The following is a 61,633-nucleotide window of genomic DNA, read 5'->3' as shown; positions in this document are numbered from 1 at the left end:
GGCAGAGTCGGGGGAGGATTCATCTAGCGCAATGAAGGGGTGTCTGTCTGACACTGCTGACCCCCAGGCCCCACCTCTGCCTGAATTCAGGCTTACAGAGGCCTTCTGACGCTGCCCAGCTTGAACAAGGGTGGGATGGGCGGGGGGAAAATAGTGTCCCTACAACCTTTCCTTTCCCTTTGGAGCCAGGCAGCATTTGTAGCTGAACCTGGTTCTCCCCATGTTCTGTGCAGGAGCTTCCAGCTGAGAGTTCAGCTGATGGAACAAGATCATAGATGTTTGCTGGTGGGGGGGGGTTCCACTGCCCAGCTCCCAAGGGGCAGCACTACAGTCTGTCGCATTGTGCTGCTCTGACACCTTCTGCCTGGATCAGAAGCATCCAACTCGCCCACCAAGGGGCTGGCTGTCTCCCCAGAGCGCTCCCTCCTCCCTGCAAATCTGCTGGTGGGAAGGAGCAGACAACTGCTTTATTTTCACCATCCCTGCCAGTGTAAAAGGACCCTGGTGTCTGGTTTGTTCTCCAGCGGGGGGAAATATCACGCACCATTGCTTCCAATGACAACCCCCCGACCACCACCCCGTGGGAAGTTGGCTTATTAGCTGTCCCTTGTTATACAACTGGGGAAGCTGAGGCAGGGAGAGGAGAAGGGATGTGTCTGTCATCAGACAGGGACTAGACCCCAATAGTCCTGACTCACAGGCCTCCCCTTGCTCTAACCCTCTAGACCCTACTCCCCTGCCAGAGCCGGCAGAGAACCCAGGTGTCCTGGCTCCTAGCTCCCCCTCTTGCTCTAATCCACTAGACCCCATGCCCTGACCAGAGCTGGGGACAAATCTCAGGAGTCCTGACTCCTAGTACCCCCCACCCATTAGAGACCCCACTCTCCTCCGTGAGTCAGGGATAGAAGCCAGCTGTCCTGGCTCCCAGCGTGTCCCCCATCCACTAGCACCCCTGCCCTGTCCAGAGCAGGGAATAGAACCCAGGCGTCCTGCTGAGGAAAGAGAGGGGCAGGGAGGTGCCAGAGGCTGGGTGGCAGAGTCGGGCTGAGCAGCGGGCAGGGAAGGGGAGCTGGGGCAGGAGGGGGTCTCACCCCATCTCTGGCTCTCGCCCCCCCCCCCAGCCATGGCACCCACACGCCAGCAGGGGGCACGAGCGCTCGCTCTCCCTGGCTCAGTCTCTCCCGCACGGGCAGCAGCGCCGGGTGGCTCGTGTCCCCCCGCCGGGCGAGCCCAGCCTACGTCCCGTCCCCCCTCACCGCCCTGGTTTGGTCCGCGGGGGCGCTGCGCTGCTGAGCCGCAGGACAGGGCGCTGCTCGCCCGATCCCAGCGCTGCCGAGCCTGGGCGGCCGGTGCCCGGAGAGGAGCCAGGGCTGGGGGGGAAGAGGCGCCCCGGAGCCCGCGCCCGCCCCCCAAGATGCGATGGGGGGTCCTCCTGCTGCTCGCCCTGCTGCGCGAGGCCGCGGGGGAGGCTCGCGGTAGGCTGGAGGCAGGTACGGCGTGGAAGGGGCAGAGTGCACCGGCGTGCGTGGAAGTGGACGGGCGGGGGGCACGAGTGCTGGTGCAAATGCGCGTGAGCGGGCACACGAGGGGAGGTGTGTGTGGCTGAGCGCGAGCGACGAGGGGTGCAAGGAAGGGAGAGCGCTGCCACGGGTGCCCCTGAGCGTGGGTGGAGGCGAATGTTCCCGAGTGGGACTTGGCAGGTCGGGTGTGCACACAAGGGTCACTGTGCGCAAATGGGAGTGTGCACCAGCGTCCCGGCGCGCGTGGCGGGCCGGGGCGGGGGTACAGGTGCCCCGCGCGTGGCGGGCCGGGGGGGTACAGGTGCCCCGCGCGTGGCAGGAAGGGTGCATGGACAGTCGTGGGCACGTTTGTGCATCTTCCCATTTGGCATCTCCACGGCTCCCTTTGGACAAGCTTCCCAGCAGAAGCAGCGCTCCCCGGAGCCAGCCGGGGGTCTGCAGGGTGCATTGGCCGCTGTGGAGGTGGGCCAGTTGCAGCTCCGGGGGTTGGGTGTCCGCAGAGGCCCCCAGCTCAGGGCGGGAGAGGAGGCTGCTGGAAACTAGAGAGAAGCCAAAGCCACGTGGATCCGATGGCTGCAGCCAGTCCCCCCAACCTGGCTCAGCCTCTTTGGATGTGGTCAGGCCACCTGGTCACCCACTAGCTCTCCAGCCACCCCAGTGTGTGCTCTGGAGTGGATGGACCTTTCCCTGCTACCCTATAGCTCCTACTGCAGGGCTCCTGCCGGCTGTCTGATGTAGGGTGCATGGGAGGTTGGAGAGAGGGACCCAGGAGTGATTGCAGTTTGCCCAACCCCATGTGATGTGTAAGTCTAGGGGGCTGGAGTCTCCCCCTAAGTAGATCCCACTCCCACCTCTTGACCTGGAAAGCAGTTGCAGGACACACTCCCCCACACACCCCACTGAGCTGTACTAGGGCTGAAGGGGATGGCTGAGTGGGCATGGCCTCAGGTGTGAAACGACCAGGCTGCCTGCTACCACAAGCTTCGCTCAGCGCTTGCCTGCTGTTCTGCTGTGCACTGCTTGGATTCCACCCCAGAGGTGGCTGCATTTCCATGTTTCGAACACCAGACTCTTCCCCGTTCCTTTCATTCCTCCAGCTGTGGAGTGAGGAGGTCTCAGAAAGCCTGGTGGGAGGAAGGGGTACTCTGTTGGCTGGGCCTTGGATTGCCTTGGGCTGCCCCGAGGGACTGGGGGGATTTGGGGGGATGCTGGATGGACGGCTGGGGGGGCGGGAAGTTGTAAATGGAGAGGGAGAACATTTCCCCTCTAGACTGCAGGTTTGAAGCCAGCCCAACAAGCTAAAAGAATTGCACTTGCTGGCGGTGGCAGGAGATGAGTTTGGCAGGTCTCAGGCCAGTTCTTAGCAGGCAGGTCCCCATAGAACAGTTGGCTCCCTCACTGGAGGGATTGGGGAGGGATCAAGGCGGGAGTTCCCTCCAGGGCTGGGTTGATGGGGGAAACTTGCCCTGCTGTTACCTGGAATAGGATGTGTTTATTTAGTCTAGGAGAGAAGGCTGAGCGGTGACCTGATAAGCAGGGCTTTGGAACTGTGCTCCAGCTCCGCTCCAGCTCCAGGCAAAAACCTGCAGCTCCACTGCTCCAGAGCTGCTCCGTGCTCCAGCTCCGGGCTCCGCTCCAAAGCCCTGCTGATAAGTCTTCTAGTAAGTAAAATATTGTTACAAAGAATATGGTGATCATTTCTTCTCCATGGCCACGGAGGGCAGGACAGAAAGGAATCTGCTTCGTTTGCAACCAGGGAAATTCAGGTTAGATATCAGGACAACTTTCTAACTCGATAGTGAAGCACGGGAACGGGTGACCTAGGGAAGTTGGAGAATCTCCGTCATGGGAGGTTTTTAAGGACACGTTTGACAAACACATGTTGGGGTGGATACACTCAAGTAGGGGATGGACCAGGTGACTTCTTGAGGTCCCTTCCAGCCCTACATTGCTATGATCTATTCCCCTCTCTGCCTGGCACAAGGTTGTAGGTTCTCAGCCTGTCCCCTCTCATCTGTCTCCTCTCAAAGGGAGACAGCCCTGATCCTTGTCTGTCTGGCCCTTTAAGCGAGGTCTCAGAGTGCCGGGCAGCATGGAGGAATACACTGCATCAAGCCAGCCTTGGATGTTTGGCTCAGACAGCTCTGTGGCTTGGCCCAGCCTCCCACCACTTCCTGGCGTGAAGTTATTAGCAGAGGCTGGTTATGAAAGAGGCAGCACTGACAGAATCTGTGCTGTGGTCTCGAGTGCCGGCTTTTCCTGTTTATACAGAGGGCTCCATTCTCAGGCTGGGAGAGAACTGGAATTGGGGAGGGATGCAGGGGGGGATGGCGTGACCAGCAACTTGGACAGTAGAGCCCTGGTTTTGCATGGTGTTTCCACAGTGAGAGAGAGCCAAAGGGCTTGGCAGATGATCTGGGCTAGAGTCCAAGCATAGGAAACAGGTGGCAGTGGGTTCTAGCGCAGACTCTGTGATCTGTTGGGTTCTAGATCCTGCTCCATGTTGGAGAACGGCGCATAGGCTCCAAGGGCTGACAGGAATTGTGGGAATGGGAATGGGGTATCAGACGGTGTAGCGTGGATCCTGTGAAACATAGTGCAGGTTCTAGAGCACGGGTTCCAGAGCGCAAGGTAAGGAGTAACGTGCTGGAAGGAGGGCAGCAGGGAGATCATGGCTGATTGCAGCAGGAAGGGCCCTCTGCACTCAGAGAGGGCAAAATTGTGGGTCAAAGTGGGGGAACACGGAGAGGAGAAGCAGGGTGAATAGACAGGCAAGATCCCACCCATGACCAAAAAAGTGGCTGAATCCCACGGTGATGGACAGAGACACTGGATCTATTCAGTGTAACTCAGCTATGGGACTGAATCTAGGGGCCAGGTCCTCACTCATGTAAGTTGCCAGGGTTGTATCCGTTTACAGCAGCTCAGGGGCTGGCCTTATCTCCGTGGGGGTGGCCGGCCCAGTGAACGTGGGAGACGTGGGGTCGCTCACCGGCTCGTAGGGATGGGGGAGCCAGCAGTGTGTGAGTGAAGCTTGGGATCCAACCCGGAGCATCTCCTCCTCCCGCACTGGTAGCCGCTAAGACCCAGGGCCCTGCTGCATGGGGGACCTGGTGAACTGCCAGCATCTCTCATCAGCCAGGAAGCTGGGACTCTTAGACGCCTGCCCCAGCACTCAGGCAGCGTCGCGGTGGATAGACCTACCTCATCCCCACAGACCCTCAGGCCAGTTAGAGACTGTCAATAAGACGTGTCCTGACAGGCTGATAGTTAGGGACCCTCCATAAACAGTTCTGTGTTCCCAAGGGCTGTTGCGTGCCCACCACCTCCCTTGGGGCAGGGCACAGACAAAAAGCAGACGGAGCCCACTCCTCCCCCGGGGGGGATCTTGGCATGAAGGTCATGTAAGCCATGCTTAATTTGTAATGAAAGAGGTGCCCAGGGCTCAAGCCAGTGCAGGAAGCCCAGAAGTGGTGGGGCTATGATGTAAGTAGTAAATTTGGGGGGAATCCGGCCGTGGGTCGGCCCACTGGGGTGACGGCCTGGCAGGTGGCATGGCTCCAGACGGCAGGCTCAGAGGTGAATTGCACACGCACGGGGTGGGGGGCGGATCGGATCCCCACACTGCTGACTAACTGGAAGGGTCACAGGACACCACTGCCCCCTGCCCATCCCAGCAGGTCAGTGCTGAGGGGCAGCAGCAGGGCTGTGTCTAGACTGGAATAGCAGAGGGCGGGCTGCTCACACAGTTGTCAATCAAATATCCTGAGGCCCCCCTGCTTCCCCGTGCGTCGGGGGCATCGGTGAGGGGGGCGGATCTGGGCAAGCCCCTGCGGGTCTGTGGCGGAGGTGTCAGTTTGATGGATGGGGAAGCTGTTTGAAGGAATCCAGAGCTGGACGCTGAAAAGTAAGCACGGTGCAGCGTGGGGAGCATGATCCGGGGCGCGTGAAGGGGAGGAGGTTTGGTGCGGGAGTCGGGTATCTCCCTTCGCCACGCAGGTCAGACTGTGCATCGCAGCCAGGTCCCAGAGGGGCCCTGATGGAGGCAGGGGATGCCCGCTGCTACGTAGCATGGGATTGTGTGGAGCATCTGGGTTAAGGGATCAGGGGCCCAAGCTCAATGCCCAGAGGCATTTCCCGGGAGCAGTGAGAGCCTGGTATCCTGGCCAGATTCCCAATGTGTGAGCCTAGACATTCCCATCCCTCTATGGTGGGGTCCTTCCTTCGCTTCCCACCATGCCCTGTTTAGCAGCTAGCGCGTCCCACTCAAGAGCTGGCCGCATTTCAGCCACAAGTGAAGCGATCCCCTCCTGAGGCTTGGGATAAGAGGTGCCGCGTGGAGGCAAATTTCTTCCCAGCACGTAGCCTGTCTGCAAAAAGGGGCGTGGGATGAGAGATCCCTGGCTGAGCTGGGAGCAGTGGGTTCTGGTGGCTACCTGGGGCCTGTTGCTTAAGATGCTGGGGTATTTTCAGGCTACTCTTGGCTCCTGTCTCTAGGGCCCATCCTAGAGCTGGGAGGAGACTGAGTGTCTCTCTCAATATGGAGTCATGTTGTACTAGCTGCATCTCAGGCTGCTGCTGACATTTACAGATCTAGGCGCGGAAGGAGCAGAGTGTGCCGCAGCTGGAAGGGGTTTGTGGAGGAAATTGGAGCCTCCGTGGGCTGCTTGCTCATATGTGATGGTTAATCAAGGCTTGTTAGAGCTGGTCCTAATTGAAACCAAAGCACGGGGAAGGCTCTGCTTTATGCAAACATGTCGGGCCTCCGTCTGTGGGAAGGGAGTTGGGGATTTGAACCTTGGGCCCGGGTGGGCAGCCCAAAGAGGGGAAGCAGGATTCAAAGCCGGGTCTCCATAGAGGCCACCTCGACTTCATGGGTGGGATTCGAGCCCTGCCCTCCACATGCCATTTGAGAGCACAGCTGCTTCTAGCATAACACCAGCAGTGTGGCCTCAGGTCAGTCACGTCCCTGCTCTGTGCCTCAGTTTCCCCATCTGTAATATGTGCAGTGCGTTGAGCTCTGTGGTTGAAAAGCACTACACAAGAGCTACGTATTATTATATGTTTGGAGACAAGACAGGTCAGGGACAAGGGGGGCTTGAGGGGTTCTGCTAGTCAGCTGTCTCATAGGGGGCTTGGTGACAGAGTCAGAATCCGTGGCTGGAGCTGTTAGCAGAAGGATGAGCTTGTGGTTAAATCTCAGTGCAGGAGGGAGAGGCTGTCTGGCCTATGTCACGTCAGAGGTCAGACTAGCTGATCAGAAGCCTCTGGCCCGATCTCTTTGTGTGACCTCTGGGCAACACATCTGAGCTAAAACCCCTTGACCCAATCTCTGTCAGTATCTGGGTGAAGTTCGGATCTGGATCAGAACTTCAGCAACCGGATCTGAATTTCACTGCTCAGGCTCTGGGGCCACTGCTGAGGTCCCCTCCACACACACACAAGTCAGCTGGGTGGAGTTGCCCCCAGCTACCCAAGGAGCCAAGGCCCCCGTGCGAGGAGGTAGCTGCTTTTTGCGAGCAGCCCTGGGCAGGGGGAGTTGAGCAGCTGGGAGCTACAAAATGCCTGCAGCTGTTTGTGAATTGGAGCGACACCCTATCCAGAGCTCGAGTCTGGGCTCAAGGCTTCCAGGGTGCAAGAGCTGGGGCAGAAGCCCTTGTGCAAGACACTTCCACAGCCGGGCCCTAATCCCGCGGTGTCTGATCACAACCCTCAGCGCCTGCCGCTTTTCGGTACCACGCAGCAAATTACGCTGAGGGGCATCAGCAGAGCAGTGTGTGTGGGGAGAGTCCAGGCTGGGATAGTGAAGGAGGGGCTGCGGGTCAGGAGTGAGGGGCACTGACAGAGCTGGTTGCGTGGGGAGCCCATCTTGGGGCATGGGAAGAGGGACTTGGGGGTCCAGCAGTTGCTGCCGTCTGCGCTGAAGGAGCCTGCCTGAGTGAATCCTAAATCCAGCCAGTGCCATCAGGACAGGCCTGGAATTGGAGAAGCAGAGAGTGCGGGGACAGTAGCAGGAAGAGGAGAACTGGCAGCCCAGGCAGGTGGGGGGAGGCTCGTGTCGCTAGGGCTGTGGATGGAGCACCTCCTGGTGGCTGTAAGAACTCCCTGCATTGGAGAGGGACGGGAGGAGTTGGGATCACGCTGTGAGCCCTCCCAACCAGTTTGGGGGGAGGGGTCCCCTTTCAGCAGTGGGGCAGGGCAGATCCAGCCCACCATGGCTTAGACTGAATGGGGTGTTGTGCACCACTGGGACAGCCCCCCTTGAGGCCTTATTAACCTCTTGGGGCCCCTGGCACATGGGACCCAGCTCTGGGCTCCCAGGCCCTCAATCCGTCTCTCCCCAGAGCCTGCGTGGCCGGCTAAGTGCAGGCTTTGCGGTGAAGCCAAGCTGCGCCAGTCCCTGGGCGGGGCACGTCCCGGAATAACAGGCTGCGGCTTGGGCCATCGTCCAAGTGGCCAGGGCAGTGTCCCAGCCCGGCCACAGGGCCTGGAGTCAGGGTTAGCAAGTCCGTTAGCTGGCTGACCTCACTCTCTCACTGCCCTACAGCATCCCTGCCCCATGGAGGCAGGGGGACAGGAGCAGGGCAGCTAGGCCTGGAACGCCTTCCCAGGCCCGGAGGCTCCGAGAGAGGCCATGGCTGGTTGGCATGGACTGTCCAGAGGGGTGTCACTCGGGAAGGACCCTGCACCCAGTGAAACCAGAGGGAAACTGCCAACACACCCTGCTCGCGCAGCCTGCCCCAGGGTGCTTTTGTGCAAGACACGTCACACCAACATACACTGTGCTGTAAAGTCTGAGTGGGCAGGAGTAAGTGTGAATGTCTGTGGGTTTGTGTGGAATTCAGTGTTTTGAGGAGGTGGGTTTTGTGGGCTTTTGGTAGGGAGTGTGTGCGTGTGTATGTCTTGTCTTGCGTGTTGCTGTTGGGTGTATGTATTTTGCATGTCAGTTTTTTTTAAACAGAGTTCAAGATATACATGTGTCGGGTTGTTTTGCCTGCGTCAATGTTTGTGTGTGCTTTGTGTGCCTGTGCACCAGAGTCCCGTGTAGGTTTGCACGCGCGTCAGCTGTCTTTGCATTGTTTTTGGCAGTGGACTTGCCGAAGGGCTGGGTTGGCTGTATCATTAACGTGATTGTGAGTTTCTGCACTGGGTGTAGAAGTGCATGCGCGTGCAGGTGGCTGTTGTGGGTCTGGTTGTGGCAAACGGATGTGAGCATGCAGGGGGCTGTTGTGGGTCTGATTGTGGCACACGTCGGGTGTGAGCGTGCAGGGATTGGGGGTCTGGCTGCGGCATGCCCTGGCTCTGAGCGCTACCCCCTGGGGCCCTTTGCAGAGAATCAGTGTCCCAAAGCGCCTTTTGCACTCCTGCACCACCCCCAAGCCCAGCTGGCATGTGGTTCCAGGGCTCGGTACACGCTGTCCATACGCCCTGGCTGACAGGGGAAGGGCTTACTCAGCCAGCGGCCCGGGCAGCCTTTCCAGCATAAACAACTGCAGTGTGGGGAGGGGCAGTGCAGGGAGCCATGCACCGCCGGGGGGGCTCCCTCCTCACTGCACCTTTCCAGGGGACCCCCGGGCAGAATTTCCCCTGTGCCGTACATATGGCAACCTTGGGTACCTGTGCTCAGCAAGCCGACCTAGGGCGTGGCCCGTGGGCACATGAGCCTCCTGATCACCCGTGCAGAGGTGGCCAAGCTGGGATCTTTCCAGGCCCAGCCAGGGGCTCTGCTGCCACCCCCATCACATCCCCTGTGCAGCTAGGTTTCAGTTGCAGTTGGATCAGCAGCTACAGGTGGGAAGCCCCTCCCAGGGCAGAGCTGCCCCCCCCCAATGGAGCCACTTTTTGTTTCGCTCCACGTGGGACGTTTTATGCAAACAACACGGTTGACTCATTTGCATATTGGCAGCTCCCTGGAAAGGCCGCGTGGAGCTGGCACTGGTATTGGCACTGACCCCGGGTTTGCTTGCTCTGGGAGTGGGGCTGGACCGGCAGGTCTAGCCCCCTGACCTGCCTCCATAATGGCAGAGGAGGCTTGTGGGAGCCAGAGGTAACCAGAGGACTATGCCATTAAGACTGCTCCTCCATAACCCCTCTGACCGCAGCTGCCCCCAGGGCTCCCTGTCTGTGCTGACCCAGGGCTTGGCTTCTCGCTGCTCTCCGCCCGTCCATAAAGAGCCATTCCAAGGCTGGAAAGGAACATTTATAATCATCTCCTCTGACCTTCTGTATAGCACAGGCCCTAGAACGTCCCCCAATAATTCCCAGAGCAGACCGGTTAGAAAAACATCCTGCCTTGATTTAAAAATTCCCCATGATGGAGAAACCTTGGCAAGTTGTTCCAGTGGTTAATTACTCTCATGGTTAAAATGCTACCCCTTCTTTCCAGCTTCAACTGCCAGCCATCCTCTCGGGTTAGACCTTCCTCTGCTAGACTGAAGAGCCCCCTGTCAAATATTTGTGTCTCCCCCCATTGCACCCCTGAGGTACTTGTAGGCTGTGATCTCACCACGTAACCTCTTTGTTAAACTGAATAGATTGAGCTCCCGGAGTCTATCACTCTACGGCAGGTTTACTAATCCTTTAGGGGCCCCTTCCCCCCACTCACCTCCCCTGTTCCCTCTGTGATCTCACAGGCCTTGTCATGGTTTCAAAGGGGTGGGTGTTCCCCAGACGACCCCATTACATCTCCTTCTCCTTCACCACGTGACTGAATGCCAGCTGGCAGCGGAGCGCTGGCTTGCCAGGAGGTGCCCAGGCTGGGTGTCCAGGCTGCAGTGGGTAGCACAGAAACTTTTGAGGGCGGGGCCAGCTGAAGGGAGGTCCCTGGGGTGAGGTCAGGTACCTGGCAGTTTCAAGTGGCTCTTAGTCCATTGTGGGTTACATCACTGTAGCCCAGTGACTAGGGCATGGAAGTTGGAGTCAGGACTCCTGGGTTCTCCTCCCAGCTCTGTCGGTGACCTGGGCCATGTCCTTTCCCTGCTTTTTGCCTCAGTTTTCCTTCCCCACCCGTAGTCTGTTTAGACTGCGAGCTCTTTGGGGCAGGAACTGTCTCTCATTCTGTGTCTGGGCAGCGCCTGGCACAACGGGCTCCTGATCTCGGCTGTGGCTTGTAGGCTGTAGCGTAATGCTGCTGTGAATAGCCAATGCCTTCCCCTTAGGGGCTGGAGCATTCCCGGAGGTTCTCCTACACTCTGGGTCCTGGGGGGGTGAGGGGGAGGGTAGTCGGGGGAGCTGGTGAAAAGGGCTGGTGTGACAGCCTCGGAGGCTGAAACTGCTTTCTTCACAGGGCAGAGCAAGCCTCCCTGTTCGCCACCCCCTTTCCCCAAAGCCCTGCCAATGGGCCCCATCTCTACTGGTCTCATCACCGGCGTCCAAGCCCTTACATTTATCTCCCACAGTCCATTCAGTCCCTGGCCCCCATGCTGGGGGTTAGCTCAGGCCCAGGTGTTCTTTGGTGATGTCCCCTAAGATCTGGCCTGAGACACCAAACTCATCTCTCCTGGTCACACGACAGTCCCTTTGGGCCACCAGGGTGGATCCGAATCTACAGCCCTGGAGTAAAAGGTGGCATTTGATCCCGGACCTAGCCTCTCTACCTCGCTGGCTCCTTCCGCCTCCGACCTGCTGATTCCCCTTACCATGTGTGCTCCACAGGACGCCTCCACGGCCGCTTTTTGAAGCGGGGAGCGGGGACAAAGCTGCTGGGCTGGAGGCGGAAGACTCAGGAGAGTTTGCTGGAGACCGACGGGACCCGCATCAGCCAGGACTTGGTAGGAGGCAGCTTGGCCATTGACACCCTGCCGGACAACGAGACGCAGATTGTGGTGAGTCGGCGTGGGGTGTTGCTGCCCGGTGTCGTGGGGGCAAGGGGGTTGGTTGTGGGTTTGTGTGACCTTAGCACAGCTCATGTGTGTTCTGAAATGCCACGTAAGTGGCAGGTGAAGCAAAAGTGAGCCATCAGTTTGAAGAGGGCAGTGAGGACTGTGGGATCTCCGTGAGAGCTGCACGCGACTTGTGGTTTGCAGGTCATGCCGAGAGCCGCGTAAATGCTGCACGCAACATGTGTGGCTCCGTCCGAAGGTCACGCGTGTGATCCAGTCGCTCAAGGCTGCCGTGAGAGCCACGGGACTCTGCAAAGATTACCAGAGCCAGGCGACACCCACACGTGTGATCCAGCCCCGTGAAGATTGTAACAGGGCTGTTTGTCCCTTAAGGGCCAAGGCCGAGTGCAGAATGAGCCACGTGTGCGGGAGAGCAGGGAGATTGCCCTATAACAAGCAGCAGGAGCCTGCAATGTGGGGGAAGAGTGCATGCCGGAAAGTGAAGAGAGCCTGTGGGATGTACGAAGGGCTCCTGCAGGGAAGACCCTGAGCCCAAAGAACCTGGGGGCTCCTTTTTGGAAACCCAGATGGAGTTGGGACCTAGAAATTTGGGAGCCTAGAGGCCGGTGCCAGAGGGCTAAGCTCCAGGTGGGAAGAGCTGGGCTGTGGGGCTGTGAGAACAGACTGGCACAGAAGAGCTCTGGCTGTGAGAGGAGACCTCAGAGCTGAGTATGGACTGCTGTGTAGTGATGGACTTTATTTTGGGTCCCTGGGGCTTGTTCAAAACTGTTTTGGTGACTCAACCAGCCCAACCATGTGTGCAGTTCTTAACAGGCCTGCCGGGGGGGGGGGGTGTGGACAGGGCAGGGGGGGTGCTCAGAGAATGGCCGCCCTGCTACAAAGGTTTGGGTGAAAGAGGCGCAGCTGCCATGAGCCAGCCGTGTTCCTGCTGTGACGGGAACCATGTAAATATCACAGGGGACACCCAGACAGGCCTGTGCACTGAGCTGATGGGCACGTCCGTGGTACACACGTGTTCTGTGACCGTCCCGTTCTCTTTCCCGACAGGCTGCGTCAGCCTGGCCAAGGCTCCGTGGTTTCCCCTTGCGGTTTGGCCTCAGTGGGTTATTTCGGTCCTGGGAAGGAAGCTGGTAGGCGGGTGGGTAGCTACGCCCCGAGGTAAAGGTAGCAGGGGGGCAGCAGCTGTGCTTGCTGCAGGTTGGGCACTGGTTTAGTCTGAACAGTTCATTCCATTGAGCTTTAATGGGCATCATCGGAGAGGCTAGGCTCCCCAGAGGGGCCCCTCCGGATTTACCCAGGGCATCAGGGTCTCCTCCGCAGCGGCCCTCCTGGGGTTTGGCTGAAAGACGTGGGAGGCTTTCGCTAGCTCTGCCCCGGGCTCCCCGCACACGGCTCTGCCGAGGCCCTGCACCCCGAACTGCTGCAGCCCCCCTGCTTTCCAGTCCAGCCCTCACCCCCCAGCTCAGAGCAGCCCTGTCTAGAAAGGGTTAACTTTCTTTCCCCTGTGGGCACAGTGTGGGGAGTGGGTAGGGGGCATCTCATTGCTCTGACCGTTCCCCCCCTCCCTTTCCATGGAGGTTTCGGCTTTAATAGAAAGAAACGGATTAAGTTACAATGCAGCTCTGCAGTTGCTAGGAGTGGAGGGGAATTAGGGAGTCAGCATTTCATTCTCAATCTGCCCGGCCACTCGGAATGATCCACTCCTCTCCCTCCAGCCCGTTTTCGATCACAGCCGGAGGAGGGGTAGTGTGTGTGGGGGGGGGATCGGGGTCTCATTCTTCTCCCTCCCTCCCCCCACTGCAACCTCAGCACCTCTCACCCCTGCCCTGCCCCCCCAGATAGCATCAACCTCCCCTGCATGGCTTGGGGGTAGGAAGGATGCTGGAAGTGCTAATGGAATCTCCCTGCCAGCCACCATTGCCAGCAGGGGGCAGTGCTGAGCACACGGGCGCTTATGCCCTGTTTTTGTGAGTGCTGCAGATGGGCATGCACCAAGGGTTTTTCCAGGCCTGGCATTTGTGAGGAGGGCTCAGGGTAGCGGTACCCCTGGTTCCCCCTCTAAGCCTGCTCCCCCATGCAGGAACATTTTCATGGCTGGAGGGCCGGGGGCGGCAGGGCTCTGGTGGAGAACAGGTCCCCGCCCCAAAGAGCTTGCAATCTCATTAGAAAATGGACAAAAAAGTGGGGTGTTGGGAGAGGTGACTACACAAGGTCTCCCCATGCAGCTAGACCCAGCTGGGGTCTGAAGCACTTGCCCCATGTGTGGCTGGGGTGGGCAGTGACGGATGGTGCGGGGTGGGCTGGCTGGTGTGCTGCCCCTTAGGAGAGGCCCCGGGGGGAGATGGAGAAGGAATTGCTCCTGCGTCCGCATTTGTGGGAATGGTTCTGCCCCGATGCAGCCGCAGCCCCTTGATTGACAGTTTTATTTAACAAATTAACGGCTGGCTGGCAGCGTTTTCTTAATCTGGACAAGTGCTGCGGGCGGCAGCCAAATTGGAAAAGGCCCTGGCAGGAGGAGGGGGATGGATGGGGAGCTTGCAGGCAGGCTGGATCCGGGAGCGATGGTCTCGGAGCAAGCGGGGGAGAGAGGAAGGAGCACAGCTGGAGTAGAGAGAAGGGGAGAGTGGCACAGGCTGAGCGCACAGCTGGATACAGCATTCCCCCCTCCGCCCCCCAGTATTCTGGAGCAGGGAGCACTGTTGATAATGAAGGTTGTAGCTACAACAGGTTGCATCCTCAGGGATCCCTAATTTAATAAAAAAAATAATAAAAAATTAATGCAAGGTTCTCGCATCTAGGGTGAGCTTAATTATCTGACCTTCAATTATCCACAGCTCCCTGTTATCTGAGATGGGGTCACAGGTCCCTCAGCAATGAGGAAAATTCCCCCAGTTACCCAAGACCCCCGGGTCCAAATATTAAGTCAGGACGTTTGAATAATTGAGGTTAGATATGCTTGAGTCATTTCATCCGGCGCCAAGATGCAGCCGCCCGAGGGGTGAGACGAGGCAGCTGTTTAAAGAGGGATTGCTTATTCGTTTCAAGAGATGCAACCGTCTCTGGGGTGCGATGGGGCAGCTGTTCATGCAAGGATCGTTCACTCAGTGCTGAGGTGCAGCCACCTCTGGAGTGAGACGTGGCAGCTGGTTATACAGAGATCCCTGAGAAGCAACTGCCTCTGGGTGGAGGGGAGTGGCATGGCAGCTATTTTTATACAGGGATCACTCACCCAGCACTGAAATGCAGCCACCTCAGTGGTGGGACATGGCAGCTGCTTACCAGCCATGCAGCACCACTGCAGTACAATTTAGAGCAGGAGGCAAAGAAGCATCCCTTCAGGCTAATTTAGGCCAGCAGGATTCCTGGGATAATATCCCTGCCCTTGCAAAAAGAGTTGTGGGCTCGTTAATGACCACAGATGGTTGGGTTCTCTCTAGCCCAGGGGTCAGCAGCCTTTCAGAAGTGGTGTGCCGAGTCTTCGTTTATTCACTCTAATTTAAGGTTTCGCGTGCCAGGAATATGTTTTAACGTTTTTAGAAGGTCTCTTTCTATAAGTCTGTAATATATAACTAAACTATTGTTGTATGTAAAGTAAATACGGTTTTTAAAACGTTTAAGAAGCTTCATTTCAAATTAAATTAAAATGCAGAGCCCCCTGGACCGGTGGCCAGGACCCGGGCAGGGTGAGTGGCACTGAAAATCAGCTTGCGTGCCACCTTTGGACGCATGCCATATGTTGCCTACCCCTGCTCTAGTCACAGCACCTGTTAGCACCACTGTCTCCAAGGGAAGAGCGCCCCCTACTGAATCGCTAACTGCCCTGCAGGAAACAGTGATGGGCATCAGTTTGATATGGGCTCAGAGGGAGGAGCATTCACCCCTGAACCCCCAGTAGTTGCAGCACTGCTGCAAGACCCCCGAGGTCTCCCTGCCGATGGCTGACGCTGTTGGGCTGGGGAGAGAGGCCCTGATCAAAGCCTGGGGTGGCTCAGCTCCAGGCGGGGGTGGCATTAGGGAGATGGGGGGTATCGCTGAAGGGAGGGGCTCTGTGGCTTGATTGTGTGCGAGGTTTCTGAGCCCGGCACGGCACCCGGATCGATGGCACGGTGTTGGTGGAGCTGGAACTAGAGTGGACGCTGCATCCCAAGAAATGAGACAGAATTTAAATTCATTCAAATCAATAGGGAAAATGTGTTGCACATGTTAATGGCGTCATGATGTTTACACTTCAGCCGGGGCTCTGCTCTCGGGTCACTTCATTTTAAGGCTTTAACTGACATGCTGGAAGATTTCAGCTGCCACGGCATGTAATATGTAAAGCGGTGAAAAATAGATCTGCAGCTCCGGGCTCGGCTCCCTCCTGGTGCTGCACTAGCAGGGACTGCAGCAGCCTGAGCTGCCGCATGACAGTGCCTTGTCTTTTGTGGGTCCCATTCTGGGGGATCCCCAAAACCCGCTTCTAAAGAGGGGGGGAAACAACCTTATTTTAACAGCACCTATGTAATACCCGACCGTATTGCGTCTGAGGCCCTGACACAGATCAGAGCATCGTTGTGCTAGATGCTGCATATATATTGCTTCTGCCCCAGAGAGTGTACAGTGTAATGGACGAGAGGGGAAAGCGAGGTACAGAGATTTCCCCTAGATCAGTGGCACGGCTGGGATTAGCACAGAGGGCTCCTCACTCCTAGCCCAGCACCCTGTCCACACTGGACTATGTTGCCTCCATTGAGGTTGGACTCCAGTGTGGTGAACTTCCTTCCAGCAGTGCCCTCTCTGTGGCAGAGGATGGCTTGTTGCCTGATGCCGATGTGGGATGGACACATAGCCCTTCTACTTCCCGATGGGTTAAGGGATCTCTGGGAAGGGGATGGGGAGATGGAGCAGGAGCTGGGGAAATAAGGAGACCTGCATTTGACCGCTGAGCCCTCTCTCAGGTCCGACCCCAGTCATGGAGGGAGGAATGGCTGCTGTCAAACTTTCCAGACCGGGAGCAGCTGGGAGGTTGTGATCAGAATCTTCTCTGTGATCAGGGCCGGCTTTAGGAAGTGCGGGGCCCAATTCGAACAGTTTCGACGGGGCCCCGGTAGGGATGACTTAAAAAAAAACAAGTACAAAAAAAAACATGTGGGGCTTGTACTCACCGGGCCGCGCTCCTAGTCTTTGGCAGCACTGAAGGACCCGCCGCCAAAGTGCCGCCAAAGACACAGAGCAAGTGAAGGACCCGCCGCCAAAGACCCGGAGTGCCGCCGGGTGAGTAAAAATTAAAAAGGCGCCTCTAGCCAGGGAAGGGATTCTCTGCCACTTGCCCCCCACTCTGGGTGGCCCTGCCACTGGGTGCGGGGCCCTCTTAGGCGCGGGGCCCGATTCGGGGGAATTGGTGGAATTGGCCTAAAGCCGGCCCTGTCTGTGATGCATCCACATCCATCCTTGTCTCTCTCCCCCTTTTCCTCACATCCATCCCCTATTAGCCTCCATCTTGGCCCCCTCCCCCGTCGAGTAATCAGCATCTCTGAAGATGATTATCTCAGCAAATAGCCGTTGGTGGCTATTTTGTTTTGCCAGCCAACACCACGGCTAGCAGCAGCAGCCTCCTTCCCTGCTGGTGGAGTCCGCGCTGACGCAGCCTTTTCAGGCCAGGATAATGTGGGGGGTGTGGGGGTGTTTTGCTTTGTGTTTAAAGAGCAACAAAAATCCACAAGCTCCTGTGTGTTTCAAGGGCCTGATCCCTGTTGTGGAACGTCCCTCTCCCCAGCAGTACTGGGTCTGTGCATTAAAGGCCCCGATCCCCATCCTGGTGCGGAAAGGCTCTCTTCTGCCTTCTGTGCTCAGCCCCTGGGAGCTCTTATCTGTCCCTCTCTAGGGGCCTGATCCTGAGATGTAAAATCAGTGGGAGCGCTGGGTGCTCATAGGGGGTCAGGCTCAATGGGGCTGCCCTATAGAGGCCCTGTAGGACCTTGGCTCTTTGAGAGACCCATGCAGGTGCTGTGTACCATACTCCATGGAAGACACGTGCTTACACGTGTGATGCAGGTGACATGAGACACACATGCCATGGGTTTGCATTTGCACTAACATGCAAACACTGAACCTTGACTTTCCTCTCTCGCCCCATCAGAATGTGCTTCTCACCCCACATGCTCCACCCCTGCTCCCTGGCCTCCTGCAGCCTCCCCCATGGGGTGGGGGGTCTGCCAAGCATGCCCACGCATCACATCTGCCCTAAGGCAGATCTGGCACGTGCCAGGCGGAGGCCCATATATATGAGCTCTCACAAGCTTGGTTAATGGGGCGCAGGGAGTTTGCATTAGGCTTTTATTTGTCTTCACATTTTCCACTGGCTTGTTTGTTTGTTTTTTTCAGCAGCCCAGGGGGACTTTACAAGGCAAGTGCTGCCAGGGGGCTGGGTTCCTCGTGGCTGATGGGGCCAGCAAGGGGGGAGGGACACATGGGGTGCAGCTGTGCCCCATAACTGGCTTCTGAAGGCAAAAAACCCCAAAAGGTCAGAGGGGGACTATCCAAACAGCTGCACCCGCTGAGCCGAGAGGGGGCTGGATTGGAAAATCCGGGCTCAGGTTTTGACCCCCTTAAAGGCTGGGCAATCTGAATCTGGGGTTCAGGTGTGGGCTGTTCTCTAGCGCTGAGATAACCAGCTGGAGAGGAGGAGCCTGGCAGAGCAGTTCCAGAGGGGCCTTACCTACTTATCAGCCCCCCATCACTGTAGTGCCGAGCCTGCCGATCTCTAGTGCATTTGCCCTGTCCACCCCATTGGATAGATGGGGAGCTGAGGCATAGAGAGGCTAAGTGATCTGCCCAGGGTCATGCTGGGAGTCTGTGACAGAGCTGGGACTCAGACCAGCATTGGGCCCTGAATCTAAACCTGGGGGCTGAACAACCCCAGCCTTCAAAATCCAGATCCAGATTTTGCAAATCACCCCCTGGCTTTTGACCCCAGACTGAATATCCAGGTGGTTTGGAATCTGGATGCGCCTTCTGCCACTTGGGCTCATCCCTGGCTTTGGGATGCGTCCGTGGCAGGACTTTTCTCCATCCCCAGCCCCCAGTGCCTTGGTTGCTATGACTCTCCGTCTCCACTGGGAGGACCAGGGGCAGAATCTCAGGACTCGTTCGTCCATCTATAGCTGGCTCCTCGAGGTGGGAGCTGACAAGAGATCAGACATTTGGGCAGCAGAGATGGATATGAACCTTACATCATGGAGCCTCTGTTCCTGTTGGAGGTCATGTGGAGATGGGCTTCTCCCTGCAAGGGACAGAGGGAACACGGGGCAGGGAGTGGGTTGCAATCAGTGCAATAGGCTATGTCCGTAGTTGGAGGTGATGTTCCTTCGGGAGCTGATGGAAGTGTTGGAGGGTGGGGGCGAAGAGCAGCTTCAGAACTTTCTGCTCCTGACCTTAGTCTGCCAGGACCCTGCGACATTGCTCTTCAGGCCGGGTTGCATAGTTCCCCCAGGGGAGCTCCTAGGCAATCAGATGGACTCTCATTATTGCTGCTGTCATTATGGGTGCATGTTATTGTGACACTTTACAGGCAGCTGATTATGTATTTGTTGGAATTATTTTTTCCCCCCGGTTCTGCCTGTTAGGGTGATTGTCAAAGCGCCCGGAGCGAGGAGTAGGCACTCTGGAGGAACAGAAAGCAATAAAAGGAAATAAACTTACAAATGGGATTTGATTCTGTAATGCAATTACTGAATTAAATTCCAGCAGAGAGAGAGGGAGACAGCAACCGATAAAGAGGAAGGGGTAGCTGGAGGAGGAGCAATATTTGAGATAACATTTGAAATGACAGGGAGAATTGATAAGAGAGGGGGCAGAGGAGCTGTTCCAGTCAGTAGGGTCTTAATATATTGAATGACAAATATTCCCAAACAGGAGACAATTACTAAAGAAAGCAGTTACTAACTGAAACATACACAGCTTGAGTTCCAACCTTGTCTCTGGTTTACCAGGGACCACACACTGTTAAAATCTCTATACAACACACAGACACCTAGTGGCTGGATAAAGTACTGCAAGCAAACATATTGTGATAGGCAAGAGCTGAGGGGAGAAGGCTCTTGCATCGGAAGAGGGTGATGGACGGTGTGGAGGGGCAGGACTTGAGTAGGGAAGGAAGTAGAACGGTTTGTGGCATGATTGTTAGGGTCAGCATGGAAGGGTTTAAAAAGGAGAGGGTAACTTTTGAGCTGCATTTGAAAATGAACAGGGAACCATGGGGCGGGGGGGTGCCTGAATATGAAGGGAGATGTGATTGCAGTTGTTGGTACCTCCTGGGTAACATGGCAGCAGTTTCCTGGGAGGCTTTCAGAGCGTGGAGAGTCTTGTGGTTAAAGCACTGGCCTAGACATAGTAGATCTAGGTTCAGTTCCCAGTTCTAGACTGAGACCCAGGACTCCTGGGGTCTGTTCCCGTCTCTGCTGCAAGCTCCCACTGAGAGTCACTTAATTGCTCTGGGTCTCAGTTTCCCCACCTGTAGAATGAGGATAATCAGGCTTCCTTTGTTCCACCTTTTGTCTATTCAGGCCATAAGCTCTTTGAAGCCAGGACAGTCTCACTGTGTACGTTCAGTACATCAGGGACCCAATTGCAGCTGGGGCCCATAGGCACATCTGTAATGCCCATAATAACAGAGGAGATAAAGGCCCAGGTGAGAATTTCAGCGTGGGGGGGTTGGGGCTGCGGGGTGGTGTCTGTAGGCAATTGGGGCTGGGGAGTGCATAGACAAATTAGCAAGGGCTGGGGAGCTCATCAGCGTCTCTTTGTGGCATGCAGTCTTGCCCACGGCCCCTGGTCAGGAGCTGAGCAGAGTAGTGTGGGCTGGGCCTGGCAGCCTTTCAGCACCTCGCATGGACACTGCCAGCTGGAATACGCAGCCTTCCAAACTCGGTAGTGGCTGGGCTTGAAGGAGGGCTGGTGTTTGCCAGGGTGTGGGGGTGCATGCAGTGCCCAGCTGCAAGATGGGGTGCAGGCAGGCTGGTGGATGTCTCCTTGGCATGGCTCAGATCACTAATTACAGCTCCCTTCAGGGAAACTGAGGCCCCCTTTCCACCCTTATTCTGTGTCTCTTCCTAAGTATTTTTCTCCTCCTCCTCTGAACTCTCCCACCTTCTGGGTTTGTTTTTGGTTTTTTTCCTCTCTCCATCTCTCCTGCTGTATGTCTATTGCTTTGGTGTGTCTGTCTTCCCCCGTGCCCGTACTGTGTCTCTCCCACTCCCGTCCATCCTGTTTCTGTCTTTCTGGAAAGAACCCAAGGTTCCTGGTTGCAGCTGAACACTTCAGCAATGCTCAGAACTAAATGGCCAGGGGGGTGGCTTTCTACTTGCAGGAGAAAGAGGCGAGAGCGCGCGCACACACTCTCCCTGTCTACTCTCACACACCAGGGGTCTGCTCTTTCAAGGGCTAAGTGCAGAACTGCATATGCAAAATAATAATAATAATAATTAATACAAAAAGCATCTGCAATAATCTCAATTGCAATTATCACAATCAAGAATGCAAATTGATTATTTGAACATGCAGCTGCCTTAATGTGCTTTTTTTGCACACACAACTGCACTGAAAATCTCGTGTGTTTGTAATTTTCTGCCTCTGTGTGTGAATGATCTCTCTCGCTCTCTGTCAGGTCCCTCCCGCTTTCCCCACTCCATTCTAAAGCTCGTCCCAGCCCAGCATTCACTAAGCAGCTGATAAAATGCCAGCAGCCTAGGAGTTAAGAACTCCCATCTGCGGGGTTGTTTTTCACTTCAATCTTGGCCAACCAGCTGAAGTGACAAGGCCCTGAGTCCATGGGAGAGGGGTCTGCAAGCTGCCTTCTCACAGACAGAGCTGGCAGGAGGGACAAACATGCCAGGCTTGGCATTGTCCCCAGCAGAGAGGGCCTGGTTGGCCTGCAGAAAGCTGCCCCAGGGAGGGAGTTCGGGACAGGGGGCGCAGTCTCATGGTGTTTTGGCTCCAGCTGTGCCAAAGGTTCAAATTAGAAGTGAAAATGTAGAGGCACTCTTCCAAACTCCACCCGCAAAATGAAGTTCTGCCCACAGTACCAGCTCAGTGTGTGTCCCTACTTCCCTCTGTTGGACAGAGTAGAAACTGTCCAGCTGTGTGTCATATGCCCTGTACTGCTAGCAGAGATTCTCCTTTAGCTCAGGCTTGGGCTTTTGGAGCAGAAGGATCTGAGTTCTAGCTCTGCAAAGTTCCAGGTGGCTCTGGTCCATGTAGTGGCAACAAAAACTCCTGGGAAGCCATGGAAAAAATTTAGTTTTTCCCTTCTTTTCAAATTAGCATCTTCCATCCAAGCCCCTTAAATGACAAATGTTCATTAGCTTTGCAGCATAGTCTGGGGCTGAGTTATCTCCCATTGTAAACAAGGGAGAAACTGAGGCACAAAGGGGAAGTGACTTGCCCAAGGCCACATAGTGAGTTAGTGGCAGAGCTGAGAATAGAACCCACAAGTCCTGACCAAACCCTTCTTCTCCCATCCTGAGCTTTAAGCATAAGAACAATCCTTTCTTCTCTTTGATCAGACAGAGAGAAGCAACAGGGGGGAAAATGCCTCTGATCTTGATAATCCCCCTTCCAAAGCAGTGAGCCCAGTGCAAAATAAGGCAGAAATTTACTAGCTGCAGCTTGTCTCCTTAAAGGACCTCGCTTTATGATCTCGTTTAACATCCCTGCCCCCCGCATCCTTTTTTTCACCCCCTGCTTATTTGTGCATCCAAAAGTTCTCCTCTTTAATTCCTGCTGTAACCAAAGCAAGGTGACGGATTGGGACATAATAATGATTCAGAGATGAGGTCATGAGGATGGCTGAGAACTCAGCGTAGCCGCTGCCAGCTCCCATCCCCATGTTGGCTGTTTATATTTTTTCCCAGTTTTATTGGGAACACATTGGAAAGGATGAGGGCAGCAGAGCGGGGGCGATAAGGACTCATTTGGCCCCTTCTCCCTCCTCCTGCTTACGCAGTCGAACATCCCGGGGGGTAAAATGAGCTCTTTGGAGCAGGGTCACCTCTGGATTCTTCCGCCCGCCTCCACGGCCTTGCTCGGAACACAGTGTCCCCTGGGTGCTGTGGTGTGTGAAAGACCAAAGCCCAGCGATTTTGGCGATGGAGATGCATGAAGCTTGCCCCACCCCCACCCAAAGAGAGAGGGAAGCCATTTCTACCCCCTACCTTGTTGACAATGCTGCCTCTTAAAGGAATGGTCAGGCTGGCTGGGATCCCAGTTTACATTGGCATAAATCTGCATTTAAGGCTAGTGGGGGTTACTCTGGATTTATGCTGGTACAAGCAGATTAGCTCTTGGCCCACTGTCAAGATGAAAACCATCCACCAGATCATGGAGTCCTGGATCAATGGCTGAATCCAGCCTGGGGAATCCAGGGTGTCTCCCAACTGAGAAGTTGAGTGGGAGGAGGATTCTGCTTCCAGTTACTCTGGGTAAATCCACCCGGCAAGCTTCTTTGTGCAGTTACTGAGCAAATGTTGGCACCTTTGAGGCAGGGGCTTTCCCCGTCTCTCTGCTGCAGAATGCTGGGGTGATCTGCTGGTGCGTGTTGAGGGCCAGATACTGAGCTGACGTAAGTTGGTGATGAGTGCACTGGGGCTACCTTGATTCATGCCAGCTGGAGATCTGACTCTCAGAGCAAATGGGGTGGCCTACGCGGATAGACACTCACTGATGATCTAGCCGTGTGTGTGTGTGCGCATATGCAGTAGGGCCAGCCCTAGGCATTTTGCTTGCCAGGGTGGAAAATGTTTTTGGCGCACACCCCTACGCCTGGAGTGGCTGAGCCAAAAACAACCCCCCCACAATGGGCAACCAATCAGAAGAGCAAAAAAATGCCCCCCCTACAAAAGGCACAGCGGTGTGCCACCTCCCTGGAAGTTGGCACCCAAGCTAACCGTCCTGCTCGCTTGCCCCTAAAACAGGCTCCCTGTGTGGAGGTTATTATAAGGTTTAGGATCCCAAGCGTTACCTGGAGACTAATAGTCCATCTAGTCTGGTCTCTGACAAAGGCAACCAGATGCTCCAGAGGAAGCCATATTTTTCGTCCCACAATTGTACAGTGCTCCCCATTGTGCTAAGATTACTCCGGTGATGGTCATATTCAGAACTCCTCAGCATCTCCCACACTGGGAGAATTCTTCCCTCCCTGACCTGATAGCCATCTCATCCACCAAGAGCTTATATCCCTTGTTGCTATACTCCTTGCTAGTGTTGCTCCGATGTGATTCTCATTCACATTAACGTCCACTCCTCCTGCTCAACTGTTTACCTCACCAATATCCTGCAGCAGGGAGTTCCACAGGTTACCTGCATGTTGCATTAGGATATTTTAATTACGTTGCTTTTCATTTGCTATTGTGCGATGGTGCTGGGGTTAGATAGAAGCAGCTGTACATTTCTCTTGCTCTGTGCTAGGCTGTGAGACAACCTGGTTGCTAGCAAAAGCAGGGCAAGATCAGCAGTGTGCTCCAGTGGCTTAGAGGCAGGACACCTGGATTCTAGTCCCAATTCTGCCAATGCCTCTCCTGTGTGATCTTGGGCAGGTCATGCCACTGCTCCATGCCTCAGTTTCCCCTACCACCCTTTGTCTGTCTTGTCTATTTGTAAGCTCTTCAGGGCAGGGGCTGCCTTCCAGTATGGTGGAGCCCTGATCTTGGTAGAAGCCACTGGGGCTACTGTAATAAAACCAGTAAGATCACCATGTTTCCAACTACCCCGTGTCTTTCCATTAACTTCAACGGGATCAAGAGCAGAGGTGAGTGGGTTACCGGAACAGAGAGAGACTATGCTTTAGGATGGTTAGAACTCAAACCTGGGCTGTGTCACTGACCTACTGTGGGCAAGTCATTTACCTGCTCTGTTCCTCAGTTTCCGCACCTGTAAGATGAAGAGGAGGATGCTGCGAGCCTTTGATCACGCTCACAAATCACTTTGAGCTGCTGGGTGGCAGGCACTGGCAAGGAATGAAGGGCTAATCTCGTTCACAAGGAAAGGGCTGTGGGAGGGTGTCACATAATGATGAGGGTGGTTTTGTTCGGTTTTGGGGGAGTTTTTTTTTTATAGGAAGTGAGATCATTTCGCTGGAGTTTTGCTGAAGCACGAAAAACTGCATTAGCTGATTTTAATCGAGTTTCTGCCGTGTTCCTCTCCACGTCTTGCAGAGCTACAGACGGCTCTCTGGGAAATATAGCAGACCATTCAAGTCAGGAGTGGTTTTCTCCTGCCGTTTACAGGGACACTGGTAATTGTTTTGAGTTACAGATTTTATTTCCTTCGCTTTTCTGCTGCTTGCAAATTCTACAGCCCTCCGTTGTGCCCAGTTACAAGGTAAAGGGGATGGTGGTGAAGACAGCTGAAATAGCAGGATGACAGGCATATGGGGGGCCCAGGCCTGGATAGTTGGAGGTGCTGCAGGTCAGAGTTAGGGGACGTCAGCAGATCTATATGGGGAACAGACTAGAATAGCAGGGGCTGTCACAGTTTAGCGTTGGGCACGTAGAAATGCCTATGAGACAGGTGCTGGGGGAATCCCAGGGCAGGGAGAACAGGATGCCAGAACTAGAGTGCAGTGGCATAGCTGTGGCGGGGACAAGATTGGAGTAGCAGTGGGGTGCTGCACTGCAGGAGTGAGGTGTTCAGTACAGCGCCCCAGGCGTGAGTGTAGCATAGTGACTCAGTACACAGGGGCTGTAGAGAGCCCAGGACTGGGATAGCAGGAGTAATGTGGGATAGCAGAGCAGTGCGGGGGGAATAGCAAAGTGCTGCAGCCTTAAGCCAGTCTGCCTTGTCCTAAGCTTCAACCCAGACCAGATGAAGGGATCCAGGCTGCACCTGGCCCCGGCCAGAGGGGTCATGGGGGGAACTCAGATACCCAGGCCTTTGTGCATGTTCTTTCCTGTCCCAGTCGCTGCTAGGGGATGCTACGTTGCCCCCAGAGGAGACTGTCCTAATAGCCCGGCTATTCCCAGGCACAAAAGATGGCACAGTGGGGAGAAAAGCATGGGCCCCGGAATCAGCAGCTGCTAGGGCAAGACTGTAGTAGGGTCCCCAATGAGCAGCGCTGTCGGGGAATATCAGACCAGACTTGGTGGCAGAGACAGGGCTGCTGACATCTGAGCCGTTAGGGAAGGGAAGTAGCTGGGAGGAGTGACAGGGGAAAGAGAAATCTAGGAGGGGAGGAGGAGCGACTGCAAAGGGGAAATGTTAGTTCATTGCCAGCCATCATGCCCTGGTATCAGTGAGGCCCCTGGCATGGCCTCAGAGTGGGGGAGTGGCATCTTCCCAGTTGAAATTAAGACACCTCTGGTTTCACAGAGCGTGAAGCAGCCTCCCTGACAAGAGGCTTCTTCCAACTGGACCTTGGGTTAGCAAGGTTCATGTGCCGAGCAACTGATTAATTACACCACCTGTGGGGGAAGATTATTCCAGCTGTTCTGCAGCAAAGGCTCCCCTCAAGGGTTGCATAGCTTTACTATGGCCAAGCTGGTCACAGAAGCCAGGAGTCCGGACTCCCAGTACGTGCTGTGGGCTGCTAAATGACTGCAGCGTTCCACTCCAGAAAACGCTGCCTTTTGGTGCCATCATTTTTATGGGTGTCCTGCTGCAGCCAGGTTTCCGGGTAACTGATGTTGCTTCAGGAGCCACAAAACTACAAGCACTGAGCCCAGCAGGGGTGTGCTTCGTTTGATGTATTCATGATCAGCAGTTTTAGACGGGTCGGACTTGCACATCGGGTTTCTAGGCAGAGCTCCAGCATGCCCCAGGCCTCTCAGGTTTATCAGCTGTCTAGAGATGAAAGATTCCATTGAGGGACTAGTGATTAGAGCAGGGAGTTCTGTTCCCAGCTCTTGGATGGAGTGTGGAGCAGAAGGAATAGGTGCCAGCACTTCTGGGTTCTGCCACTGAGATGGTGTGTGACCGGAGCATGTCACTGAACCTGTTGGGACTCAGTTTCCCCATTTGTAAAATGGCTATATCAATATCTATTTCCCAACGGTGCTATGAAGTTTAGTTCATTATCTGAGAACCTTGGATAAAAGGCCCCTGTCTAATTACAGTCTGATGAATAACAACGCTTGGTTATCCTCTTCAGTGCTGCCTGCCTGATGCTATTATCAATAATAAGAGTGCACTGTGCAGGGAACTGGGAGCCAGAAACTCCCAAGGCCTAATACCACTTCCCACACCAATTCCCCCCTTGCAGCTTCTGTGTGCCTCAGTTTCCCTATCTTCACCAAGGGAATATTAATACCTACACCTCAGGACTGTGGTGAGGATAGATATGGGGAGCTGAGCTTTGGAGAGAGGGGAGTGAGGTTCATAGATTTTAAGGTCAGAAGGAACCATTAAATCATCTTGTCTGACCTCCTGCATAACACAGGTCAGACTTAGAAGAATTTCACCCAGTTCCCCCTGTATTGAGCCCGATAACTTGTGTTTGATTAAAGCATCTTCCAGAAAGGCATCTAGTGTTGATTTGAAGACACCAAGAGACGGAGAATCTACTGCTTCCCTTGGGAGTTTGTTCCGATGGTCAGTCACCCTCAGTGAAAAATTTGTGCCTTGTTTCTAATTTGAATTTGTCTGGCTTTAGCTTCCAGCCATCGGTTCTTGTTCAGCCTTGCTCCACTAGATCAAAGAGCCTTTTAATAGCCGGTAGTTTCTCCCCATGAAGGTACATATATGCCACAAGCAGGTCACCTCCCAATCTGCCTTCTGCTAAATTAAACCAATTCAACTTTTCACATCTCTCAGCGTGAGGCATCGCTGGTTCTCAACTCGTTTTCATGGCTCTTTTCCACACCCCTTCCAGTCTTGTAACATCCTTTTTAAAATGTGGACACCAAAACTGGATGCAGGTTTCCAGGGTCAGTCTCACCAGTGCTGTATTCAAAGGTAAAATCCCCTCCTTGATACTACTCACTACTCCCCTGTTTATACACCCAAACATCGCCTTAGCCTGGTTTGCCCCAGCATCCAACTGAGAGCTCCTGTTGGTTCAAGATCTGGGGGCAGATTTTGTTCCTTGGGGCCTGTCTACACAAACCTTGTCATCCTCACCCGCTAACCCCATCTCTCCGTGCTCTGTGGCTGCAGGAAGACAACCATAGCTACTATGTGTCGCGGTTCTATGGCCCAGGAGAGGCACGCACCAAAGAGCTCTGGATCGACGTGGCAGAAGCCAACAGGAGCCAAGTGAAAGTCCATGGGATCCTGTCCAACATGCACAGGCAGGCCTCGGTGAGCCCCCTCCCTCTGCTTAGCTGCTGCCATCCCTGCATCGGGCATCCGCCACAGTGCCATGCCAGTGACCCAAGAATGTTTCCCCAGCAGCTTCTCTCTTTTCAGGGATTTCCTGACCTGGGGCACTAGCACCTTGGCCGGAGCTGTGGTGATCTCCCCACAGCTCCCTGTGCCTGCATGGGAGAGACAGGCTAGAGACAAGCTTTGCCTGTCGGGGTATCAGGAGAGATGTGGGTGGGCGCAGCCTGTGCTCCAACTGGACTCCAGTTCAGGTGTTTCTCCACCTCCCAGGGGCCGCCCCTGGAGCCCATTCCGAATGGGCAGATGAATCCATTTCTGGCATTTCTCCTCCCAGCAAGGGCTGTGCCCAGAGTCTATGCCAGATGGGCATGGATACCCCGGGCAGGGTGCAGCGTGTCTTGGAAGGAAAGTACACTGCCCTCCAGTGCTGTCTGCCCCTGCACCCCCCTCTGCTTTAACCCATCTCCCTGGGAGCAGCACCACCTGCCCCTCCCAGACGCCCATGGTCAGATGTGGCACTTCCCAGTGTGGCTCCCACACTGATGCTGTCGTCCCTGTCTGTCTTCCACAGAGAGTCATCCTGTCCTTCGACTTCCCCTTCTATGGCCATCACCTGCGGCAGATCACCATAGCAACAGGAGGTGAGTGAGGCCACATTTACTTGGCTTGCCTGGGTGTGCTGACAGGCAGCATCAGCTGGAGAGGCAGTGTTGCCTAGTGGGGTGACATGGGTGTCTCTAACCAGCCTCCCCTCCCACATCCTAATCCCAGCTTTGCCACTGATACATGGGATGGCCTTGGGCAAGTCTCTTCTGCTCTCTGTGCCTCAATTTACCCCACTGTAGAATGGACTCACTCCCACATCACAGGGGCTTCTGAGGTCAAGTCCATCTTCTCTAATTAGTGCTGAATGGTATCATGAGCCAGAACCTGGGATCCAAACTGCCCAGGTCCAGGGTACTTCAGTTCACGCCCAGCTCTAGTCCAGGGCAGTGGTGGGGGGACATCGTGGTTAGGGGGTGGGGGAGAAGCTGGTAGCAGGTGTCCTGGGGCAGTAGAGTGGGGATGGGGGTAGAAGCTGGTAGCTGGTGTCCTAGGGCAGTGGGGTGGGGGTGAGGGGATGGGCACATAAATTGCCTTCCCTTGCTGTCGCTCCAGGTTTCATCTTCATGGGGGATGTCATTCACCGCATGCTTACGGCCACCCAATACATTGCACCCCTGATGGCCAACTTCAACCCCAGCTACTCCCGCAACTCCACCGTCAAGTACTTCGACAACGGTGAGCCACTTCCCCCGGCCTGCTAGGCCCTTTGCACAGCCCCGCTGCCACACACAATGCACAGAGCCCCCTGGGGACCTTGGCTGCTTCTCGGCACCTGCACCAGGAATTCCGAGATCATTGGGCAGCGCTCATCCTTGCAAGGCAGGGGAGAGGAACCAGCTGAATCAGCAGCCAGGAGTGTCCAGGGGGCAAGGTGCTGAGAACATACCGTTCAGGGCCTGGTACTGCTTTGACCTCTGGCATCTCAACTGGGTACACAAACAGTGCTGCATGGAGGACCTCAGAAACAGGCCTGACTTGGGAATTCACATAAGTGCTGAATTTATGTCTCTGTGTGTCGTGTGTGCCTCTGAGTGACATGTCTGTCCATGGGATGTATCTGTCTGTGTCCCTCTCTGTGCGATGTGTGTGACACGTATCCTTGTGTGTGTGATGTATCACATGTGGCCTGGGGGAATTGTGTCTCTGCTTGTGTGCGGGCTCAGAGGATTAGCAGCAGAGCTGGTATATCTGATAGCGCTGGGTGCAGCTTAGGATGTTTATTTGGAGCTCAGTCCTGCGTCTGCTGAAAAACATGTGCTCCAGACTTCAGGAGAGGAGGATTCATGTGGCAAAAGAAAGGGCCATCTCCTCCGTACCATTGAGATAAGGGAGTAAAAACTGGATTATCACATCCCAAATGACTCACATGAGTTCCAGGAACTTTTGGCTGTGGCCAAATCAGTTGTGCAACAGTGAGCTTGCATGTGTGTGGTGCACTGCCGGCCGGCAGCGGGGAGAGGTGAGGGTCTGTGGCTGGAGCTGGTGGGTGTGGTTGTGGGACAAGATAATATCTTTTATTGGACTAGCTTCTGTTAGTGAGAGAGCAGAGCTTCCGAGCCAAGCAGAGCTCTTCTTCCCTCTGGGAAATATACTCAGTCACTGCTAAATACAAAGTGTAACAGATTGTTTAGCATGAGTAGTTAACATGCATTTCAAGGGACCATTCAAGATGAAGTGGCCAGTTAACAGATTCAGGCTGTGTGAGCTTTGGTTGTGGCTGTGGGCTGGGTTTTTTTGTGTGCAAATGGGGAGTGTGTGTGACTGTTGCAGCTGCTGCGCTGTGTGGGGTGTAATGTATGTGACTGCAGCCAGGTTGTCACAGCGAGTACACCGGCTCTGCAAGTGCCTGTGGGATGGTCGTTGCAGATGTGCACAGGGAATTAAATTGACCCCTGCAATCTCCCCTGCTGCTCTCTGCTCCACTGTGTCGTCTCCTCCCTCCCCCAGGGACGGTGTTTGTGGTGCAGTGGGACAAGGTCTATCTTCATGGGAAGGAGGACATTGGCAGCTTCACGTTCCAGGCTGCTCTGCACAGCGAAGGGAGAATTGTCTTTGGGTACAAGGAGGTGAGTGGGACCAGCTGCTTGGGACATGGTGATTGCAGGTGCTGTAACACCGGTGGGCAGATGGGGCGGGGAGGGTGGGAGACAGAACCTAAACCCCACCAAGGAAAGACAAAGGAGGAGTCCCTGGCCCTCTCATTCCAATGGCTTAGCTGCCCCCATGCTGAGAACACTCACTGCATCCTCAGGTCAGGGCCGCCCAGAGGAGGGGACAAATGGGGCAATTTGCCCCAGGCCCTGCAGGGGCCCCACGAGAATGTCGGAGGCTCTCCCCCGCCTCCGCCTTCCCCCATCCCCTGGCGCCTCAGCACGCCACGTCCAGGAGCGGCCCTGGACAGCGCTGCAGCAGTGTGGCCTGGGCAGGGCCTGAGGTCCTCCCGCTCGGAGCTGCGTGGTAAGGGGGCAGGGTTGCGAGCTCTGGCGGGCCGAGCAGCAAGAGCTCCTGGACGCGACTCGCTGAGGCTCTGGGAGAGGGGGGAGGTGGGGGTAAGCAGCATGGTAAGCCCCTCTGAGACGGTCACCCCCTGACCCCATCCCCCCACAGCCCTGATCCCCAGCTCCAAGCCTAGCCCCTCTGAGCCGGGCACCCCCCGACCCAGAGCCCAGCTCCCCACCCAGCCCTGGGCAACAGTAGCACCACCCCCAGACAGCGACAGCCCATTGGCACCAACCATCACCCAGCGACAGCCCATTATGTAATTGCAAATGTATTCATACCATTAAAGCATTTAATGTTTTTAAGTAATGTATTTTGTGTATTTTCAAATTATTAAAAATTAATTTTTGAATGTATTTCACTGGTTATTTTTTACATTTCCAAATACATGTTACTATAGTATTGCAACTTTTTTTATGGAAGGGGCCCCCGAAATTGCTTTGCCTCTGGCCCCCCGAATCCTCTGGGCGGCGCTGCCTCAGGAGATGCTGGGCTCAGTGAGCACAGGGAAGGTCTCTCCAACCCAGGCGCATCTCCAAGCAGAGGCGAGATGGCGCACGTGGGATAGGATGAGGGGGTCTGCTGGGGAAGTGAATGGGGCAGGTTTAAGGGGGTGAGGGGTTGGGAATAGAGTGGGAAGTGGGAGGGCTGGAATTGGAGTGGGAGGCACGGGAGGGAGCAAAGGACATGCTGGGAGGGGGAAAGCATAGCAGGGAGAATGGCTGTCTTCCTTCTCCACAGCAGGGCCAGGTTAGGGCAAACCTCTGTGAGAAAGGGGGTCTGTTCGTATAACCCACTGGTCAGTGTGTGTTATGTGACTCCCCACCCCGGGCTTGACTATGAGTCTGGAACATCTCCACCCACAGAGCCTGTCTCTTTCACTGATGCTAGAGACTCATGCACCTAGCTCAGGAGTTTGCCAGTTCAGTCCCTGCTGTTGTTAACCCAGAGGACGGCCCGTCACATGCGCTCCTAATGTCCTGTATGCAGTGCCTGGGCCGACTATGCTTGTTATTCCCAAGGGGGTTGATTGACCCTTTGAAGGCCTGGCCGATGGGCCTAGGGCACCTCCAAACACACATGGCATGGCCCAGGCTGGTCTAAAACAGCAGCCGCAAAACTGCTTCTGGGATGTAAGGGAAATAGGAGGGGAGAAGACTCAATGGAGCATCAGGTAAGCCATTTCATTGCCCTTCACTCTGCTGCTTCCCCTTGAGAGACGCGTCCTGAGCCCACAGCCTGGGGGGAACCCCAAGTTTTCATGGCCCCTTCTCTCTCCCCGTTGCAGATCCCCATGTCAGTCCTGGAGATCAGTGACACGCAGCACCCCGTCAAAGCCGGCCTGTCTGATGCCTTCATGCTCCTCAACCCTTCCCCTGATGTTCCCGGTGAGTCTCTGCTGGTGGGGCTGCATTTGCTGACTCGATGGCAAGAAGTGGGGGAGGATGAAAGATGTGGAGTGGGGCTGATCACTCACCCATTGGAGTCCCATTGGCCCTGTGCCCAGAGCACATGACTCTCAGATGCTAGCACCCCAAGGGCCTCGCTGCTGCAAGAGGAGAACTTTCCTCCTTCATATGATCAAGAGAGAATCGACTGGCTTTGCACTGCTATATGTGCCATATTGCATGTGAGCTGACTGCACAGTCTGTGTTGCCTGCATGTTGTCACATGTGCTGTCTGTGTTGCATTCATGTTTTCACATGTGCTGTGTGTTGCCTGTACCTATTGTGCTAGCTGCATGTGGTTGCAGTATACATGTTGCATGCATGTTGTCATGTGTTGTGTGAACCTGTCAATGCTGTGTGTGTGTGTGTGTGTGTTTAAAAGGCTGTTTCAGCCTCTCTCTCATCTTTCTCTCTTGTAATGAGAAACTTGACCACACTCTCCCTGGGTCCCTGGGAAGGTTGTGCTGCACCCATCTGGCCTTCATTTATTACCCATTTAAAACATCAACATGGCTGCATCATGCCTCTCCTGCCTGTCCCCAGCTTGGTTCACACTGCACATTGGGATCATGCCCCTGCTTGCAAGGCCGCCAGACTGGTGTGGACCTAGCAGGGATGGGAGGGGCAGTGTGGAGCTGGAAGGAGGAGGTGGAACAGAAGCATTGTGCCCTGCTCATCCAAGAGTCTCCAAGCTCTGTACGTACAGTGAATCTGAGCCAGGCACACAGTTGAAGGGAGGGTCAGCCACAAGCCCAGAGAGGTAAAGTGACTTGGCCGAGGTCACACAGCCAGTCAGTGGCAGAGCCAGGAAGAGAACCCAAGAGTCCTGGGTTCTGGATCCCCCTGCTCTGGCTGCTAGACTGAGGCAAGGGGAGGCGAAAAGGCAGAGTGAGGGGAGCAGGGGACAAGCATCACTGGAAGTGTGTTGGGATAGGAAACAGGAAGCTGGGGAGCCCGGAGCAGGTGCCTCCTGCAAAGGGGAGATATGGGTGTGGGGGAGGCTTGGACTCATGAGTCGTTGTGCCCAGGTTTCGTGAGAACGATGCAGAACCAGATCATGTTGGTTTCAGGAGTTTGTAGGTGTCGGGGAGGATGGAGAGAGGACAGACAGCTCCAAACTCCTCCCACTGTGAAGCAGAGAGAACCTGGAGGAGGAGGACACCCCTTCTCCCTCCACCAGCACGCCTCCTCTGCCCTCTCTCTCAGCATCCCTCTCTTCCCCACTCCTCTCCCAGCATCTGCATACTGTTATCTCCTGCAGTGATGGCCCTGGGGCTCAGCTGCCAACCTTAGCATTTCAGCTAGGAATTTGCATACAAAGTCACTCCCCACACCAGGGGTTCGGGGACCCTTCCCCATCCCTGACTCGATTCCCAGGATGTGCCCAGGTTCTTTGAGTCCCTTCACCACCCCACAGGTCAGCACCCAAGCCCATGTGGGTTGGGGAACGGGGAGCAGGTGGGGGCTTGTGCCTCCGTCTGATGCGGCCCCTTGCTGTTGCAGAGTCTCGCCGCAGGACGATCTATGAGTACCACCGTGTGGAGCTGGACACCAGCAAGGTCACTAGCGTGTCGGCTGTGGAGTTCACCCCACTGCCCAGTGAGTCATACGCTGTCTACTGCATGTCTGCTAGCCAACTCTTTTGGTTACAGGCACAGGCCTATATTTTGGGGTTGAAGATCCCGGATTTGATGCCTGCTGACCTCTGTGTTTATGGAGCTGCAGTTGCTGCCTGGATTCAGTCCCACCCCATAGCAATTCCCAAATGCGTAGCACCATTGGGGCTGCTTTGTAGCAGAGATGGGGAGCGGATGGCAGCAAGGCTGCCGGGGTGTGGGAATGGGTGAAGGGGTAAATCTGGGGGCACCAATAACGCACCCTCTGACTAGTTTTGCAGTCCTGAAGTGAGAACAACAGACACAACACCCCCCTGCTACTCCAATCGCTGGGGACCCCAGCCCATCAGCACTGTTGATGCCTGTCCATCTCAGTTTGCAGCACCCCTGCTATTCTCATTCCAGCTGGGCCAGTCACACCAGTTTGTGTTGGCAGCATGACTGGGACAGACCTCCACAAGATCTGAGACCCAGCAGCTTAGGGCCATGTCTACAGTAGGAATGTTTTGCCGATACACCCTTATTGCTCTCCTGGTGTGGATGCAGCTTTTGCTGGTATAGCTTATTCCAGCTCCCTCCTTAGCAAGCTAAACTGGTACAAGCTCAGTTTTGCCAGTATAACTACATCTACATCAGGGGCCTTTGCAAGCAAGGCTGTGTTGGTCAGGGATCCCACCTCTTCACACCCCTGACCGACACAACTATGCTGTAGTGTAGACATGGATTCAGTGTGCCTGTGATGCAAATCTGTATTTGAACGCCAGCTCTGGAGAGAAGGGAAAGAAAGGCTAGTGTATGAAGCAACTCCTTTTCCATGCCATATGGTTTCCCCGCCCTTGCAGATAACGATTCTAAGCATTGCAGTCTAGTTCCCGAGATCCTTTCAAAACAAGGTGGAGAGCGCTCCTCAAACAAATAACCAGCCCTCCCCCTGTGATATTCACAAACGATCCTGTTAAATAGATTCATTTGGCAGGCAAGGACCAAGGACACTCACGCACAGGAAGAGTTGTCATGCAGTACATAAATACCAGGCAGAGAATAAACCTGTCCTGAGTATGCCAAGGTTATGCATTTAAACAGCATCCCTTGGGTATTTTATAACCATCTTAACAGCAGGCAGGGCTACTGCAAAGCAGATCATAAATAAGGATTCTGTTATTTAAAAAAAAAAAAATCCTAAGACTAGCTGCTTTGTTTTCCCCTGGCAGCTGGGGGAGTTGAGAGCTGATGGGAAAGTACTAGATTCCCTCCTGGAGATGTGAGTTTCAGTCCTATTTAGGCCACAAATGGAATGAGTGTGGCAGGGCTGTGACACTTGTCCCCACTGCAGTGTAAATTCATGTTCTCTGTTAAGAAGAAGACCAGGACTGGAATAGCTGAGTGTGGGGGTGGGGTTGGAGGCCAGAATTGTGAGGTGTCAGGGGAGTGTAGGGCAGGGAGCCTAGGGCTGGGATAGCAGGGGAGCTGTGGGTCAGAATTGAGGGGCTTTGGCAGAGCTGTGAGTGTGGGGAGCCCAGGGCTGGAGTAGCAGTGGGGCTGGTAGTTAGGACGGAGGTGCTCTGGGAGAGGTATGTGGGGCTCAGAAGAGGATGAATGCAGAGCCAAATGTGTGCTTGGTGCTGTAAAGTATTAAACCAAGGTTAAACTCTGGACTGTGCCATGATGCGCTGGATGGATGGGCCTCCCAGGGTCGGCCTTGTTAAAACTCTGCAGCCAAAGGGAAGGCTGGGATGCTTTGCCAGCTTCTGATAGAAGATGGATGCTGTTAAACCATCCTTCCCAGAGACGATGACAAGTGAATGACTCTCTCAACAACCAAAGTTTAATTGGTTTGTGTTCCCTCCCTCCTTGGCTCTGTGTCTAAATAGGAAACGGCATAGGCCTGGGATCGGTTTTATCTCAGGCTAAGTTGGGTGGGAGTCCCTTGCTGAAATATCATCCCATTCCTGCTAGGAAGATGCTGACTTGACTTCCAAGCTCATGGCAGCCTGAAGTCACCGCAAAGGCTCATCTGTCAACGGTCTCCTTTGGCCACGCCCCATCCCTTGTAACCGATCCGCCTGATGATAGTGTGTTGCTGGCGCATTTCTTCTTTTTCTTGCAGCCTGTCTCCAGCATCAGAGCTGTGACGCGTGCATGACCTCGGAGCTGACTTTCAACTGCAGCTGGTGCCATGTCCTGCAGAGGTAGCTCAGATGGGTTTCCTCTCTGGGTCCTAGTTGTGCTCGCGCTTCCACAGCTGGAAGAGAAAGTTGCAACCTTGGGCCTAATCTAAACTGAGACCTGTAACAGTGTCAGCATCTTTTTAGAGTTTGTACATGGCTCTTGTTAGGAAGGTCCAAATCTTAAGGGTAAGAGATGACTTGATCACAGTCTACAAGTACTTGACATTTCTGATAGCAGAGGCCTCTTTAATCTGGCAGACAAAGGCAGGAGATCCAATGGCCAGAAGCTGAAGTTAGACAAGTTCAGACTAGAAATGAGATGCATATTTTTGACAGTGACTGTAATTAACCATTGGGATGACTTACCTAGGACCCTGGTTGATTCCCCATCACTTGAAGTTTGTAAATCAAGACTGGATATCTTTCTGAAAGGTCTGCTCTTGCTCAACCAGAAGTTATGAGCTGAATACAGGATTCACTGGGTGAGGTTCTCTGGCCTGTTTTATACAGGAGGGCAGACTAGCGGATCAGAATATCTATTAATCTTGGGCTGTGTCTATGCTGGAGACACTACCCCATTTGATGTGAGATGTCCATTAGGGCAGTCCCCCTTCTTTCTCCCCCCCTTCCACGAGCTAGTATTGCAAACAATTGTCCTGCTAGTGTGGATAGGAGCAACTGAATCTAGCTCAAAGTACAGAGGTCCTGAGAGCCTGCAACTCTCATTGGTTTCAGTTGGACTTATGGGTGCTAGGTACTTCTGGAAATCTGGCCATAGTAGTGCTCAGTTGAGGAAAAATACATGCCATTTACGGACTGGGGAGGAGGTCAGTGGAGGAATCTGAGAGGGCTGACTGAAAGGCCAGCCCCTACTTTTTTCCTGTTTGCTCTTCATTAGCAGGATACCAGCCTGAAGTCAAATATTGTCTCTTTCTGCTGTCCGCCTTCTCCTTTCAGTGGTGTCCCAATCCAGAGTGGCTTCCACAGTGCTGGACTGTTGGCCTCTAACTCTGCCATGGGCCTAAGCAACCCCACGGATCTGACACCCCGAAGCAACTGGGATGGGCTTGGAATCCTAACCTGGATCCAGAGCCAAACTGGACCCCTGGATCCAACCCCACCCAGCTCTCCATCTGGACTTTGTGGCTCCAGCCCATCTCCAGTATAGATTAGCTGAGAGCAACGTGTGAGAAAGGAATTCAGCCTGGGGGAGGAAGGGGTGGGGGCTGTCCATCACAAAAAAACGCCCCACCGCTGTAACTGGCACCGACAGGGCCCCTCGCTGGCAGCTTCAGCAGGCATGACCAGGAGTGAATGCAGAGCTCCCAGCTCTACTGAATGAGGCAGTTCTGCCTGCCGGTCCTGCTGCTCTGCAACCCAGGCGGCCTTCTGCCGTCTTCCTGGCCCTTCCCTGTTTTTAAGAACAGGCTAGACAAACTCCTGCCAAGGATGGGCTATACTTGATCCTGCCTCAGCACAGGGAGTGGGCTGGATTAGATGACCTCTCAGATTTCCTTCCAGACCTACATTTCTTTGATTCCACGCAGCAGAGAGAGGCCAGTGAGGGAAGGAGGGGAGCTTCCCAGGGCTAACTTTAGGTTTCAGATGGAGGAACATGTGGAGGGTGAATGGGTCACAGAGGCTGAACTCCCCTCTGGTCCTTACAGTTGTGGGCCAAGGATCCCCTTGGGTCAGGAGTGAGGCATGTTGATGGGGGAACGTGCCTGTCACCGCTGTGCCCATTCTGAGGGTAAATAGCGGACTCCAGTTTCCAGAGTGGTCAACGTGGATCCTCCAGCATCTGGGGTGGGGGTGTGTGACTTTGGGCTCTGCCTGCCATCCCAGGATTTAAATAGGGCGTCTCCTTTCGTCAGCATGGTGATAAGGAGCATGCAGCAGTTTAATGAGGTTTCAGTGAAATAGGATGTATTTTGAGCTGCTGGCAGGGGAGGGGACCTAGTAACATAGATCCACTGCTTCCGTGTAGTGATGTTCAAGGAGATGCCCGGCTGCTCAGGGACAGCATTCCCTCTGGCACCCTCTTCTTCTCCACTCCCAATAGTGCCCTAGATAGGAGGTGGCTCTGTCCTGCCTCCCTGGCGGAGAGGGGCTGACTGGGATAGGACTCCCCAGGAAGCTGTGTTCCTCCTTTCTGCCTCTGCTTTATATCAAAGTCCTCCAGGGCTCATGCTCCTGTCTTTTCTCCTCTTTGTGCAACAGCTCCATCTCCAGGCACAAGCGAACCTGTGTGACACAGCTGGGGCAGCAAATGGCCCTGACCCCCTCCCTCAAGCTAGCATACTAGGCAGGCATCAATCCTAAATTCATGGCCTCCCGCTGGGCTCAGGCTGAAACATAACCCATGGCCATGGGGTTTTCTTCTGAAATGACCACCACCCAGTCAGTGGCTTCAGAGGAGAAAATCTTCTGTTATTACCAGCGAGCGAGATGGGTGAAGCTGGTTGTAAAAACAAAACCCAAACTAAGGCAGATCAGGTCGGGGTCCTGGCTGGTCTGAAACACTGGTGCTCATGGCAATCCTTTTGCAGCCCATCTCTAATTATTGTTGCAGGCAACTCTGGTCTTCCAACCCCCAGTTCACTGAAGCTCGGTTGTGCTATTATTATTTGTATTACAGTAACACCTAGAAGCCCTGGTTGAGACACATTTCTCCCCAGGACCATACATGCATATTGGCCCGCTAAGAGCTTACAATCTAAATAGACAAGACAGTCAAAGGCTGGGAGAAATGCGGGGAAGCTGAAGCATGGAAAGATTTAGGGGTGGGATCGTCGAGAGGACCTAAGCTAGTTGGCCACTATCTCACTGACTTCCAAAAGGGACTCATCCTCTTTGAAAGATCCCACCTGCTGTGACTTGCCCACCATCACACAGGAAGCTGGTAGCACATCCGGGAATTGAACTGTGTCACCTAAGTCCTAGTCTAGGTGCTTTAACCACAAGACCATGCTGCTTTTTCGTCTGTCCCTTGGCTAGGACAGATTGAATCTTTGCTCTTGCTGAGCTCCTAATTTCCACGGGAGCAACATTTCAGCACAGTGGATCTTAGGAACTCTGTGGGACCTGAATTCCCCAGAGGCCCCCTTCTGCTCAGCTTGCTTGTAGTTGGGTGGGTGCCTTGTATTGGCTGAGCCCTTGATTCACCCTTCGGTGATCCCCTGAAACCTTCCTAAGGTCAGAGTTCTGCTCAGTTCCCTCTGGTTTTGCAGAGATTTCTCAAACTGGTGTTTTCTTGGTGCTGTATAGTATTATTATTATATGTTGCTTTTCCTGTGCAGATGTTGCTGGAAAAAACACACTGTGGAGTTCATGGCCTTTCCCTGGCAGAGTCCAGAGGATGGAAATTCAAACTCACTATGTATATATCTATATCTATAGTCCTACTTCTCTGCCTCTCTTTGTCTTCCACAAAGAGGAAAGTTTGGGTCCTTCCAGCACAGCTGTGTTGGAATCCCAATGTCCATGGGGACCCCCTTCTATCTGATCTTTCCAGTCGTCTGCAGTTGGCTTATTTCAGATTGTATTTGTCCAATTATCTATACATGGTGCCCGTCGTGGTAGCATCTGGGATTCTCACACGGATTACCACCATACATGTGAGATAAGCAATGCCACCCACATAAGGTGGCCACATGACCATTACTGCTTGAACCCTGGCTGCCTTTGCTAGCTGTGTCTAGAAGAGAATGCATCCATCACTGAGTAACATCCCTTCTCTCCGTAGATGCTCCAGTGGGTTTGACCGATACCGTGAGGAGTGGCTTTCACATGGCTGTGGCCAAGAGGTAAGATCGAGGGGAGGGTTATTTCCCTTGGGCTGACAGTGGGATGATGTCAGTGGCCCCCAGCTTCCCAGAAAAGGTGGATTCGGTTCACAGGTTACTCTACCTCTCTCTCTTATGGTGAGAGATTTGGCTGCCTCTGGAATTCCCACTAGGACAATTGGTTCTCAGACCTGTTTGTAGCCATTTGGCTCCTGAGACAGAGAAAGGGTTGAGTTGCATGACACCCTGAAGCATGAAGATGTTTAGCCCTTGCAGTTTTAATCCTAGCTAGTATAATTATCTCTAAACTGCGTGAATGAATCTGTTTGCCTCAGAAAGATCAGCTCTGGTGATACTTCTTGTTGGTTTCCCCCCTCCTGACACCCCCAAAGTCACTGCTTTGTGCCGAGTTTACTGACTGGGTTGATTTAGGCACAAAGAGGTCCTCTTGCTGGAAGATTGCTGGGAATAGTAGCCTTTCTCCATTTGTCTTTTCAGTCAGACGAGAGGACCTGTGAGGATTGGGCAGAGAGCGACCATTACTCACTGTCCCCAAACAGCCCCTTCACGTCATTTGATGAAGATGTCACTACCTCCTCTCTTTTCATTGGCAGCCTCACCACAGAAGGTACCAGCAGCTGGGAATAGGGTGAACAACTGGGGTAGGAGAGGCTAGCCCAAGGCTAAAGGGAAAGCAGTAGCAGTGCTCTCCGGACACAATGCCCCAAATGTCTGCCCCGGAGAGATCTTTCTCTCCAAGGCCTAGTGAAATGAAGTCATATCCAAGAGAATGTAGTTAACATTCCTGGCTACCCAATCCTATGGCTCGAGGCACAAGGAGAGGAGGAGTGGGGCAGAGAAAAGGAAGATGAGACTAGAGAGGGGAGCAATTCAGCATGATCTAGAAGGTAGCGTAGGTGAGACCTCCTCGTGGAGGGGAATTCACAGCTGCATTGAGCCGCCTTGCACTGATGGCATAACGTGACTACAGAGCAGCCATAAGGCTCTCCTATCATGAATAACCCCTGTGTGAAGGGGCAGCCAGGCACAGAAAGCTGGTGTAACATGCAGCATTTGATAGGGCTGGAAAAAAAGTGCAAGTTATGCTAGACTCATCTCTGAACATGGCCCAGCTTCTCTAGACATGGAGCCACAGAGTTCCTCACCGTCTCAATCCAAGCGTTCTCCTAGTTTGGGGACTGTTTGGGTCTGGGGCTTTGTTTTAGACTCTTCTCCAAAACCTCCCCTTGGTGGAACCCACGAGACCACAGTGTGGGTCTTTGTCTCCTTCTAATGGCTGGTCCATAAAAAAGGTTAAGGACCCTGTTAGACTTTATCCTTTAGCTCAAGCAGTAGAGATCCCCTGTTCGATCCCCACTGATGACCCATGGCTGGCGGTGCCATCACATTATGGGTAATAAACCCATAGGCATGTGCATTACCTTCTGGTACAAGAATGGAATTCTCTCTGGTATAAGAAGCCCCAAGTAAAGACCCAGAGTCCTTTGGGATACCCCTGTTCTATTGTCTGCTAATCCTATTAACACATGGGCCGTGTCCTCCCGTCCTAGTGGCAGGTATCACTTCAATTTCACTGTTTAATAGTCCCTCATGCAAAACGCTAATTAGAATAAATAGAAAGGAGCATGAGTAATTGTCCTTGAGCAATGGAGAATGGGGGTGTTGAGAGTGCGTGGCTGACGGATCAACTTTGAAAAGAGCAATTAAGGAAAGGGGGAAAAAACAGCACCACTGAGATGATTTTCCAACTCACGGTTGAGTCTTGGAAGAAGAACAAGAGGCTTTTTGTGACACATTCAAGCATGAGATTAATTTGTAATCTTGGACGGAAACAAGCAGGCAGCTGTGTGAGGCAGCAAATTTTATCTGGAGAAGCAAAGCAAAACAAGATCCACCCCTTTGCATCTTCCCCACCCAGCCTGGCTTTGCTCAGTGGAGACGTATGTGAATGCAGCTAACTAGCTAGCCTCCTGTCATTTATTTCAGCGCCTGGGGTAGACAGAGTCCAAGCTAAGCAGCAAAGAAATCTGGGCCAGGATTTTTGGTGGACTGTCTCATAGACGCTCATGTCAGACAGGGAGGTCAATGGTAATTGGGACAAAATACAACATGGTTTTATAAAAGGTAGATCGTGCCAAACCAACCTGATCTCCTTCTTTGAGACGGTAACAGATTTTTTAGACAAAGGAAATGCAGTGGATCTAATTTACCTCGATTTCAGTAAGGCATTTGATACGGTTCCACATGGGGAATTATTAGCTAAATTGGAAAAGATGGGGATCAATATGAAAATTGAAAGGCGGATAAGGAACTGGTTAAAGGGGAGACTACCACGGATCATACTGAAAGGTAAACTGTCAGGCTAGAAGGAGGTTACTAGTGGAGTTCCTCAAGGATCAGTTTTGGGACCAATCTTATTTAATGTTTTTATTACTGATCTTGGCACAAAAAGTGGGACTGTGCTAATAAAGTTTGCAGATAACACAAAGCTGGGAGGTATTGCTAATACAGAGAAGGACCGGGATATCATACAGGAAGATCTGGATGACCTTGTGAACTGGAGTAATAGTAATAGGATGACATTTAATAGTGAGAAGTGCAAGGTCATGCATTTAGGGATTAATAACAAGAATTTTGGTTATAAATTGGGGACACATCAGTTGGAAGTAACAGAGGAGGAGAAGGATCTCGGAGTATTGGTTGATCACAGGATGACTATGAGCCACCAAAGTGATATGGCCATTAAAAAAGCTAATGCGGTCTTGGGATGCATCAGGCGAGGTATTTCCAGTAAAGATAAGGAGGTGTTAGTACCATTATACAAGGCACTGGTGAGACCTCATCTGGAATATTGTGTGCAGTTCTGGTCTCCCAGTTTAAGAAGGATGAATTCAAACTGGAACAGGTACAGAGAAGGGCCACTAGGATGATCCGAGGAATGGAAAACCTGTCTTATGAAAGGAGACTCAAAGAGCTTGGCTTGTTTAGCCTAATCAAAAGAAGGCTGAGGGGAGATATGATTGCTCTCTATAAATATATCAGAGGGATAAATATCAGGGAGGGAGAGGAATTATTTAAGCTTAGTACCAATGTGGACACAAGAACAAATGGATATAAACTGGACATTAGGAAGTTTAGACTTGAAATTAGATGAAGGTTTCTAACCATTAGAGGAGTGAAGTTCTGGAACAGCCTTCCAAGGGGAGTAGTGGGGGCAAAAGACATATCTGGCTTCAAGACTAAGCTTGATAAGTTTATGGAGGGGATGGTATGATGGGATAGCCTAATTTTGGCAATTAATTGATCTTTGATTATTAGCAGTAAATATGCCCAGTGGCCTGTGATGGGATGTTAGATGGGGTGGGATCTGAGTTACTACAGAGAATTCTTTCCTGGGTGCTGGCTGGTGAGCAGGGCCGGCTCTGGTTTTTTGGCCGCCCCAAGCAAAACGGGGTGGCCAGAACGGCAAAGCAAAAAAACCCCCAAAACCAGTGATTTGTGCACCGGAGCGCGGGTGCAGGGGGACCAGCTCGGGGGGAAGGGGAGGGAGCGGGCGGGAGAGAGAGAGAAGGGGGGCGGCCAGGGCTACAGTGGGGCGCTGCCACGCTGCCTGCCGGGAGGGCTCCGTTCCAGTCGGCGGGGAGGGAAGGATGAGGACTGCCTTGCCGGGCTTGCTGCAGGGCGCTCCCGTTCTCCACGCCGCCGCCCCCTACAGTGTGGCCAGAGCGGAACAACAGCAAAAAAAAAGCGACCGTGCCGCCCTAGGATTGGGCGGAATGCCGCCTCCTATAAGCTGCCGCCCCAAGCACCAGCTTGCTCAGCTGGTGCCTGGAGCCGGCCCTGCTGGTGAGTCTTGCCCACATGCTCAGGGTTTAACTGATCGCCATATTTGGGGTCGGGAAGGAATTTTCCTCCAGGGCAGATTGGCAGAGGCCCTGGGGGGTTTCGCCTTCCTCTGCAGCGTGGGGCACAGGTCACTTGCTGGAGGATTCTCTGCACCTTGAGGTCTTTAAACTACGATTTGAGGACTTCAATAGCTCAGGCATAGGTTAGGGGTTTGTTCCAGGAGTGGGTGGGTGAGATTCTGTGGCCTGTGTTGTGCAGGAGGTCAGACTAGATGATCATAATGGTCCCTTCTGACTTTAAAGTCTATGAGTCTATGTCAGACAGGGAGCCTCCTACAATCTGTATGGTGTTACCTTCCAGGCAGAGAACAGGTGGAATTGGATTTCTGGCCCCCCATGGAGTGGACTCTGGGTTAACATCCTTGCCTTACCTATACGAGTCAGCTGAGAGCTAGCAACGTCTACTGACATGTTGCAGTAAATGGCATAGATTGAATATAAAGAGAGTCTTAAAAGTGATTACCTCATTCGGGTCTGAATTTTCCAGATCTAAGCTTTTGGGGAATTATGTGTGTGCCCACACACTCTTGAATCAACTAACCTTTGCCATTCCTATCCACTCCTATCTGAAGCGTGTGATTGAACATCACACGCAAACATAGAGCCCAATCCTTTATATGTTCATTACCACGCACAGTGCTTCCATGCTGAAAGTGCTTATTTAAGGAGAGATTCATTAAGAACTTTGTGCTTCAATTGCCACATGCATTGAATGAGACTGTAAACAAAACCCCTGAAATTTCATTATTGTCTTGTCTTGTTTTCTGGGTGTTTTTTCCCCCACCAAAATGAACAAGGCAAAACTACTCTTAACTGTAACAGGGCAATACAAAGAGGCATGTTTTAGGGGTGGAACTCTATATGGGGTGCAGTGGTGTACAGAATGAAGAACCCCATAATGGTCTACTAACTTTCCTATCCTTTTCTTGCTTTTGTTTCCCTCTTACAGATGACACAAAGCTGAATCAGTATGCAGGAGGGGATGGTAAGTCCTTAACCTTCTCATCACCCAGTCAGATTCTTCCTAAGGGGAATGTGTTATGTGAAATCAAATGCACTGGTTAGTTATGTGAAGTGTTGTAGTCACGTCAGTCCCAGGATATTAGAGAGACAAAGATGGGTGAGGTAGTATCTTTTTTTGGACCAACTTCTGTTGGTCCAAGAAAAGATATTACCTCATCCACCTTGTTCTCTGGCTAGTTATAATAAATCAAAGGAGTGGGCAAGAAAACCCCAAATTTAAAGGGATGCAAGCAAGATCAGAATCCGGTTATCCTCACCTGGGTTACTAATACTATTTTGGGATGGTAAAAACTGAGAGAATTGGAACAATCTGATTATCCCGGAAGCTGTTTGTCTGTATTTGTCTATTTCTCAGCCCTAGCAAATAACTAGGCTGATCAGTTTTCACTTTCTATATAATCCATTTCACTCTCTGGTCCCCATGCATTCCCACAGGTGAGTTGCCTTTGGGTTTCCTCAACAGTTCAGGAGAATGTTTAAATCTTAATATTGTAAAGCATCTCTGCTATTAGTCCAGCTCTGATTCTCTCTCGGTTTCCTTTATGCCAGTGGTTCATCTCCCGATGTCTAGGTTATCATAGTGCTGTTATGACTGGGGTCTGAGGACTGTCACAATGCTTCTTGCTGTGATGTATAGTTCACAGCCAGTGCTGTGGCACCAGCATCCCTAGACATTTGTGGAAGGTGTATATGTAAACCACAAGTCCATCCCACTTATGCTAAAGTTGCTCATAGAGGTTAATGATAAAATCCCACTGACTAGCCTAGGTGCAGGATTGGGCCCTCTGTAAGCACAAAGCCTTTGAAATCTGAGACCTTCTCAATTTCAGCCAAATTGCTTCTTGAACGTCTGGTAATGTCAATACTAATCTGTGCTGGAATCTCCCTCCATGGCTCTGCTCCCTTCTCCCCTCTGTGCGATTGAATATTCATGGCTAAGAAATTAAAGGGACAGTGGGCAAGATATGCTAAGGACACCAGGCAGCATATGGCTAATGGGTTTCCATCAGAATGAGCATTTTGGTACATGAGGAATATAGATTGAGGGAGCTGTTGCTCATTCGTCTCTCCAGCCAAATACTGCCATCCTCTAAAAGGGAGCCACTGCCCCCACTCCACGGGGGGGACAGTTTGCTTCATCTGAATTATTTTAGTGTTAAAAAACACAAGAGCGGGATGTGGAGAATGTATTGCAAGCATCACTGTAATAAGTGAATTGGCTGCAGGTGAGTCACACACACAGCACAGCTGGAGTCGTGGGCCTCTACCAGTTGAACTAGTAGAGATCTCCTTGATAGTCACAGTAGCTCACTTCTGCTCTCCTTGAGCCAGCCACATGCTTGGCTTTGCAAAGACAGCAGCACTTGGGGAACTGTGTCTGGGTTTCCTTTCCACCGAGCTGCCCAACTCTCTGCCACCACTATGCACAGGACAGTCAAGAGGTGTATCCCATGTAACTGAGTAGGCCTGACAAATGTAATCACCAATGGGCACTGGTATGCACATCACTGTATCATTGTTGAGGATGAATACTAGTGTGGTCGACGTCTTCTCTCCTCACTGCCGCGCCGCTGTAAGCTCTCTAGTGTAGCCACTCTAAGCCGACAGGAGAGAGCTCTCCCATTGATTTAATTAATCCACCCCCAATGAGCAGCGGTAGCTATGTCAGCAGGAGAAGCTCTCCTGCCAACACAGCACTGTCCACACGGGCGCTTAGGTCAGTGTAATTTATGTCACTCAGCGGGGTGGCTTATTCACACCCCTGAGCGACATAAGTTATCCAACAGTAGTGTGGACAAAGCCTAAGTCTCTCCCCTTGTTCCCAGTTCTGTGTACTTTCTCTGCCTCTCAGTGATCCCAGCCATTCTCCCTGCATTCCCACCCTCAATCACGATCTCCTTTTCAGGAGTGAAAAATGACCTTCCCACGAAGACAGGCGGAACCCCGATTCACACCGGGACCATCGTGGGGATAGTCCTGGCTGTCCTGCTCATTGCAGCCATTATTCTTCCTGTAATTTACATCAGCAGCCACCCCACCTCCAACGCTGCCTTGTTCTTCATTGAGGTGAGTGGACAGATCTCATCCCAGACCGGCTCTCTCTTCCTTTGCTATCCTCAACAGAGGTACAGCCACCTGAAATGAGGGAGACATGTCCCAGTCCCCCAGCTTTTTGCTGGCCTGTTGTATGAAGTCCTCTGCAGGACCCAGCAGGCTTGAGTACTGACTCAATGGACTCTGAGGGCCAGATCTTCAGCTGGAGTAAATCAGCATGGCTCCATTGACTTCAGTGGTGTTACACAGCTGAGGATCTGGCCTCTAAATCTATTTCCTTCTCTTTTGGAGGTGCCTAACCTCAGCATTCACATTGATTTGTGCAGCTGCCGCATGCTGAGCCATGCAGTTGGCTGTACTGAGCCATGAATAAGAAAGAGCCAGTTTACCTCTAGGTACAGCTGCCCTCAGGGAATCCTAAACTTCTGGAGCAGGGGAGGGAGTGTCTCTCTCTCTCACCTAGGACTTGGGAACCGACTATGCATTTAAAGTTACATTTTGTTGCAGTCTGAATCCTCTCAGCAGGCTTGATTCAGATATGTTTCAATTAACCTTGCTGCCTTGCACTTATACTGCGTTTGGGGAAGCAGGGAGAGAGGAGCAGCAGGGGACCTTTGATATATTTCAAATCTATGTGTTTCTTTTCATGGTCCTACAGTCACAGCTAATCTTCAGCTTCCAGTTGTTGATGTCTAAAACACAGGTTCTTTCTCTTTCACTCACACACCCAGCTTTTCTCTTTCACTCTCTCATAACCTTTCTCTTTCACTCATTCACACACAGTCACAGACTTTCACATGCTCACCCACATTTACTCACACTTTATTTCTCTCTTTTGCACTCTCTCTGACACAAATGCTCAAAACACACACAGATTCCAGACCAAGTGCTCAGCTGGACTGGAGCTGTAACAAGGGCGAGATTGCTTCCTTTTGAGTTGGGTTTTGGAGATTAAAACGGATGGGCTTTAATAATAGATGCCGTTCCATCCTCCGAGATGTAACTGATGGTGTGAATGTTTTAAATGCAGATTTTTCATTTCCAAATAATCAGGGGCTCTGATGTTCTCTCTCTCTCTCTGCTGCTTGCAAATGATTCCTTGGCTTTCACAGACACCTGGGGCAGTCAGGAGTGGGTTAGTTAAAAGCATGGGATCTATTTTGGGGGAGGTGAGCAACAGGAAGCTTCCAGCCTTTCTCCTGATAGCCCTTGTTATTCCTCAATCTGTCTCTTTCTGTGATGTCTTGTGGCCCCTTTTACCATAGTAGCTGAGTGCCTCACAATCGTTTAATGTATTTATCCTCACAACTCCCCCCATGAAGCAGGGCAGTGCTGTTATCCACATTGTACAGACAGGGAACTGAGCCATAGAGAGGCTAAGGTGCAGATCCTCAAAGGGATTTAGGCTCCTGACTTCTATTGATTTCAATGGGAGATAGGAGCCTAAATACCTTTTTGGATCTGGGTCTAAGTAACTTGTGCAAATGTCACACAGGAAATCTGTGGCAGAGTAGGGAATTGAACTGGGTATTCCCGAGTCCAAGGCTAGTGCTCTAACCATTGAACTGTCCTTCCTTTCTGAAGGACCTGAGGCCTGGTTTCACCAAAGGCCTCATTTCCTCTCTCTCCTCACTTTAATCCTGTTAAGTGGTTAATGCATTTGGAGTTAGCCTTTTAGGCAATAGTGTTAGCCTACTGGACTGTAGTGATGTGACACTAGATTAAAGCCTGGTCTACACTTAAATTAGGTTGACCTAGCTATGTTTTCACACCCCTGAGCACAGCAGTTAAGCTGGTCTAACCCTAGCTTAGGTATGGCTAGGTCAGTGGAGGAATTCTTCTGTTGACCTAGCTACCACTGCTCAGGGAGGTGGATGACCTACATTGATGGGAAAACCCCTTCTGTCGATGGAGGAAGCATCTACGCTACGGGGCTACAGCATTGCAGTACTGTAGATGTGCTGCTGTTTCGCCCGTAGCATAGACGTGGCCTCCGCTTTTCCTGCAATAGTGTTCCAGCACTGGGGAATATGAATACAATGAAACCTGTCCTAAGCAGGGCCGGCTCCAGCTTTTTTGCTGCCCCAAGCGGTGAAGAAAAAAAAAGATAAAGCTGCGATCGGCGGCACTTCAGCGGCAGCTCTACCGCGCCACTTCATTCTTCGGCGGCAATTTGGCAGCCGGTCCTTCCCTCCGAGAGGGACTGAGGGACCCGCCGCCGAATTGCCGCTGAAGACCCAGACGTGCTGCCCCTTTCCATTGGCCGCCCCAAGCACCTGCTTCCTGCGCTGGTGCCTGGAGCCGGCCCTGGTCCTAAGTGATCGCAGATCTACACAAGTCAGCTGGTTAATGAAAGTGGGTCTTCTCCTAGAGAAGGAGGGTACTCCGTGACATATGGAATGGTCTCTTAAGGCAGGAGGTTGCCTTTTTAATAAGGAAGGGTTCTTGTACAGGTTAATTGTTGTTGTTGCAGGTCTGGGTTTCAAACTTCCCAGCATGCCCCAAATTAAAGCCACTTCCTTAGCTTTTAATGCACATGTGTCTTTGTCCACAGCGGAGACCACACCACTGGCCAGCCATGAAGTTCCGAAACCACACCAACCACACAACATACTCTGAGGTGGAACCTGCTGGCCATGAGAAGGAGGGCTTTGTGGAAGCAGAACAGTGCTGAGCACATTTCTTTTCCTTCCCCGCCCCCGCAACCTCCCTTGTCTTCAGGGTTAGAGTCTCCCGTTATTCTATTGCAAACGCTCTCCTCTGGAAAGGAACAGGAACAGGAGGAAAAAGACCCAATGGAGCATTGAAAAAAAATGAATCAGGGCAATGCAAGGATGCGACTCTGCAGGACTCCTCTGGGAACAGCAGAGCCTGAAGCAGAGGCAGTGCATTATAATGTCAGTCTCGGCCTGCAGTTTGGTGCCAGAGCCCTGGAGGGTGTCAGTAGGGAAAGCTGCAGTCGAGTTAGGGGTTTTTTGTGTGGTGTTGACTTCTTCCCTCCCACCTCAGGCATCTAAGAGGAGCAGTTCCCAATCTGGATCGCATCCTTTCCTCCTCCACTCATCATTCCACCCCACTGCTTTGAACCCTTCCCCTCTCTCCTTCAAGCTAATATATCTCCCCCCTGTCCAGGGAGCAAAGCAGATTTGGCCCGTACTAAGGCTCATGTCCTGTAAAGGAAACACCTTCAGTGGCACTTCTGCAATCATCTGTCCTTTCTGGTCAATCACATTATTTTGCTGATGCCCCTGAGGGAGATGTGGGGGTGGGTGAGAGACCTCAGATCCCTTCCTCCAAACCCAGGTCCTCTTCTACTCTCATCACAGCTGCCAAACCAGATCAGATTGCAATGGGAGAGGTGGGGAAAGAGCATTATGGAAAATGTTATTCTCCCAGAGCTAAAACCTGAAGTAAACTCAAGCAAATTTTACTCCGAAGACAATGGAAGTTTCACCTTAGTGAGGACAGAGATCTAGAGTTTTAACTCAGTTGCACTGTCATAAATCCAGAGTAACTCTATTGGAATCAATGCATCTAAAGCCTGATCCAAAGTCCATTGCAGTCAATGAGAGTCTTTCAATTTACTTCAGTTGGGTTTAGATGAAGCCCCTACTGAGAATTTTCACTAGTATCACATTCTGGCCCAGAGTAAGGACTTTAGCATTAGACCTCTAGAGGTTTTATTTTTCTTACCCTTTGCGATCAGAACCAAAGACTAGTCTACAGAAAATAAAGGCTTTATCCTGCTCCCTTTGAAGCCAGTTGAATAACTCCCATTGACTCCAACTGGAGCAGGAGTGGGCCCAAAATTAAGGAAAGACAGACACCCAAACAGACTCCAAAAGCTGGTATGGAGTGCTATTTGCATTCCTAGAAGAAACAGGGTGAGTTTGTTGTGTTGTTTTTACATGGTCCTTGTCTATTTATTCTGATGTCATGTTTGGTGCATATTTTATCTACTGGCTGGTTCAGCTGTCACTGGCAGTGATTACTGCCAAAGGCAGGGTCTGTCTAATTAATGTTTTCTGTCTCATGGGCTGAATTTATATAGCCATTAAGGATAAATATGGATGCTGGGTGGCATTTAGACCCTGACTTATACTTCTTCAGACTTAGCCACTAGGGAAGCTTTTGCTGCATCTGATTATGTCATGAAGACACCAAAATTCTCAAATAGGGTAAGTCAGGCAGAATCATGCCAAGTTTTTATGGGCCATCAGCCCAGACATTCTCTCTCCAGGGATATTTAGAAGATAAACTTTAGCTCCAAGCAGGATCTTGAGCTAGAAGGTTGATTTCTCTCCTCTTGCCCTCAGTTGAATAAGTTTAAAGGAACATTGTCATGTAGCGTATACCCCAAATCTGGCCTTCTTTAAAATGGTTACAATCTGGTAGGAGATTTCCCCTGGACTTTCAGTCTCTTTATAAAATAATCACATTTTTTTCACCTGTTAGAGGTATACAGAATATTAACTGGCAAAGAGAAGGTCAGTTGGATACGCCTGTTTACCTGTCTCATAATACAAGAGGACATCCGGTGACTGCAAAATGCTCCAAATGTAAAGCAAATATACTTTACACAATGTATAATTAACCCATGTAACTCACTGCCACAAAAATGATTGCAGCCAAGATCTTAGTAGGGTTCAAAAGAGGATTAGACATTTAGATGGAGAATTAAAACATGCAAAATTGTGTTAAGTAGGATAAAAATGTATAAGTTATATAATAAACTGTCATGCTTCAGGGCATAAACCAAAGGCCTGTAATCTGAATGCCTGTGGTCAGGAAGAAACTTTCCTTATGGGCAGTTATTTCATAGTAGCCCACTAAGCAGTTTCTTCCATTCAGGCATCTGATACTGGGTACTTTCAGAGACTGGATATCACATTAATCATTAAATGAACAGCCAGTATTATCTAGTAAGGCAATGTTCCTAATTTCCCAGCAGTGAACAAAAAAATTTCATTATTGGTTATACTATGACCATGGTTTCTGGTTTTCATCTTTTTAATATTTGTGATTTTTATGTTAATTTTTAGGTAAATGTATGGCTAATTTTCAAGGAGCAAAAAGTTTTATTCAGTGTTAAAAATATGGTTCTCCTTGAACTATAGGAAAAAATCAGATCCTTCCAGAGCTCCACTTTGCTGAGCATGACTTCTCAGCGACACTGGAATGCTTGGGGTTTCCATAAATAATGGTCAAAACTGCAAAAATTGTAAATGTTAGGAATTTATCAAAATTGAATTTTAAATTTTTCTTTGGTAGGTTTTGATAAGTTTTATCCTAAAATTGTCAAGCCCTGTCTCTGACTTTACAATACTTCATTTGAGGAGAGAGGATCTGCTGTGTCACCATACGGAATCATTCTCTATGGTCAGCTGAGAGACAGTGCAGTGTGTTAGCACCTGATGCCTCCTCTTCTGCTCTCTCTCCTAGAAGGGGACTGAACTGGAGTGCAATTCTCCATTATTCACCCCTTCACCTAGCTATTGTGGGATCCTGTGTCAATGTTCAGAGAGAGCAGAGATGCAGTATAATGTGCCAGTACCAGCTGCCTTCTCCTTGATCCCCTGGAGACAGATGTGAGCAGACTCTGTACTTTCTAAGCCCACATCACCTAGTTGTTGTGGTTGGATCCAGAGTCACAAGTGGACCACAGAGGGGCTAAAGAAGGAAATCACCAACGCAGAGAAAACAGTGTGCTGTGGATAGGGTGACCAGACAGCAAATGTTAAATATCAGGATAGGGGGTGGGGAGTAATAGGAGCCTATATAAGAAAAAGACCCCAAAATCGGGACTGTCCCTATAAAATTGAGACATCTGGTCACCCTAGCTGTGGAATCCTGATGACTTGAACTCCTGTTATCCGAACCTCCCTTTCTATGTCTGCCTGAGGCTGAATCCTTCTCTATTGACTGCCAATTATCTGAACTCCAATTTATTCCAACAAATTGGAGGGGCAGGATAGCTCGGGGGGAATAGTTCAGTGGTTTGAGCATTGGCCTGCTAAACCCAGGGTTGTGAGTTCAATCCTTGAGGGGTCCACTTGGGGATCTGGGGCAAAATCAGTACTTGGTCCTGCTAGTGAAGGCAGGGGGCTGGACTTGATGACCTTTCAAAGTCCCTTCCAGTTCTAGGAGATGGGATATCTCCATTAACATCTATCTATATATTTGGTATCACCCAGGCAGTTCAGCTAGCTAAGATTTTTCTGGACAACTCAGAATTAACCCTTGAAGTTTAAAAACAATGTGAGTTCCCAGGGGCATGTGCTTCCCTGCATTTCTTTGGAACCTTGAGCTTCTCTACACTACATGTTATGTTGGTATAACTTATGTCACTCAGGGGTGTGAATAACCCCCCGCCCCGTGAGGGACATAAGTTGGTGTGGACAGCGCTGTTGTCAGTGGGAGAAGCCAACATAGCTAATGCCTCTTGTGGAGGTATTTTTATTATGCCAGAGAGATTGCTCTCTCCCGTTGGCATAGAGAGTCTTCACCAGATGTGTTACAGTGGCAAAGCTGCATTGGCTAGCCCTTAGTGTCAAGTGAGGCCATTTGGCCCAAGTCCATGTAAAAGCCCCTACATTGCCCATGCTTCATGTGCCCATAAGGCACAGAAAGGAGTTAGGTGGCAGCATTGATTTCAGAATTAAATGCTTATTGGTAAAATATAGGAACATGAGTGTGGATGGAAGAAAACAAAGGATCTCAGGCATTCTTCGGTAGTGAGGTCTGGTTCTGGGAGCTCTAAGACCACTTTGGGTCAGTGGAATCAATAGGGATCAACCTTTCAGCATGCAGGATCTCTAGTTTTCATTGCATGTGGCTTCACAGTGGAACAGCTCTGTATCCTACTCTACAGGGCAGTGGTGGTGATGATGTTAAAGGGAGGAAGGAGAAATAAATGTGAAGGATTCTCACTGCCAACCTACAAGTGCTGCACCATCGTTCAAAGAAATGGAGCTGGGACCAAGTAGGCTATCAACGTAACTCAGCTGATTTGGAGATGCAGGCTAATCCTGCCATTCTCATGTGCAAAGTTATAGGAAGGAATGCCATCTGTGTGCCTAGAAGCACCTGGGTGAAGAAGGTCTTTATATCACCTGGCTTCTATAGCCATGTCCTGAAGTTTCAGTTTAGATTTGGGGTGAACACTTTGGCTGGACTTCCTCAGAAGCAAACTGTATAATGTACATGTGTATATTGACCTGTGTATTTTATAGCTATAAAATGGGCTAGGGCTGTTAGCTGTGCTCAGTCGATTGCTCTGCTGGGTACAGCAAGATACAAAATACAACCAACCACTTATGCCATTCCCAATGTGTCTTTTTAAGGACAGCACCCTTGCACTTTGTGGCAACTGTTGATCATGTTGTTAGAGTGTAGCGGTGCTGCTTGTACTGAAATGGAGAACAACATCAGGGCATATATTAACTGACCACTTCTCTGTGTGTTCAGCAGTTGGGAAAATATACAATAGGCTTTATTAAAGACAAACTAAACAAGGGCTTGTTTCTGCTCCTGCTGAAATCGGTGGCCAAACCCCCTTTTATTTCAATGGGAGCAGAACCTGGCTCCAAAATATTTTCTGTCTTAGTAACTAACTGCCTACTTTCCACATACTTGAATTTACAGCACAATTGGACTATTTGTGGGGACTAAAGGCACTTTAGCTGTCTTTTAATGCAATGTATTGACTATTGATTATCTGCATGGAATACAATGTTAATACTCAACAAAAAAACTTTTTGGACTGCTTTGTTTTCACAATAAAAAGGGCAAAGGATTGTTGGCAATGTTATGCAAACTTCTAAGCATAATGGAAATAGTATTTTATTTATGTCTTGTGCATTGTTTAATGGACACTATCAGAATAATAGGCATATAAGTATATTTTTAAAGATTTCCTTTTCTGTGTTACTAATAGCATATTAGATTATTAAAACAGAAAGAATTTTCAAAAACATGGGATGAGATTCTGATCTTATTTACCAGAGTAACTCCACTATCTTCAATGGGACGACGCCTGATTTGCACCAACGTAACTGAGATCTGAATCAATCCTATACTTTTATTTTCATTATGTTGTTCATTAATCTTATTTAGATTTTGCAGGTTATTCAGCTTGGACAATGAAATTAGGCAGGTCAGTTTCACTTTCTTGGTCTCTGGCACTAGTACCCAGGTACTTTATAAATGCAAAATAGTTTATTTTTTTATATATTAAAAGATCACTGAGGCCTTCAGGAATCCCATGGTTTAACCCAGTGCCCTTCTTGTACGGGGAAGGTATAAACAGGGAAGAATTATATCATGGACATATTGTCAGCACCTTAGCTATGGTGTCGAAAGGCCAGTGCTGCAATTAGCAACAGTGGGCAACAGATTAATTCTATCGAGAATTTCACTATGATCACTTTTATACATATAGTGTTCTCAGAATGGTAATGGATACAAACAGCAAGTATTTCCCTCAGGCATCCTCAAGGTATATTGCCACAGCTGGATTTTAACCCTTTGAATGCTTGAACTTTCCAATTGGATAAAGAGACAGATCAGGGTGTGAGAGTTTATATGCCCCCCCCCCAAAAAAAAAAATGTGTGTGTGTATGAAAATAAAACTCTTCAATGAATCTTTATGTTTACGCTAATAGTCTGTCTGTCTATAGCACTTTCCATCCAACAATCAGAAAGCACTGTAATTGATTAAGCTTCACAACATCCCTGGGAAGTAGATATTAGTCCCATTTTACAGATATATAAACTGAGGCATGGGGAAGTCCACAACAGAGGAAGGATGGTCTTTTGGTTAAAGCACTGGCGGTCATGGGATGAGTCCTTACTGATGCCCCTTGGATGTATATGATGAGCTGTTTGATCCCATGCGCTATTTTTTCAGGTATTTTTCTAAATGATATGCTGTAGTGCAAGCACAGTTTGGGCATGAAGCAGGAATCCTATGGCCTCTTATGCAAAAGGTCAGATAAGATGATCACAGTGGTCCCTTCTGGCTTTAAAATCCATGAATTACTGGACTGGAACTCAGAAGATTCAGATTTAACTCCTGAATCTGCCACAGACTGGCTTCATGACCTTGGGCCAGTCACTGAATCTCTCTGTCCCTCACTTCCTCCATCTATAAAATTGGGATAATTATCCTCCTTTACTCCTAACCTCCAGGAAGAATTAACCACTACCTTCTGTGCCCCCAAATCTGCTGGGTGTATTTACTGCTAATGCAACCTATGTACTCCTAAGTTAAAACTCAAAGCCAGGATCCAGGGTAGCTATCAGCATCTCTGCCAGGTGAGTTGATAGAAAACCTCATGTAGAACTCCTTTTTCTGCAGCCCTAACTAATTTGGCTGAGCTGTAAAACCAGAGGTGCCCTGAGAATCATCAAACTTAGAGATGCCAAAGACACCAACCCAGTGCAGACTTGTTCCCTACATTGTCCAGTTTCAGGCTTTGTCCGTTCTGGTTTCAAGTGTCTCACGCAGTGAGTCTTCCACAGCCTGGAAGAGGCTGTTTAAGCTTCTTTCTGTAGCGAACAGCACATGAGGACAGATAAGAGGGAGGAATCTGGTAGTATGGTGGGTTGATAATTATCATCTCATCCTCCAGAAAAGCTTGACTAACCAGCTGAGTCTAGAGGAGCAGAAAACACCTGCACACGTCCCTTTAGCTATATCAAGCAAAGAGGCTCAATGCACCAAACTTCACCTTCTCCCACCCTTTCTCATTACAAAGGGATGAGGAAGAAATTCTGAGTCCATTTCACATACTGGAAATTTTCCAAAGGCTCAGTTTTGGGGGAAGTGGGGATGGAATGTATTCCGTTTGGTAAGTAGGCACCAGATTTCCTTTCTCTTGAAACTGACCTAAATTACACAGATCCCACCTCCTTCTCAACTTGTGCTAAAAGTCATAACAATAAGTAAGCAGTTTTGTTATTTTTGAAAACCCAATAAAAACCTAGACATTTTGGCAGGATGCATGTTAAGCCTTTTTCCTCTGCACAAAAATCCATCTCAGGGTTGCTTTGATAAGAAAAAAAGCGCATTCATATTCTTTCTTTTTTTAAAAAAAAGCAATGAAAAGAAAAGAGCAGGTTTGCTGTTCTTTTCAGAATAATAGTAGGTTTCATGCTCCCTGACAGGCTGCATGCTAATACACTCTGGCTTCCCGGTGCCTGCTGCTAAGGGTTAGTTCAATGACTCTACTTGGCTGTGGAGGGATTTGTAACTCTGTCACCCTACAGGCCTACAGAATAATAAGAAAACCTGCAGTGAGAATTTCCCACTTTCTCCATGCTTCCCCCTACCCTTAGCTGAAGGAGATGGAGGTGCCAGACAGTCCACCAAGGAATGAAAATATATCAAAGCTCTCGCTGTTGGCAAAAAAAGTAAGTGATGCCTGGTGATTCCTGATGGAACCAATAATAGAGCATGAATTTGCACTCAATCCTCCAAGACACAGTCTGTGCCACAGGCTTTAGAAATGGAAACAGGCAGATACTCAAAATTAGGCACAAATAGTAACGCAGGAACCTTGAAACAGTAGTTGGGTAATTTCTTTAATATTTATGACATTCCCTGTTATTTTACTCTCTTGATTCAGCATTTCTAGTATCAAGACCTTACCAGAGGTCAGATTCTCTTCTCACTATTGGTTACTTCTCTGGAGCTGTGCAGTGGTAATGTTGTGGAGAATCTGCATCTGGTTCTGTGTGGGATTGAGATTAACTTTGGTCTATAATGAATAGGGAGCCTACTGTTCAAGTTGAGAGACATGAGTGTATGATTAGAGATGGTGGAATATGTTTAATTGTTAAGAAGGTACAAGATAATTTCCTCCTCCCATTGTTATCTACATACCAAGAAATCCTTCAGGAACTCAGCTTTTTCTAAATCTCTAGAAAACTGAAATCCTACTCCCCTAACGCAAGAAGATCAGTGTCCCAATAATTGTAGGATCTGGTGTTTTTCAGTTAAAAGGAAATATTCAAAATAGGATGGTTTCCCACAATCCTGTCTCTCTCCCCTCCCCTTCCACTGGAAAAAGTAAGATAATTAACAATTATCTTTATGGTTATTACATTTCTATAGCATCTTTCATTCAGAAGAATACCAAAATACACTACAAATGTTAGATATACAGAAATCATTGAAATGCACCAAACTCTGATGTGGAACATGGTAACTGCTTCATTGTGTACAGCAGCATTAGACAATAATTTAGGATAGGAGTAAAGAAAAATTGCACGTTCAGGGGGGATTTAGGTACACAAAATGTAATTCCACAAATTGGAATTTGATAAGGATCTTAAAGGATAGCACTCCCACTTTTGCAAAAAATGCCATGGTACATTTAATCACTATGTTGTCAGACTCTTAGTTTTATATCTCCGTCCAAAGATCTGCAACCACAAGGTTTCCTAGCTAAGTTTTGTGTTAACTTTCTGTAATGTCCTAGAGACAAAATCTCCAGCCTCCTGGCCAGAACTTTGGAAGAAACAAAGAGAGACTGCTGCTGAGAGATCCTTCCCCAGTTTATTGCAGTGCTGCTCGGATAACTCATGCAGTGCAGACATGATCTGTAAAGCTCATAGTTACATACCACACTGTCAAATCTAAGTGCTTTGATAGATGGAGCTCCTACTGAATCACCAGCAACATTGCCTGCAGAAACAAGATTTTCCTTGGAGATGTGTCATCCACAATGACCAGGCCTACCAACCTGCCTAACTTGGGCAGTGAATAAGACCACAGGCCAAGATGGTATTGGCTGCAGTAAACTTCCTATCCTTTGAGAAGCTTCCGATGGCCTGAACAGGTGATTATCTTCATGTGGTGCTGACAGGTTCCTATCTAGAGCTAAACACTACATCTTAAAAAGCATCAGAGAAGAAAACAGCGTCTGTTACGCTTTAGCGGTCTTGCTTAGCTCTTCAGAAATCCAGAGGAATTTGATCTGAGAGGCTAATGAAGTCATCCAGGTCTTTCTTGTAGCAATGTCTATTTTTCTGTAAAGCTGAAGGATGGAATGGTCTGCTTATGCTGCTGGAAATTGAAAAATATGCCTTTATTCTATTAGGGAAGGAGTAGACTGGAAAAGCCGGCTCCTCAGCTGGCATTTATTCATTTTATTGACAGGTTTCAGAGTAGCAGCCATGTTAGTCTGTATCCGCAAAAAGAAGAACAGGAGTACTTGTGGCACCTTAGAGACTAACAAATTTGTTAGTCTCTAAGGTGCCACAAGTACTCCTGTTATTCATTTTATTGGAGCTGTGCTGATCTGGACTCAGCTCAGAATGTCCAGTGAGGATATATAACACCAGAGGGCACAAGAAGGGGACTTTTCACAAGCCTGCACCACCTTCCTGTTTATCTGACCAACGCTCTTCCCTGCCTTGTGTCTTTCAGTCTCCCATTTCCTCCACTGAAATATCTTAGTTAGAGATGGGGACTAAGGTTTCCTGGATTCTGTGCCCAACTTTGCCACTTATCTGCTGCATGACCTTGAGGAAGTCACTTCACCTCTCTCTGCTTCACTCTGTATCTTATCTGCTTCCCAGGGAGAGTTTGAGACTCTGTGATCCAGTGTATCCAAAGCATTTTGAGATCCTCAGATGAAAGGAACTGCAGAAGGACAAAGTATTATTAATATCTAATACTGTAACTCTGATCAGCTTCAGGAAAGAGGTGGGGGAGACCATTAATTCCATTTCTGCTTTCCTTTAGACTAGGTCTCTCTTTGGCTCTGGTGCCAAGAGGATTGAAGGAAACGGGGAAACACCTTAATTGCCTGCATGCTGGTGAACATCCCATTACGTCTTTCAGCAACTTTGAGGTTCCATGGCGCTTCAAAAGAATACCACTCTGTTCTGCTCTGCAGTGAGGATCAGCAGCAAATGGATTAATGCAGCACTACAAAAGTGAGATTGGGAACACTACAGCAAGGGTTAACCTGACAGAATGATTTCAGTATGAGCCCTGCACTGCAGGACCAAGTGGATCCTCAAATAAAGGATTAATGCTTAGTCCTTTCCTCTAATTACTTTGTGCTTAATTTTCAATGATCTTTCATTCCTCCTACTGCATCTGATACATGTTTTCCTTGTTTCAGTATAGAAGAGAAAAAGGGAAAGTATGGTATGGAATTTCAGCCATTAGAATACACCAGGATTCGGTCTCTCTTTCTTTGAGCACCATATCAGGACTTGTCTCATGTTCTCTTTGAGAGCTAGGCCAGAACCTGGGTTCTGTGGGCTCCCACCACTCCCTTAGATCTGAGCCATACGTCTGATTGCCTGTACATACATTGGAGGCACTGCCTGTATTGAAATTCTAATTAACCAGAACATAGTGGTTTGATCCTGAGATCTCATTAAGGTGATCGTATGATATAAAATATCACCTTAATTTGTTCCACATGCTAATAGAATGAATAGCAGAGCTGGTGCAGACACAATCTTAAGGGTTCTTGTAGATTTTTGTTGTTTCATAAAAAGCTTTAAACAGCTCTGTTCAAGTGTAAATGAAAAGATACATCTGAGCGGTTTAACAGTATCCCAGAGTTCCATTTAAATCTCAGGAGAAAACAAGTGTTTGGCAAATGAGGGAGAATTTTTACTTAAACAGAGTTAAAATAAGCACTGAAGAACCTTTACTGCCTCGCTAAGCCTCTGTGTGGAGTGCCATGAAATTAGGTATGTACTGCATTCTTTCTTCCGTGTATTATCATTATTATTTATTTTCATTGTGATGGAGCCCACAATTAACTGGGTGCTGTGTGCATATGTAGGAAGATACTAGTCATGCCACCTATCATGATTTTATTGTGAGTCTCACCATATTTGGTATTTTTCTTAAAGCCCCAACTCCTGGTGTCAAGAAACCATAAGAGAATCTCAGCTTTCTAGCTTTCTGTTACTATGTAGCTTTCTAACTATTCATTATGTTTAGACCCCTTAGCTGGGGCAAAAAATTTAAAAACATGAAGTGAGTGTACCTTAAAGAAGGCAAATAAAAAGAACACTTTTTTAAAAATCTCATGATCTTGAAGACACGACTTTTTGGGGGGCCTGACTCATGATTTTTGACTGCTCGGGGTTGGCAATATTGTCCCTGTCCCCAAAAGAGGTCACAATCTAAGAAGTTTCAGAGTAGCAGCCGTGTTAGTCTGTATCCACAAAAAGAACAGGAGTACTTGTGGCGCCTTAGAGATTAACAAATTTATTGGAGCATAAGCTTTCATGAGCTACAGCCCACTTCTTCGGATGCATAGAATGGAACATATATTGAGGAGATATATATACACATACAGAGAGCATGAAAAGGTGGGAGTTGTCTTACCAACTCTGAAAGGCCAATTAAGTAAGAGAAAAAAACTTTTGAAGTGATAATCAAGATAATCTAAGAAGTGTTAATGCTCACAGGCACAAGCCAAATCTGGGATGAAGAGGGGTAGAATCTATGGCCATAGAAACACTTTCCCTGCAATAATAATAATAATTAATAATAAAGCTACCATTTGCTAATTTGACCCATGCAATGCAGATTAACTAGACTGCACATTAGTTTAATTGAACCTATAATCATTTGGGTTAGAAGGGACCCCTAGTGGCTCCTCTAGTTCATCATCCTGTATTATAGAAGCCTGACTTTCTTTACTCCTACACCATCCCTGACTGATTGGGTGACAGCTCTTAATTCCTGTTCTTGCAGGGTATAGACCCATGCTAGTTGCTTTAAACCTATTTGCTGCTACTGTAGCAAGGTTCTAGCATGTTTTCCCTGAACAGTATGAACATATAAATATTTTTTATTTTTTGAGAACTGTGCA

General features: G+C 50.8%; 1 protein-coding gene across 1 annotated transcript; it reads left to right on the top strand.

Moving 5' to 3' along the window:
- The first annotated feature begins 1,234 nt into the window (after positions 1 to 1,234).
- PLXDC1 (plexin domain containing 1) lies at positions 1,235 to 52,515 on the top strand. Its single transcript, XM_034755940.1, has 14 exons — positions 1,235 to 1,490; positions 11,175 to 11,344; positions 27,485 to 27,628; positions 28,224 to 28,293; positions 28,811 to 28,933; positions 30,206 to 30,324; positions 32,046 to 32,145; positions 33,709 to 33,804; positions 35,929 to 36,010; positions 39,735 to 39,795; positions 40,273 to 40,402; positions 44,650 to 44,685; positions 46,630 to 46,790; positions 49,333 to 52,515. The coding sequence occupies exons 1-14, from the start codon at positions 1,415 to 1,417 to the stop codon at positions 49,450 to 49,452; spliced, it is 1,488 nt and encodes a 495-aa protein (XP_034611831.1). The 5' UTR covers positions 1,235 to 1,414; the 3' UTR covers positions 49,453 to 52,515.
- Positions 52,516 to 61,633: the final 9,118 nt, after the last annotated feature.

This window comes from Trachemys scripta, chromosome 23 (genome assembly GCF_013100865.1).
Source record: "Trachemys scripta elegans isolate TJP31775 chromosome 23, CAS_Tse_1.0, whole genome shotgun sequence".
Lineage (NCBI taxonomy): Eukaryota > Metazoa > Chordata > Testudines > Emydidae > Trachemys > Trachemys scripta.
The sequence above is the reverse complement of the archived record's forward strand: the minus strand, read 5'-3'. Positions and strand labels throughout refer to the sequence as shown.

Coding starts and splice junctions, on each gene's coding strand:
- PLXDC1 (XM_034755940.1), top strand. CDS start 1,415: ATGCGATGGGGGGTCCTCCTGCTGCTCGCCCTGCTGCGCGAGGCCGCG. Junction 28,294..28,810: donor GATCACCATAGCAACAGGAG/GTGAGTGAGGCC, acceptor CTGTCGCTCCAG/GTTTCATCTTCATGGGGGAT. Junction 39,796..40,272: donor CACATGGCTGTGGCCAAGAG/GTAAGATCGAGG, acceptor TTGTCTTTTCAG/TCAGACGAGAGGACCTGTGA.